At 54.4% G+C, this 68,832-nt stretch overlaps 2 protein-coding genes across 7 annotated transcripts in view; one reads left to right on the forward strand and one right to left on the reverse strand.

Moving 5' to 3' along the window:
• The first annotated feature begins 1,489 nt into the window (after nucleotides 1-1,489).
• On the forward strand, nucleotides 1,490-57,372 carry KIAA0513 (KIAA0513 ortholog). 5 transcript variants are annotated; one of them, XM_070500341.1, is made up of 14 exons: nucleotides 1,504-1,652; nucleotides 22,366-23,466; nucleotides 36,564-37,056; nucleotides 39,617-39,716; nucleotides 40,537-40,610; nucleotides 43,638-43,708; nucleotides 45,171-45,378; nucleotides 46,136-46,176; nucleotides 46,682-46,760; nucleotides 48,460-48,537; nucleotides 49,794-49,823; nucleotides 52,922-53,002; nucleotides 53,397-53,491; nucleotides 54,566-57,372. In XM_070500341.1, exons 3-14 carry the CDS (start codon nucleotides 36,728-36,730, stop codon nucleotides 54,613-54,615), a joined length of 1,236 nt encoding a protein of 411 aa, XP_070356442.1. In that variant the 5' UTR covers nucleotides 1,504-1,652; nucleotides 22,366-23,466; nucleotides 36,564-36,727; the 3' UTR covers nucleotides 54,616-57,372. The 5 variants fall into 5 exon arrangements, with proteins under 5 accessions (XP_070356441.1, XP_070356444.1, XP_070356442.1 ...); XM_070500342.1 differs by having other exon boundaries at nucleotides 22,366-23,417; XM_070500340.1 differs by lacking the exon at nucleotides 22,366-23,466 and having other exon boundaries at nucleotides 1,490-1,652.
• Nucleotides 57,373-63,081: 5,709 nt separating this feature from the next.
• Nucleotides 63,082-68,832, reverse strand: part of CIBAR2 (CBY1 interacting BAR domain containing 2) — a 10,857-nt gene continuing 5,106 nt past the window's right edge. For both annotated transcript variants that reach the window (XR_011498982.1, XM_014839239.3), the window contains exons 7-9: nucleotides 66,037-66,150; nucleotides 64,119-64,220; nucleotides 63,082-63,411 (exon numbers count right to left, since the gene is read on the reverse strand). Coding sequence is in view for 1 of the 2 variants with exons in the window: in XM_014839239.3 (XP_014694725.1) it covers nucleotides 63,295-63,411; nucleotides 64,119-64,220; nucleotides 66,037-66,150 (333 nt within the window). In the remaining variant the exon portion in view is untranslated. The remainder of the gene's footprint in view (nucleotides 63,412-64,118; nucleotides 64,221-66,036; nucleotides 66,151-68,832) is intronic.

Genomic DNA, 68,832 nt, shown 5'->3' on the forward strand with positions numbered 1-68,832 from the left:
CAGAGTCAGGGCAGGGCTGCACAAGCCAGCACCTCGTGCCAGGTTCACTCACTGAACCAGAGGACCTCCTCCAGCCCACAGATACTGTTCCAGTAAAGTCTGCAACACGGGCTTGCATTCTGCTGGACACAGGGCAGAGCCCCACAGGGGCCAACAGCATGCCCATCTATGTGTAGTGTCCATATACAGGAATGAAGGCTACCTTACACTCCTTCCCTTCCTGAGTTCACACCAGGCATGAAACACCCACCCATCCAGCTTCTCACACACGAGGGCCACACTGAGCCGGTCAAGAGCTCAAGGCCCCATAACTCTTGTGGAACTGCAGCTCCCAGCTTTTTTCTTCATGTCCCCCCAAATTTTTCCAAGCCAAGTCTGAAGTGCAGTAGGGCATCTTCCCAGGGACCGGCAGCTCCACACCTGGGGCACAGGAAAGAAACTTGACCATCAATCCTCACGTCATCTTTTAAGTGGCAGAACTCCAGTTCCTCCTGCATAACTCCTTGGACTTCAAAGAACCCACCGTTGTCTAAAAATGACGTTCAGCCCTATTTCAGATACCACCGCATTTATTTAAAGACAGGGCTTCATTATTTCATAGAAGCAACCACTAGAAGGAGCGCTACAGCTCTGCCGTGTAGCTGTGGAAACGTCTTTGGCTCCTGTGAGCTATCAGCCCACACGCCAGAATCAGATTCCCTGTTTTACTAGACGCTGGAAGGAAGACTGACATAACCCCAAATTATAGGGGCGGGAGGTCATTTTCTGTTTCTATACTTCCTTCCTCTACAACTAAATAGCTTCTATAGGGGACACATCTCTGTTTGACCATTTTTTTAAATTGAAGAGATGTGGAAGGAACACAATGGCCCGCAAAGTTGTGTTTATTGTATTTGCTGTAAAGATGTAGACTGGGCTAGAACTTCCGGAGTCGTCGAAGTGGAACCCATCAGCCTTTAAGATGCCCCCTTTCAGAAGGTAAATCGGCCTCACCTTGCCCTTCTGTACCATGCCTCGTCACCTGGCTTATTTTAAAAGCCTGTTCGTCACTGTCCTGACTTCACCGTAACTCTGGAGTAGGCGGGCGGGAAATGACAAATGGCATCCTGTCTTAGAGTAGGGACACTCAGGGCGGGGAAGCAACCAGACCCAGGCCGCAGGTCCCGGCTCCCCCTGACCTCCCACCACTAAAATCCCCAAGTCGCACCCCCCCCCCCAACGTGCTGGCAGAATGGCCTGCCCCACCCAACTCTCCCGGCCCGGGAGACCACCCTAGTTTTGAGCTGATCCTTGGAAACGGGGTTCGCAGACCTTCCGTAACACCGATCCGCGAGAGGTCTCCGGGACCAGGATCCGGTGACCGGGGAAAAAACCAGGCCGCCCGGTGAGGGTCGCTACCCGGACTGGAGCCGAGCCCCTCAGGAGCGCGGGATGCAAGCAGCGGCACCGCCCCGTCACGTGACACCGCCGGGGCCGGCCTCGCGCCTGCGCAGACGCGGCCGTGGGGGCGGGCCCGGCCGGCTGACTGACAGCTCGCGCGGCCGGCGCGTCTGGAGGCCCGGCTCTGGAGCCGGCGCAGTGGCCGCAGCGCGGAGCCCGCTGGCGCCCGCTCGCTCCCGGTCCGCCCGCCCGGCCGGCCGGCGCCCGCCGCGGTGAGAGGGGCCCCGCGGCCCGCGGAGGGAGGGCGCGCCTCGCTGCTGCGGGCGGGGCGGCGCGGGGCTGTCCGGGGGGCGCCTGCGGGGGGCGACAGGACGGGCGTCTCCGGGGCCGTGCGAGGACTCGTGGGGGTCGGGCCGCGGGGCTCCCGCAGGGTGCGCGCGTGCGGGGCGGCGGCGGAATGGGGCCGGTGCAGTGCCTGCTCGGGGGTGGACAGGGTGTCCCCAGCCCCCGGTGGCTTTGGGATGGAGCCGGTTCCTCAGGCTTGGGGGCACCCTCGGACTCCTGGAGGGGCATGCTGGGGACGGGGTGCCTGGGCCCGGGGTGGGAACGACATCTGCCAAGCCGTGCCTGTGTGTTGGCTTTTAAGTTTGGGTGGCAGACGGACGAGGTGTAGGGGCAGGGAAGAAGGGCTCCCTGGAGGGGGTGTCCGCCCCTCCACTCTGCCTGCGCGTTCCAGGGGCGCCCGTCCCCCCGACCGCGAGCCGGCTGAGAGGTTTGCAGGGGGCACAGCGGTGCAAACGCGGTGTCAGGAGCGCAGGTAGGACAGCTGGTTCGGGGGGCGCTGGCCCAGTTTCCAGAGTCTTTGAAAAGGCAGGATATGGTCTTCCTGGAGCTGGGCGCATTCTCCTCTTGTACGGGTTGGCGCTTCCCTGGGTTGCAGGTTGATTGAATTTGGGAGAAGAAACCGGGAAAGAGGGAAAAGACTTTGCAGTGGGCACTGGCCGGCTCCTCGGACTCCGGTTAAGTGTTGGGCAAGGGTGCCAGCCTGCAGAATGAGCAGGAACTCACCTCTGAGCTGGCACAGGTGAGGCGCCCTGACGTGAAGGTTGTCCCAGTGGTGAGTCAGTGTTAGAGGCAAGCCGACAGCTGTCAGGGACCAGGCTGCCTTAGCCAGCCTGCCATCCAGGCCATTGTCACCTAATGCTAATGTTTCAGATTCAGTTGATTAGAGGCACCGGGCTCCCCAAACCTAAACCAGGGCAGCCAAGATGCTTAACAACGAATTCAGCAAAGAAAAAAAGATTTTGATTGTGTTACGCTTGCGCGATCCTTCCTGTCTTTTCAGGTTTCCTTTTGGAAGTGTATGTTATCCCATTGTTCAGAGTCTCTCCCTTGGGCTGTCACTCTTATTTATTTCCACTTTGTTCAGAAATAGGACTGCTTACGTATTTGAAGCACGGGGAGATGGGCTCTTGAGATGAGCTCACAGTGAAAAAGTTGACTCATGAGATTTTCTTTTTCCATTAAAGAAATGAAGACGGCTGAGGACTCACACATAGGCACTCTGAGTGATCAGCAAATTGTCTGTAGCCTCTCATTTGGTTCTAGAATAGAATGCATGTTTTTGGCAGTGTTTGTCTTTTGTATGGCGTGTGTCTGTCAGTGTGAAGGTGGTTGGGATCATTTCAGAAAGTAACAACTAAAGACAATGAAAAGCAACTCACTGAGGTGAGTAAATCACAAACCTTATAAATTTGTTACCGAATTCCAGAAAGTAGAGAATATCCACAGATATTAGGTGCGGTTCTCTTTTCATGACAATGACTTTGGTTCTTTAGAGGCAAATTGCTTGATGTTAACCCCACGTGGGCTCTGAGGGGGCTGCTGTCAGGATAATCATCTAGGACAGGTTTAGAGTGGATGAGTCATGCTAGATGTTTCTCTCTCTCTCACTCTGCCTCTTCCTTCCAAAAAAGAAAATAATCAGGTTGAAAGAAACATCAAAAGCAGTCTGTGACTTTTTTTTTTTGAGTAAGATTAGCCCTGAACTAACTGCTGCCAATCCTCCTCTTTTTGCTGAGGAAGACTGGCCCTGAGCTAATAACATCCGTGCCCATCTTCCTCTACTTTATATGTGGGATGCCTGCCACAGCGTGGCTTTTCCCAAGTGGTGCCATGTCCGCACCTGGGATCCGAACCGTTGAACCCTGGGCTGCCGAGAAGCGGAACATGTGCACTTAACCGCTGCGCCACTGGGCCGGCCCCTGTGAAGATTTTTTAAAAGTCATGAAAAGTCAACCGACAGCCACTACTACCCCATCACTTTTACATGACAGAGTCCTTTACAAAGGGCTTTCGCGCGCAAAATCTTCATTGGTCTCCACAATAAACTTGGAGTATAGGGGCTGGCCCCGTGGCCGAGTGGTTAAGTTCGTGCGCTCCGCTGCAGGCGGCCCAGTGTTTCGACGGTTCGAATCCTGGGCGCGGACATGGCACTGCTCGTCAGACCACGCTGAGGCAGCGTCCCACATGCCACAACTAGAGGAACCCACAACGAAGAATACACGACTATGTACCGGGGGGCTTTGGGGAGAAAAAGGAAAAAATAAAAAATCTTTAAACTTGGAGTATAGGTGCCGTTATTCTCATGTCACAGATGAGTAAACTGAGGCTACCACGTTCACTTAGCTACCCGGGGGCAGAGCCGAGTGTTAACCTAGCCGTCTGACACCAGATGCGGAATGGGATGTGGGAAGGGTCCAGGCAGATTATACACCCAGCACATCCGAGAGGCCAGGGCTTCCCCAGCATCTGCTGGCAGAGCATCCTTCTCTCCCACTGCCTGCCCGCTGACTCAGGCAGCCCAGCTCGCCTGTGTGGCCGCACCTGCACCAGTTCCCCTGCCCGAGGCTTGAGAAAGTCTGCGTCATATTCAGATTTGTTTATACGTCTTTGAGAAATCTAGTAGGAAGTATGATTGCAAGGAGTGTCTTTTGCTCAAGTGCTCGGTGTTTCCAAATCATCTCGGTGTCTTCAGCCGTGTGATGCAAGAGAACGAGGCAATGCTGGGGACACTTGCCCTAAGAGTTTTCCTTGTCCTCCACCCAGAAGAGAAATGCAGTGGTTGGGAAACCTGAGGAGCTCACCCAGTGGTTTTATTTATTTTATCCAGTTTTTTATACATGGTATTGTTGGGGTTACGGTGGCACTTTTTTTTTTTTTTAAACGGGGCACAGCTGTTCTCATCAGGGAATAACAAGCTTGGGTTGCACTTTCTAGGTTGGGACATCACAAGAAGGAGCTCAGCAGGGGGATATCTGGGATATGTCTGGGCAGGTCAGGGGTACAAAACAGAATGAAAAGCCAGGGCAGTCTTGGAGCAGATCAGTAGGTGTATAGATCTGGAATGAGAAAGGGGTGCTTCCGGGCTACTCCATGCTTAGAATATTGTGTTCTTTCCCGGGCATCACATTTCATGCAGGACATAGAAAAAATCATTGGAAATTGCTATAGTGGTGAATGAAGTAGGGCTGGTAAGCCTGAGAGTCTTGGAGATTCTTGGGAGCCAGGATTCCAGAAGGTTCTGGGGCTGTCATTTATGAAACTTGCTCTGCAGTAGCCCAAGATCCCGAGAACCAAAGGAGAAAAGCTATCCTGAGACAGACTTCAGTTTTAAGAACTTTATCAGGCCAGAGTGATGTTTTAAAAACTGTGAGTCAAATCCTGTCTCTCGCCAGTGGCTTCCCAGTTCTCTTAGGATCAGATTCAAACTTCTTGCCTTGGTCTGCTGTCAGGACTGACTGACCTTGCTTGTTTCTCTCACTAATAAAAGTCCTGCTTGCTTTCTGTGCCTTGAGCACATCTGGCTCATTCTGCCTCAGGGCCTTTGCACTGGCTGTTCCTCGTGCCAGATTTTCCCAAGGCTGGCTCCCTGTCATTCAAGTCACCCTCCAGTATCACATCCTGAGTGAGACCTTCCCTAACAATCAAAATAATTTCCTCCTGGTCCCCAACCCACTCACTCTGTCATATTACAGCATTTATTTTCTTCATGACAATATCAGAAATGACCTTATTCGAGAGTGGTTTTATTGTCTGCTCCCTACTTACACTGTATCAACATGCCCCAAACAGTTCCTAGCATATAGTTGGTGCTCAATAAGTATTTGTTGACTGAATGATTATTACGATAGTCGTGGCATTTCACAGGTGGAGATTGCTGCCTTGGTAGGTGCGAAGTTAGTTTTCTTTTACTAGAGACAGTCAAACATAGGCTGGCTAGCTCACCACTGGGCAAGAGAACTCAAGCATTAGACAGGTAGTAAAACCAGGTAACTCTCTGAATGGGTGTCCTGGGGCTGCCATCACAAAGGACCACAAACGGGGGCTTAAAACAACAGGTATTTATCCTCTTACAGTCCTGGAGGCCAGAAGTCCAAAATCAAGGGGTCGGCACCGTTGGTTCCTTCCTGAGGGCTCAGACGGAGAATCTGTGCCCCTCTCCCAGCCTCTGGTGTTGCAGCCATCCTTGGTGTTCCTTGGCTCATAGACGCCTCACTGCCATCTCTGCCCGTGTGGTCACATGGCCTCCTTCTCCCTGTGTGCGTGTCTTCACATTATCTTCCCTCTGTGTACTCTCTCTCTGTTCCTTGTCTTCTTATCAGGACACCAGTCAGACTGGATTTAAGGCCCACCCTGTGCCATTATGACTTTATGTGAATTTCACTAATTACATCTGCAAAGACCCCATTTCCAAATGAGGTCACATTCACGGTTCCTGGGGTTAGGACTTCAAGGTGTCTTTTTAGGGGAACACAAGTCCATGCATTACACCTTCCAACTTCAAGATCCGGGGACATTTTACAGAGAAAATCTAGCAGGAGGTGCTGGGTTATTTTTAGGGGTAATGACATGGATTTGGATATTTGTGTATAAAGCTTCCACAACTGGCAAGGTAAGTGGTGATCTATATGTGTCACAGGTGAGAAGGGTGAGGGTCCCAGCAATCGAGTGATTGGCCCAAGGTTGTGCGGACCGGATGATTTTCCTGGCTCTGAATGCCAAGTCCACGGCCTCCCCCCGCCCCTACCGCCTGGTGGTGGACGGGTCTTACTAGTAGCTCAAGTCCAGGGCAGGATGCGGGGTTTCTCCGATGCCTCTGCAGGGCCCTGGAGGGATTATTTCCTTCCTCAGCATTTTGCTTCACCTGGTCCTTGTGGAGGAGGAGTGGCTCATTGACGTCCAACGGTGAAACAAATGGTGCAGCTGCACGTGACGCTCGGCGTTAGTCCTCACACAGCGGCTTTCACGGGAGGTCACGACACTAGGGGAAGCTGCGTTTTCCCTTGGTGAGCTTCTCCAGCGGTTCTGAAGTGCTTTTGTGTAAGGTTTTGGTGTCTCAAATTTTGACCCTGAAAAAGTATTGCTGCTGTTCCCAGAATGAGCCGTCCAGGAGCTCATGGGGCAGCTTTTCTCGTTGGGGGGAGGGGGCGGGGTGGAGAGGGTGAGAGCAGGGCAGGCTGCCAGCAGAGTGTCTGAAGTAACTTGCACCTTCGCCCTCAGAGACCAGTATCCCCCCTCCTTTATTTAATTTAATTCATTTTGCCTAGGTCATGATGCAGACGCTACCAAACTCAAAGGGCACGGAACGACGTCTAGTGAAAAGTAGTTTCTGTTGCTCCCTTCTCTGTCCCCCTCCGGCTTCCCACTCTCCCCTCCAGTGGCACCGTCACCACCAGCATCTCCTTCCAGACACCCAATGTCCTTGAAGGTCCCCGAGCGTCACCCCCACACACCCTGAGGGCTGAGCTTGCGTCCCCACTTTCCCTTCTTCCTCTTGCCTTTTCAGGACCCCTTTCTATGGGGACCCCATAGGCTGGTCTGTTCCCGTGTGTCAAGAGCTGATGACACACCTCTGCCAGCAGTTTTACATTTGGAAGGGAAGTGCTTAGAAGAAATGAATCTATAATGGTAAACTTAGGGGCTTTGAGGCAAGAGGGTGGGGAAAGAGCTTTTATGTATGGGGTGGTTTTCAGAGTCAAGCTCCTTAAACTTCAGGGTTGGCCCTGACAAGGAGGCAAGGACGGCACACTCGAGGAAGAAGCGGGGTGCAGTTTATGCCTTCTCCCTGAGGGGGCAAAGTTGTTGTAGCTCCTGTTTATCGGGTTTCCTCTGCCATGCCCAGCAATGTGCCAGGTGCTCTGTGGGTTGTCACTTTAACCCTCACGAGAACACCACGGCTAGCCACCACTGCCGTACCTGTTTCACAGATGAGAAGGCTGAGGCCTGGAGAGGCAGAGTGGTTTGCCTCCCGTCGTAGGGGCAGAGCTGGCCCGCGGATCCAGGCAGCTCCTCCTTCTGTCCCAGGACCCAGTTCCGGGACCACGGTGCGTTTAGTTGTCACAGCTCCCCAGTCTCCTCTGGTCTGGGACGGTTCTCATCTTTCCTTGTTTTAGGTACAGTTTGGTGGTCCCTGTGTAAACAGTATCTTCATAGCTCTCAGAGGAGGAGCCGTCCGATGGTGGCCCGTGTGTGACAGTCCGTGTAGCACATACATTCGAGGAAGAACCTTATGTAAGAAAAACCTGATTTTGTCCTCAGGGTTTTTCTGGGCTCCTTCCAGAAATGTTCTCCTGCCTCTGAAAGTCCAAAGTGGGTGACCAAGACCCATTCCCCATAGGAATCATCTCCAACAAATTCTGAGAGAAATGGGAAATTTCGAGGAAAAAGAGAGAGAGAGAGTAAAGGGGATTTTTTTCTTTTAATTTTTAGTCTACTTAGGAAAGCGTGTGCCTGGGCACCGACCGTGTCCCTGGTGATGTCCTTTCGTAAGCCAGGTGTGTTTGGAGGCATCCTCCTGGCCTTTCCGTCTCAGCCAGGCATGACTCAGAGCAGATGACTCACCCGTGGCAAAGTGACCGACGAGCTGGGGGAAAAATGAGAATTAGAAACAGCAGAACAAAGGGAAAATGCCAGAGTAAATGAGCTTGGAGGGCTGCTGTTCAGCTGACATCCTTGAATTAGGGGTTTGGGGGTGAAGCCAGGAAGCTAAGATACAAAAATAGGGCCCCCTAAAAGGGGAGAAAGCCTCGTGAGAGGAGAAAACCAAATTGTGAGTTAGTAGTAAATATCAAGAATGAAGCGAAAGAATCAAATGAGATCAAACCCGTGACAAACCTGAGCCACCCCCTCTCCCAGTTTTTGAACTTAATTTGTGTGATGCGGCAAAGGAGACAGGAGAGCGGGTCTGCGCCCCGTCATTCTTAGGATCCCGAGGCTCGATTTGGATAATGAAATAGGGCTTCATTTATCTGCTGTTGTGGAGGAAAGGAAGATTCCACGTAATTGAAATTTCAATGCGAGTAGAATTAACGAGACTCATCTGTCCTGTGGGAAGGAAGTAGCGTCTCTGACTTCATCTCCTGACCTCTTCTAAATAACCCCGCCAGGCGACAGGAGTGGCCAAAAGCCAAGGGGTCCCATGAGGCGGACGCCTCCTGCTTGGTGGTCCTGCTTCTGTCCTTTCCCGCGTGCCAGTCCTCTTGCCACGCAGCCGCGACGGTGCAGCATCTTTGCGAAGTGTCAGTCAGATCCTGCAGACCCTCCCGTGCTCTCCCATGGCCCCCGGGGGGAAATTCCAGCTCCCTAACTCGGCCTCCAAGCCCCTGCCTCCCGCCAGCCTCAGCTCCTTCCCTCCCTCCCTCCGCCTCCCCTGCTGAGCCCCCCTGCCTGGCTGTTGCTCCAGCGGGCCAGGTTCATTCCCACCCACAACTGCCCTCTTAGGTTCTAGAGGGACTCGGTGGTCAGTGCCGTTCGGAGCCTGTTTTCATCAGAGCATCTTGACGCACAAGGTTCCCTGTGCCCAACGATGTAAACCGTCTCATGGAGGAACGTATGTATTGTCAGAGGTCTGTTGTGATCACTCTCGATGGGACTCACTTTTGGGGTACAGTGATGCCAGAGAGAGAAGGGTTTTCGATCAGAAGCAGTTAACCGGATGAGATTCTTCGGTGTTGTTGCTGCTTGGAGTTCATACAGATCAGGGACTTTCAACTGGGGGCAGCGTCTAGGGACGTTTGTGGTTGTCACGGCTGCGGGTGCTTCTGGCCTCCGGTGGCTGGAGGCCAGGACTGCTGCTAAACATACAGTGCACGCAGGACAGCCTTCACCAGAAAGAACCTTCGGGCCCGAACGTCGATGGCACCGCCGTGGGGAAGCCTGGCCGTGGATCCGCGTGGCTCCACGTTGTCTCATTTCTGAATCGCCTCTGGCAACATCAGGAGGGTTATTACTCTCCGGAAACTTGACAGGCTCCATGCAGGCCCCGTCTTCTCATTCCCTTCTCTCTCTCTCTCTCTCTCTCTCTCTCTCTCTCTCTCTCGGGTTAAACCCTCCCCTACATATCGTTTCTCTTCCTAAAAGGATAGACCGAGCGCGAGCTGCCTCCAGCTAGAGCATCTGAGATGAAAGAAAATCGACTCCGCTTTTAAAGCATGAATTAGAATTCTGCAGGGAAGACATCTGGAGCAGCCTGGGCCTTGAGAACCGCGGATCAATACACTTTAAGCAGCCCTTGAAAGCTATTTAGGTACCGGCAAAGCAAAGCGACGGCAGAAGCCTATTTCTTTTCACTTACATGCGAGTAAACATCTGCCAGCGACACTTTCAAAACACACATATTTATGCTCCAAAGCAGGATTGGAGTGCAGAATTATGTCTCTTAAGGCCCCCCAAAACAACAGAACCCGGCTCCCATGTTATTATGGGTAGAAAAGTGATTGATTATCTAGGTTTCAATGTTAAGGTTTGAGGGAGTACTTGCCAATAGAAACCGAGGTTGTGCCAGGCTTCACGATGTTTTTCTCCTTCCCAGCTCTCCGGCTGGGTCTGAGCAAGTCTGAGCCAGCTGTGTGGGGTCTCTGCAACCTCACGCCGCCGCTCTGTGCTCTTTGCTCTGGAGTGTCTTTGCTCGTCTGACCGCAGGCTCCTACCAGGTTCTACCCAGAGAATGTGGTCTTCAAGGTGTCCTCCTTCTGGGCTCCCATTAGCTGCTGCATCCTGGCATGATAGCACTTGGCACGTTGCTGTCCTCCTTTGCTTATGTCTGTCTCTCCCTGGATCACGTCTGGGAAAGGCAGGCCTATTCATCTCTGTCTTCAGGACTTGTCACTGTTCTGGTACACCGTGGGGGCTTAATAGTGTTTGTCAAACAAATGACATGAACTCTACAAAATAGTGCCTTCTACCCGTCCACACTGGGACCGCCTCCGTCAGAGAAGCGGCAGCTCTGCTTCTTGTCCTGCGGGTGGTGAAGGTCGGGGACTTGCCTCTGAGCAGAGCGACGATAAACCCTCTGGGCCAAGAGTGGCCCTGTGTTTTCCCTGGTTCCGGTTTTCCCGGTTGGTGACATTGTGGGCAGAGAGCGTGGGTTCTAGACGCAGCTCGTGTGAACCACTGCCGCTTTGCTGCCATGACGCCACCCTGTCCCTTCACTGCTCTGGCTCTCAATTTTCCATCTTAAAACCACTTCTGCGAGTCTGTGCCTTTCCCATGAACCATCCTCCCTGGTCCCTTCCTTGTGTGTCTGCCACCTCCCCACCGTCTTCCAGAAATCTCCAGTCTCATCTAACCCTAACATCTTGGGATTTTATTTCAGTCAAACAAAGTAGCATCATTTAGTGTGTTGCCATTTTGTTCCCACTCCTTTGCAGACATGTCCTGTGTGATTATTTTTAAATCATTGCGTTGTTTCCTGGAGGCACTGAGTAACCCAGCATCTGTGGGTGGAAGATGCTCAGCCCTCCTTGTTTACCAGTCTCTCCTGAAATGGGAATTAGAGAATCCTGTTAAGAGCTCTAGGTTAACTGTCATCTTGCTGGGTCAGACATTGCCTGCACCGCTTCCAACCGGGAGACCTATGGATTGTCTTCTCCCCTAGACCTTGGGGAGGGGTGTTAGCCCACACCAGACTTCCACAGCTGTTCAGAGTCCTTATCCACACCCCAAATTAGCAAACAATTACCTGTCTGCATTACAGCAAGGCTGTGGAGTCAGACTCCACTTGGGTTTATCTAGACTCTTCCATTTTAGCTCTGCGGCTTTAGACAGCCATTTACGCTTTCTAAGCCTTAAAGTGTCTTCACCCGTAAGATGGAGATAATAGATGCAGCTCGTGTGTCAGGGGTAATTAAATCAGGCTATCAGTGTAGAACACAGCTCGGTGCCCGGTGTGTTGTGAGCCTACAGTGAATGTTCGTTGTAATTACCATTTAATTATTAGAAAGTATTAAATAACAGTAGTAGTGAGCATTATGGAAAAGGACAGCCCGCACTGGCTTGGCTTTCTGACCCTATTGTCATCCAGCAAAGCGACAGGAGGAGGCAGTGGCCTTGACCTCGAGAGCGGAGAGTGCCAGGAACCACAGCGGGGGGCGTGGCTGGGGGGCAGAACATCCCACGTGAGTACTGAGGGCCAGGAGCAGGAGTGTTTTGAGATGTCTGAAAATGGCATCTTTTTGTTCAAATAGGAGTTGGTAAGGAGAGAAAAATTTTAGAAAAATGTGATTGGATATAGTTTCTATAATGGGTCATATAAAAATCTTTAAAATGTTTTAAAAAGACCTCTCATTTCACGTCTTAGGACGGTTTGTAGAATCGATAACACCCTGCCATTAATTCCAGCAGTAAGGCTGTGTCTGTGTGTGTTGTGTGTCTCCCTGTCTCCCTCTCTGTCTCCACTGTCTCTCTCCCCCTCTCTCTGATCGTTGGAATAATCTGGCAGGTACGCTCTGGTCAGAGGCGCTCGGTGAGATGACGCTTTCCTCCGTGTCATGTTTTGAGGGATTCTGAGTCCAAAAAGCCGATTTGATCTCTGAGGTTAAAGCCGAGAGTCTGGAACGAGATTTCAGGAAGACCGTCACATTCGCTCAACAAAGGGTCAGCCGTGGGGAAACTAGGGCCCATCGCTCCAGGAAAAGGCAAGCACAGCACCGTGGAGGCGGTGGCGGCCTGGAAGCAGGGTGCCCTGCCTCCTTCGCGGTCCTGGCAGGGAGCCCACGGCTGGCAGAGGTTTGGGTCAGGCTGTGCAAGCAAGGAGAGCGTGACCACCCCTCCACAGCCGCGTGACCTCCAGGCCGGAGCGCTGCTCTGTGGGACTCCTAGCCATTCTCCATTCACTCCTTTGCTTGGGTTGTTCCGCCCTGAGCCGACTGAGGCGACATCTAATTGCCTGAAGTGCCTTGCACAAACCTTCATGCCTTTAGAAATGTGTGTGAGTTTCCCCATCTCTGTTTCCTAAAAGCCACAATGGCTCAGAAAGGAGGCCCTCATTATGGAAGGCTTGTGTTTTCCCTCGTAGTCATTCACTGAGTTCTCGGCAGCTCGGTGCCTTCATCCGGTCAATAGTGAAGAAGCTGGCTCCAGTGTGGGTTTGCAGGAAGGAGGGGAACCCCCTGCCCAGAGTGCACAGCAGGGCTGTGGGCCCCCAGGAAGGGGAGATGGTGTCCTGTGTCATCCAGGGCAGGTCACAAGCTTTCAGGGCGGTGACGCAGACACCAGGCCCCCCTTGTGACCCTGAAGTGGGAGCTTCGAGGGCATTTACTTTCTTGTGGTGCAGAGCAGGGGACCCCGACTTTCCCAGCAGCTCTGGGAACAGTCTCTCCCTTCCTCCCCCGAAAGGTGATGCTTCTCTTACAAAAAGGAAGTTTCCGGCCCTAGCCGTCGACATGGTCTGTGACAGTCAGGGGCGTTTCTGTGGTGTGAAGGAGTGGCTGGAGGGGAGGACGGGCTGCCACGCGGCTGTCTCAGAGCTGGCCAGGCTGGCTTGAGGCAAGGGAGTGCTGGTCTTTGGGGAGAGCGAGTCCTTGTATTTGATACTGAAGCAGAGGCCCCAGGAGCTTGTTTTGTGGCCATAACAGAGGGAGTGCCTGAAATCGGGTTCCACTTCCAGGAGTCAAGGGTCCGAAGTCGTCATCTCCTCAGATAAGGTGACCGAGTTCTGCCCTGCGTGTGTGGGCCTGCGCTCTGGCCTGTGCAGGCTGCCTTGACCATTGCCACCCTCTCAGACCAGCGGTCAGCTCACAGGCCTTTGTGGAGCTTCTCTGAGGGGCCAACCTTGCTCCTGACACCTCGCTTGGCCTGCTGTCCTCGTCTCAGGCCCTGGCTGTCTCCTGATGGGCATCCCCTAAGGAGGGGTTGGAAGGCCAAGCTGGCAGGTGGTGGGTAGTCCCCTCATGGCCTTGGGAAGTGAGCCAGGCCCATGTCCTCGACATTCCCGCGTCCCAGCTTCTCAGACGCAGGGAGTCGCTTTTAACTTTGACTTGCTTTGGCCTCTGGCTGTTTGCACTTTACGGGGAGAACCTGGTAGGAGTCATTTCTGTGAGTTTTTCTCTCATTCAATCTTTCCTGCCGTGTGTCTTTCTTCCCCATGGAGTTACACCTATTACGTGAGGCTATTTTCCTAGCAGCATCCTCCCTGTTCAGTTAAACAACAGAACTGACTCGATCCGGAGTACCTTCCACAGACACGACCCCTTCCTCCGTTTAGACAAGGGATGAAAAACCACAGAAAAAGTGGGGACTCTGGTATCACGGCTCCCCTCAACCTCCACCTCCTCCCCGCATTTCTGGTGCTCCACCCTGTCTGACAAGAGTTGGAGAGTTACCCAGCAGAGGCCCTTCATCATTTCTAGCTGCTCTCCGTCTCCTGGATCCTTGATTGTTTTTTATTTTCCTTATACACAAGAGAAAGAATTCTTGTGCAAGAAGGTAGCTATTGGCGAGTAAACTGCCGGAGAGGGATGGCCCATCTGTAGGCGGGGGCCATCCTTTAAGGTCAGCTGGTGACAGGTTGAGATGACTGGTCTGGTGGCCTCGCATCCTCCAGGGACCCAGGTGAGAACCTGCTTGTCAGGAAGGGTGTGTGGCTCCTGATGAACACCTGGGAGGAGTGTGGTCACAGGTAGCGGCCGCTCCGGGAAGTCCAGGACGCACCCTAGGCTGGATGGTGGGTGAACGTCAGCCACGGCGAGGAGTCTGGGGTCTCCAGGGCCCCGCTTTTTGTAAGAAAAGGGAACTACCACTTACTTAGCCCTCTGTCTTCTGGGCACTTGGCTGGCTGATTCCACCTCTTTTTTTTTTTTAATTAACATACAGTAAAATGGACCTTTTTTGGGAGCACATTTCTGTGAATTTTAAAACATGTATAAATTCATGTAACCACTGCCACGTTCAATTAGGAAACAAAACATTTTCTCCATCATCCCCTAAATGTCCCCTGGGCTCTCCCTTGTGGCCACCCTCCCCCTTCCCTCACTCCCAGCAACCACTCAGCTCCCTCTCTTGGAGAACGTCTTACAAATGGAACTTTTGAGAAAGGTTCTTTCTTACAAATGGAACTTTTGAGAAAGGTTCTTTCTCGGCACAGTGCATTTGAGGTTCAGGCGAGGTGTCAGGTGCAGCAGGATTTTCTTGTGGGCGGTAGGCTGTGGTGTGGGTATGGGTCAGTTCCTTTATCCATTCACCTGTTGAGGGACATTTGGGTGGTTTTCAGTTTTTCATGATTATGAATATAGTTGCTGGAAACATTTGCGTATGGATTTTTGTGTGGACTCAAGTTTTCATTTCTCTTGAATACAGACCTAGAGTGGGATTGCTGGGTTGCGTGGTAGGTATGTATATTTAACTTTATAAAAAACTGCCCCAATCTCCCAGGCAGAAAAACTCCAAATGTCTGTAGATCTCTGCCCTGAAGGATGTGGGGCGGGACCCTCAGGATATCAACTTTTTCTTTTAGGAGTAGTGTTTTCATTGTCACATCTAAGAACTTTTTGCCGTGCTTTGTTCTAAAAGTTTTATAGTTTTATATTGTATCGTTGGTATGTGATCCATTTGAGTTAATTTTTGTATAAGGCGTGGGGTTTAGGTCAGGGTTCCTTTTCACTATCTGCCCATGGATGTCCAGTTGTTTCAGCACCATTTGTTGTTGAAATGACTGTCATTGCCCCATTGAACTGCTTTTGGATCTTTGTCAAAAATCCATTGGCCGTACTTGTGCAGGGCTATTTCTGGACTCTGTTCTGTTTCATTGATCTGTGTGTCTCCCACCCTCCTGTGTCACCCTGTCTTGATGCCCACAGCTATTATCGTAAGTCTTAAAATCAGAAAGTACGATTCCTCCAACTCTATTCTTCTCTTTCAAAATCAGTTTAGCTGTTGTAGTTTCTTTGTCGTCCTGTATAAGTTTTAGAGTACGCTTGTTTATATCTATGAGAAAGTCCCACGGGGATCGGACTTGCATGATGTCTGTAGATGAATCCGGGAGAATCGGCGTCTTACTGTGTTGGGTCTTCCGCTCCTCGGATGCGGTATGTCTCTCCTTACTAAGTCTCCTTTGGTTTCTTTCATCGCTGTTTTGGAGTCGTCAGCATACAAATACTGTACATGTTCTGTGAGATTGATGCCCGAGTAGTCACTTCTTCAAGTTATTGTAAATGCTGTTGAGTTTTTTACTTCGTTTTCCAGATGTTCCTTGCTAGTTCATAGAAACATGATTTTGTGTTAACTTTGTATCTTGCAGCCTTGCTAAAGTCACCTGTTAGTTCTAGAGATTTTTTTTAAAAGATTCCTTAGGATTGTACCCTCAGACAATACGTCATCTGTGAATAGAGACAGGTTTATTTTCTCCTCTCCAATATTTTTTCTGACGCCTTTTAATATCTTCCTCTTGCCTCATTGCTCTAAGTAGGACTTCCACCACTGAGCTGAACAGGAGAGATGAGGGTGGATGTCCTTGCCTTGTTCCCGGTCTCATAGGGAAAGCCTTCCGTCTTTCACCATTAAATCTGACGTTAGACGCGGAGTGTATATGGATGCTTTTTATCAGGTTGAGGAAGTTCCCCCTGTTCCTAGTGTCTGAGAGCTTTTATCGTGAATGGGGATTGAATTTGTCAAATGCTTTTTGTTGTCGTTGTCAGTTGATGTGATCATATGGTTTTTCTTTAGACTGTCAGTACAATGGATTACATTGTTTCATTTTTGCATCACATTCCCAAGATCAACTCCACCCATGGTGTATTATTCTTTTTCTATACTGCTGTCTTTGATTTTATAATATTAAAATCTTTGCATCCATATTTGTGGAAGATACGGGCGTGTCGTTTTCTCCTACTGTCTTTTTCTGATTTGGGACAGAGTAATACTTGCTTCATAAGATGAATTGGAAAATGTCACCTCCTGTGAATTTTCAGGAAGAGATTGTGTAGAATTGGTATTGTTTCTATTTTAAATGTTTGGTAGAATTTGCCAGTGATACCATCTGGGTCTGGAGATTTCCTTTTTGGAAGGTTTTATACTATCAATTTAATTTCTTTAATAGTTATAGGACTATTTAGGTCGTCCATTTCACCTCGGGTGACTTTAGGTAATTTGTGATTTTCAAGGAATTGTTCCATTTCATCTCAGTGGTTGGCTTTGTGTGCATAGAGCTGTCTCTAGTTTGCTCTGATCGTCCTTTTAACGTCTGCAGGATGTCTACTGATAACCCGTCTTACATTCCTGACATCGCTTATTTGTGTCTTCTCCCTTGTTTCATTGATTCCTTCTTCTAGTTTCTAAGGTGGAAGCTTAAATTATTGGTTTGAGACCTTTCTTCTTTTCTGGTGTAAGCATTTCATGCTGTAACTCTCTCTAAGCACTGGTGTAGCTGCATCTCACTGGTTTTAATATGTTGTATTTTCATTTTCCTTCAGGTCACTATGTTTTCTGATCTTCCTTGAGACTTCCTTTTTGACCAACGGATGACGTGGAAGTGTGTTGTTTGATTTCCGAATGTTTGGAGATTTTCCTGTTATGCTCCTGTTATTGATTTCTGGTCTAACGCCATTATGGTCAGAGAACATTCTTTATGTGACTTCAATTGTTTTAGAGTTTCTAAGGTTTGTTTTACGACCGATGCTGTGGACTGTCTTGGTGCACTTGAGAAGTATGTTTACTCTGCTGTTGTTGGGGGGAATGTTCCGTAAATGTCAGTGAGATCCAGTTGGTAGACGGTGCTGATTCTCTTCCCCATCCTTGCTGACTTTGTCTGTTAGCTCTCTGGATTACAAGACAGGAGTCTTAAAGTCTCCAACTATAACTGTGGATTTCTCTCTTTCTTCTTTCAGTTTTTGCTTCATGTACTTTGAAACTCTCTTGTTAAGTACCTGCATATTTAGGATTCTTATATTTTCTTGAAGAGTTGGCACTTTTGTCATTATGTGATGTTCCTTTTTATCCCTTGTAATCTTCTTAGCTCTGATGTATGCCTTATCTGATATTAATATAGCCTCTCCAGCTTTCTTTTGATTTGTGTCGCATGGTACGTCCTTTCTCTATCCTTTATTGTTAATCTAACTATATGACTATATTTCAAGTGAGTTTTTTGTGGACAACTTATAGTTAGGTCATGTCTTTTTATCCATTCAGATGATCTCTGTCATTTTATTGGTGTGTTTACATAATTTACATCTAATATAATTATTAATATATTTGGATTTAGGTCTGTCATTCTATTTTTTTTGTTTTCTGTTTGTTCCCTCTATTTTTCTTTCCTCTGTGTCCCTTTTCCTGTATTCTTCAGGATTATTTGAATGTTTCAGCATTCCATTTTAATTTATTAAGTTCTTTACTTTATGTAGTTTGTGCTTGTTTTTGTTGTGTTTTTTAGTATTTGCTCTAGCGATTACAATGTGCACACTTCAACTTTTCACAGTCTGCTTAGAATCAGTAATTTACCACTTCAAGTGGAAAGTGGAAACCTTGTCATTGTAGAAGTCCCTTTATTCTCTCTCCTTTAAGCTGTAGTTCATGGGTATTATATCTATTTATGTTGAAAATCTCATCAGCCAATGTTGTGGTTTTTGCTTCAACTGTCAAACATATTTTAAAGGACTCAAGAGGAGGAGAATAATCTATTATGTTTACCCAGATTTTTTTCCTTTTCTTTTGTATTTCCTTCCCTCCTGACATTCCATGTTTTCCTCCTGGAATTATTTCCCTTCTGTCTAAAGAAGTTTCTTTATAACTTCTTATCGGGTGGTCTTTTGGTAGCAAATTCTCTTGAGGCTATTTTCCCTTCACCTTCATTTCTGAAGGATTTTTTTTGCTGGATATGGAATTCTAGACTAGCAGGTCTTTTCTTTCACACTTAAAAGTGTTATTTCACTTCCTCCTGGCTGCCACAGTGTTTGTTGAGAAATCTACAGTCACTTGACTCCTTCTTCCCCTGTGAGCGATGCCTCATTTTTCTCTGGTCATTTTCAAGATTTGTTCTTTGTGTTTAGTTTTCAGCAGTTTCACTGTGGTGTGTGTGGATTTCTTTGGATTCATCCTTTTTTGTATTCACTGACTTCTCAAATCTATGGGTTTATGTCCTTCACCACTTTGGGGAGTTTCAGTCATTATTTCTTCCAATTTTTTGCACTGCCTTCTTTCTCTCCTTCTGGGACTCTAATGACACAGATGTTAGATCCTTTAGTATCGTCCCACAGATCCCTAAGGCTCTGTTCATTTTTTAAAAACCTTTTTTCTCTCTTTTGTTCAGAGTAGATCCTTTTTATTGATCTGTCTTCATGTTCACTGACCCTTTCCTCTGTCGTATTCATTCTACTATTGAGCCTATGCAGTGGATTTTAAAATTTCAGTTATTTTATTTTTCAGTTCTAAAATATCCATTTGACTCTTCTTTCTATCTTCTGTTTCTTTGTCATGACTTTCCATCTTTCCCTTCATTTCAAGAATGTTCTCCGTTACTTCTTGGAGTATTTTTTATAACTGCTTTGAAGTCTTAGCTAATTCCAAAAGCTGTGTCATCTTGGCACTGCCGTCTATTGATTATCTTTTATTGATTAGGATTTTCCTGGTTCTTTGTGCGTTGGGTAATTTTGGGTTGATCTTGAATATTTTGCTGGATTTTGTTGGATTGATCTTGAATATTATGTTATGAGACTCAACCAATCTGAGTTCAGATTCTAAGTCCCTGCCAGCCTTCTGTGGGTTTCAGCATCAGAACCTTTGCATTGCTCTTCAGAGCTGCCCAAGTGTGCCATTCCGCAGCCAGTGTGGGACGTGACCGGTGGTCTGTCCTGAACTTCAAAGCCTATGGTATGCTGTTTAGAGTTAGATCTACATATACTCAGCTCAGGGCTGAGCCCAGGAACTCATAGCCAGCTTTATGGGGTTGTTTTCCTGAGCTCCTCCCTCTCTGCAATGTTCCTGATCCTTTCTGGTTCCTAAGGCCGCATCTCTTTGATCCTTCAGCTGGAAGACGGGGGCTTTGTTTCTCCTGCTCTGTTACACTCTTCCTGTGACTTAGCTCACATCCCTGACTAAGCAAGAGGAGGACTGAGAGAGAGAAATCCAGTGGGTTTTTCACCCTTTTCGGACCACAGCTCCTCCAACTGGAAGGGAAGTTTCCCTCCCTCAGTTTTAGGCATCTGTGGACCCCTCTGCTGCTGCTGTGAGGGCTGCTGTGGGATTGCCGGGGGGTTGGGGCCTGAGAGAGCTGAGACAACAAAGGCATGAAAAAAGGAAAAAACTTGGGCTTTGGCCCAGTATCTCTAAGAACTAGGTGACTCCTTTCCTGCTCCACAAGCCAGGACTCGCTGGCTTCTCCTGGAGCTCTGCTGTCTACACAGATGCTCGCTTCTGGGTACCGGGTTGTATCCAGTCCAGGCTGTGGCTCCTGGAATGGGGAGATGGCAAACTCACCACCAGTTTGCTGGTGCTTCAAATTCTGGTCATCTTCCCTCATCTGCCTGCTGCTGTTTACGTTTCAGAGACCTCAAACAGCTGCTCTGTTTGCGCCGTCCAGGGTTTATAGCCACATTCAGTGGGGGAGACAGGGCGGGGTGTGTGCACTCCATCTTGCTCAGAACTGTAAGGAAACCAGAAGACGTGTTTTAGAGGCATTCAACAAAGAAATCTGGATTAAGCGAAGAAATGAGGAAGTCAGGATGTGCAGGAAAATTGTGGTTTGTATGGGGAAAGAGGAAAGTCAAGGTTGAAGGATTAGATAGATATTAACAGAAATACCTGATGTGTGGGGTCACATAAAGAACTCATGGAACCCTCTCCCTTGGAATTTCCTTATTCCCATCTTTACGTATCTGCCCTTGCGGAGTGAGAAGGGAGTCCCTCAGCACCGGCTCGGGCTGCCAGTTGAAGTGAATGGTTTGACTGTAAGCCAGTGACCTTTATTCCTCTCCCCCGGGAATATTAGGAAAATACACCTGGAGAAGTGGAGAAAGATTTCTCTGAGACTAAAGAGTCTGCAATGTGGGATATCGAGTGTTTGTGTCCAGGCCGTCACCCGTGTGTATAGCCTCATGCTGCAGAATCTGATCCGAGCTTGATGAAGAAGTTCAACTCTCAAAGTAGATCTCGCTCACTCTCTCTTTTTCACTCACTCCCTCAAATAGAGCAAAGCCTTTATTGCAGGAATAACTCTTGCTTTGCTAAAGGACTTTCTGAATGAGTGGGCTGTTAATACGGGTTATCACTGAATGTGCACCTACACATGTTGTCACTGATGAAAACGAAGACCGTCTGAACGCTGTAAAGAGGACTTGGAGGTGGTCCGTTTTTCCAGAACCTCTGATATGGGCTTTCAGGTTTCCGTTGGCCTCTTGATTCATACACTGAACATTTTTCGCATGCCTAATATTAATATCATTTAAAATTTGTGTGACGCTTTAGCCATTTGATTTTTTTTTTCTTTGTTATCTCATTTGATCCTTATAGCAACACTGTAGGGCAGACAGGATAGCTGTGGTATTGTTCTATATTGTTTTTACATTGTTGTAAACTGCGAGAGTATAATTTGACATCTTGGTTTTTCATTTTTCATTTCATTTTCATTTCACACGAGCATTTTTGTGGTGCTGTGTTGTAATTATTGCTCTCTGTAATAGTTCAATGAAGTGTCAGAATTAATGTTACAGAATTTACATAATTTTCTTATGGTTGAACGTTTAGGTTATCTTGACTTTTTTGCTGTTACAAATAATGCTACGTATAGGTTTTTTGGCATGTTTTAGGTTGTTTCCTTGGGATAAGTTAAATAAATAGACTCTCAAAATATTGTTAAACGTGTTTCAACATTAGGGAGCATTTCAGAAGACCTCAGATGCCTTAGAGAAAACACAAGCATAACACAATAACAATTTTCAGATTTCTTCATGTTGAAGAGCAGGTTTTGGATGTGCCAAGAGATTTAACCAGAAGGAGGTGGGTAGCGTATATAAGGAAATGAAGAAAGCATTAGCAAAGACATGGAGTGTGTGTGTGTGTGTGTATGTGTGTGCAGGAGAGAGAGAGAGAGAGAGATGAGGCTAGCCTGATTAAAGCAGAACTTCCATCTTGAAGAAACCAGCCACCAAATGCTTATGTGAGTCTGCGTTTGAATAGTGGCAGCGTCCCCATTGGAGAGCTGTGGCCACTGGAGAGCCGTGTGGGCAGCACTGACCAGCTCCAGATTGCAGAATGCCTTGACCACCAGCCAGGATGCTGATGTCATGGCTAAGTGGTGAAGGATGCTAGTGGCTTTTAAGCAGAGCGCTGACCGCAGCCTGCCAGGTGGCCCCTGTGTCCAGGAAGATTTGCCCAGAGCCTCCTCTCCTGCAGACACCCAGATGTCCAGCGTGCACAGCTCTTTGCTTCAGCCCTTCATTGGGCCAACGGCAGCAAATCACCAAGCCCAAAGAGAATGGACGTTTGTTCCTTTCCGTCCCTAAGCTCCTTGGGGTTCTTTGGAAAAGGCCCAAGCCCCAAATTTTTTAAGGAGCCTCTCCCAATCCAGTAATTAAAGTGTGGCTGTCTGCATCCCAGGGGTTGGGGCAATATGCATTTATTTTGCCAAATTACCCAAAAGGATGGAAGGCCAAGTCAGTCTATATCCAAATTGAATCCAGCTGTCCCTGAATTTTCAGCTGTGTCCTTCTTTTATTGCAGAAGTGCAGCTGCTCTCGCAGGGGGAGACGTGCCCTACAGTAAATTCTAACATTTGGTTAGAGTGGAACCAACTCAGTTACTAGTGAAAATTAATGGAAAACACCTGTCACCAAATTCCTCCTTGTCGCCTTAAACAAGAGGGCTCACCAGTTCACTGAGGAATTAATCTGCAATGAATTAAACATGAGGAAGGTGCAAAATGCATACCCAAATGCTTATGTGAGGTGACTTTTGCATTGGGATTTAGGACAACTTTTGAAAAAGGAAGAAATTTCAGACTTAGACTCTGGGGAGCATTGATCTGTAATTTTAGCATTCCTTTTCCTTCCCCCCTCGTCCACGTGGGGCTTATTGACCTCCTGGACCCGTCTGTTTTCTGGCAACATGGTGAATTGGGATTTGTTCTGGAGCCTTCCGCACGGTTGCTGAATCAAGGGAGGTGGAATCTCGAGACTGCGTGCTCCGTGAGGCGAGGACCCTGTCTCCTCCGTGGCTCCATGCCCAGCGCTGAGCAGCCAGCTGGCAGCGTGGTTCTGAAGCTGACCCAGCGAAGTCGCAGTTCCTTAGGAAGGCTTCATGGAGAACTTACCCTGAGTTAGTCTCGCGCTGCATTAAGGAGCCAGCACCTGGTCCCTTATCTCTCTCCCCTGTGAACTGTGAACGTTGTAGCCTAGCGTTTCCTTCTTCCTGGAGGTCATAAAATAGGAGTTATCTTCAGATATTGCCATTCTCACAGCCGCAGTGGAGAAAAACCTGCACGGAGTGTCACAGGATGTTATCTCAGAATGGGAATGGCGTGAAACCCTACAGGTCCAACGGCCTCTCCTGCTGGTGACCCGCCCACAGGCTCACGTCCACCTTCCGCTTCTGGCTTCCCTGCAGAGGAGACTCTGGAGGGACCGTGTGTGGGGGGCCGCTGCCTTGCTGGGACTCCACCTGCGCTCGGCTCTTCCCTGTGGAGCAGCACAGAACACGCTGACCCCTCGGTCACGTGGCCACTCCTCACAGCCTTGAAGACCGCTGTCCCGTCTCCCAACTCACTAACCCCCACGGTAAATGTCCTCGACTCGCTCGCCGTTGCTCATGTGACATAATTATCAGGTGGGCTTCTGTTTCCATTTTTATTTTTTTGGATGCTTTCCAGATTCTCAATAGCTGTCTCCCTTTTTCCTTTCCTTTTTAAAAATGTCTTACAAGTATTTATTCAATTAAAACGCCTTTGCAAGTTGATTATTTTTCCAAAACGATGGATCCCTAATGGGTTGCTTTGGGCCTCACTAAGAACAATGCGTGTGGGCTGGTGGCCGTGTTTACTCGGTATGGCTGCCGTAAGAGAGCTGACCGTTCCTTTCAAGGTGTGGGAGTGGACGTAATGTTCTAGGAGCGGCCTGACCAGTGAGCAGAGTTGAGTGAAGCCGTCACCTCTGTTTTGGATCGTGTAGTTTTGTCAATGCAGCTGAAGGTCGGTTTAGAGTTTTCTGTTGTTGTTCCTGTCGGACACAATGACTCATAACATGCCTGCCGTCAACTGAGGGACTGCGTCTCAGTGTTGGACTTGTGTGACTTTGGGTCAAAAGGTCAGACTCCCCCATTAGCAATTTATGAGTTACTCCAGGGCAGAAACCGTGTTGTCATCTCCTCTTTGCTCCCACATCATTCCTGACAGGTGGAAGGCCCTCAGCAAACGCCCAGTGAATGAATGAATTTCCTGTCAAGAGGTGTCTTTTACTTCTTGCTTTTTCCAGTTGTATGAGATTTTGACATAGAACGTTGTATACATTCCAGGTGTGCCACATAATGAGTTGATAAATGTGTGTATTGTGAAATGATGGCCACACTAAGTGTAGTTAACACCCATCACCTCACATAGTGACATACTTTTTTTTTCTTGTGACAAGAACTTTTAAGATCTACTCTCTTAACAACTTTGAAATACACAATACAGTATGGTTAACTATCGTCACCATCCTGCACGTTACGCTCCCAGGACTCATTCATCTTGTGACTGGAAGTTTGTACCTTATCGCCACCTTCACCCATTTCCCCCACCCACTACCCTTTGCCTCTGGCAATCACAAATTTAATCTCTGTTTCTATGAGTTCAGTTTTTTTAGATTCCACATATAAGTGAGGTCATACAATATTTGTCTTTCTTTTGACTTCTTTCACTTAGCATAGTGCCCTCAAAGTTTCGTTCATGTCACAAATGGCAGAATTTCCTTCTTTTTTATGGCCAAATAATATTCCATTGTGTGTGTGTCTATATATAAAGAGAGACACACCACATTTTCTTTATTCCTTTGTCATTAGACACTTAGGTTGTTTCCATGTCTCGGGTGTTGTAAATAATGCTGCAATGAATATGGGGGTGCATATCTCTCTTCAAGATGGTAATTTCATTTCCTTTGGATAAATACCCAGAAGTGGAATTGCTGGATCGTATGTTAGTTCTATTTTTAACGTTTTGAGGACCCTCCGTACTGTTTCCCGTAGTGGCTGCACTAATTTGCATTCCCACCAACAGTGCACAAGGGTCCCCTTTTCTCCACATCCTCGCCAACACTTGTTAGTGCTTGTCTTTTTCTTAATAGCCATCCCAACAGGTGTGAGCTGATAGCTGATTGTGGGTTTAAAGAGGTGTCTTTTAGAGTCAACCCATGAGCGAAGTCTGCCAAAATCTTTCTGGGTCCTGATGGTGTCATTCTCTGAGTTAACTATCCCTCTGGCTTTATGTCCCCCACATTCTCCATCGATGTGTCATTTGCTTTCACAGCTGAGTAGTTAATGCAGGTGTAGGATGGAGCCTGGCCTGGAGTCCTCTGCCCATTAGCCATAGACATCTTTCCCAGTTGGCTCTGGGCAAGGCGGCTCAACCACCATATTTCATCGAATTTAAGACCTCATCAGTTGTGAGATTCATCATTATTTTATTCACTGTGAAGAAAGATTAAACACTGCCGTTTAAGCTGTCACACAATGCTTTCTTATGACTTCGAATTTTTATTCTGTCCTTATTGAAAGAACTCCTTTGAAATTACTTAGATGTAGGTGATTGCCGAGCATCACTTTTGTCCGTAATACAGAGGAAAGTATAAGCACAATAAACTGGCTAAGTCCTTCTAGAACTTCTTCACATTCAGAGGCCTGTTCTTCTGCACTGGTTTCAGAGCCTCCAAGACCGTGGGTTTCTGTGAAACATCCTCCTATCTGCCGTCAACATGCTCGTTACAGAGGCTCAGGCCGTTTCCCTTTAGGGAAGAAGGGGAGGCCGGGGAGGGGTGTAGGGGCGCTGGTCATGTTCTCCTCCCTGAGGTGGGCGGTGGTTACATGGGAGCATTCACTTTGTGGGAATTGACTGCGTGATATCCTGATGGTTTATGCACTTTTTGAATTTATGTATTTATTTTTAAAGGTTTCATTTTTCCTTTTTCTCCCCGAGGCCCCTCAGTACATAGTTGTATTTTAGTTGTGGGTCCTTCTAGTTGTGGCATGTGGGACACCGCCTCAGCATGGCCTGATGAGCGGTGCCATGTCCGCACCCAGGATTCGAACCAGAGAATCCCTGGGCCGCCAAAGCGGAGTGCACGAACTTAACTGCTCAGCCACGGGGCCAACCCCTGAATTTATTTTTTAATTGCTTAAAGAAAAAAAAGAGGATCTGTCTTGTCTCCCGACAGTGACAGCTGTATCAATGATGGGCCTGGCTGGGAGAAATGATAAGACACATTTGATTTCAGATCAGACCTTAAAATGCAAAAAAAACCCAAAAAAGTACATTTTAGGATAATGAAATAAAGTATTTATAAATCTACCTAATATAAGGTTCAGGCCATTTTCCTATCTTGTCCTCAAAGCTGTAATGATTTGTCAAGTACTTGCTAAAACCCAGCACACTGCTTCCATGGTAGTCCCTTGATCTCTGAGTCTGTAAGAAATGAACACACGCCCCAGAGCTTGGTCTGCATCAGATTCTGACCTCGGTCCTCACCGCTGCCGGTCCTCACCGCTGCCCGTGCTCAGAGCTCACAGAGCCTCCACAGGTTCCCCGACATGGGTGTCTCGCGCAGTCTGTTTCAGAGAGGCCGCATCTTCCCCTTTGAAATGAGGTCTGCGTTCGCCCTTCTCTCACCTCCCACACCTTATCTGCTTCCTCCAAGGCGAGGGATCTGATTTCAGAGACCTCCCCTGTGAAGGCCATGAGTAGCAATGCATCACTGCCCCAGCCATGTGCTCACTTCCAGGCTTCTTAACCAGCGTGGGCTCTCACCCCATCAACCCCTAAGCCGATGCCTTGCACGGGGCTTTGGGGCCACCCTGCGCCCGCTCTTCTGACATCAGTGTCTCCTTCTCTTCTCCCCACACCTGCTGCTGCCCCCTTCCCGCACCTGTCTGGTCTCACACCAGCCCTGTGGCTTAGCCCTTCTCTGCCCTTTGAGTGGTTCTGCGCTTCACGTGAGCTTCTGGTTCACGGTCCCCAAATCCGTTTCTAGCCCAGACTCTCGTAGGAGCTACAGCCATCCGGCTTCACCTGTCCGCATGCCAGATGTGTCCCCGCTCGGGGGAGCTGGGGGTTGTGTTGCGATGGATGGCATGAGGGCCCGTGGTTGGGATCCAGGATCCTGCACGTGGGTCCTGAATGCCAGAGACGCTCTTCCCGTCCCCAGATCTCCCCCCATGCCCCTCCTGATCAGTGCCCAGTTGGAAAAGCCCAGCCCTGGGAGGCTGCTTCTCGATCCCTGCCCATCAGAGATCTTTTGGATGCCTGGGAAGTCCCTGGTTCAGGTGAGGACAAGATGGTGATGAAGATATTCCCGAGGCCACACTGCAGTGGTAGCTCATTACGTCCCACAGACCGAAGGGAGACGCACGCCGTTTCACAGCCCACCCAGTGGAAATGTCGCTCTCCGAGGGTGCCTCCCTTCCCCTCTCCCTGGCAGGCGCTGCCCAGCTTCTGAGGCCTCCCTCAGGCAGTCTTCCTGGGAGCCTCCTTGCTGTGGGTTGAGTCCTCACCTCCTCCGAGCCAACGTCTCCCCAGGCCCCTGTCCCCTGCCACCCTCCACCCATCGCATGATCACTTACGTACTTGTCTTTTTCTCTCTACTGGGAATGCACTTGCAAAGACTGGGCCTAGAAATCTCTTCGTGGGATAGTGCTTTCTGCACAGCACTTTACACAGAAAACAGATTTGTTGGTGTTTCCGTTGAGTTGTTAAATGAGTTTTCTTTGCCTCCTGGCTTCTGTTGGAGGCCCACTGAGGTCAGGAATTGTGTGGTCTCCTCTCGTGCAGCCCAGCAGAGTGGCTTAGGGGCAGAGCTTATGAACTTTATTGACCGAAAGGTCAACTGGTGGCCCGAGCGCTTTCTCCCCTTTCAGTTAGAAATACGTGGGCAGTGGGGTGTTTTTCGGACGGCCCTTCAGCTGCTTTCTCCCTTCTCGCAGCGCCTCGGCCAGTGGGAGGAAGAGTGTGGCGGTGACCAGGATGGGCTGGTGGGCAGGCGGGCCAGCTGGCTTTGCAGACTAGTGCAGGGGTGGAGGAAGCAGCCTGTGGCTGGTGGAGCACCTTCGACCCCTGACCTGCGAGTTTTCAACAGCAGCACGCATTCACAGAGCAATTCTCCGTGTGCCTGCGCTGACCTAGCTCTGGGGACCCGCAGGGAAGAAAACAGACGAGGCTGCTCCTCGCAGGTCTGAGATCAGATCCTGGACCACAAGGAGATGCAGCCCGCTGGAGAGAAGCCCCGACACTCAGGACTCAGAGGACTCCCGTCGGCCCGGCTCAGACGTGCTCCCTCATGCAAGGTCGGCTCTTTCAAGCCACGGCCAGTAGGCAGGCCGTCCTGTGTGGGACCCAGGTGTGCCTGCACACGGCTGCAGAGGGGTGGGGTGGAGCTGCCCCGTCCTTCTCACCCCCACAGGAGTAGCCCCGGCAGCCTCCTGAGATGCTCCTGCTGTCCATATCCAGGGGATGCAGCAGCCCCCGCAGCATCCACAGCAGAAGCTCAGTCCTCCCTCCCCGGTACCTGCGGCACGCAGACCCTGTTCTGATGACCGAATCAGAGTGTCAGCACTGCAGGCACTCCTCAGAGAGTTCAGCCGTGAGTGGGCTGTGATCTGGCGCTGGCCAGAAGCCCTTTGGGACGTCTGGTGTTTAGAGAGAGGGAGAAGGAGAGGCGCCCTCGTGGGGGTGTTCACTCTGACGTCCCCAGGTTTGTGACACTCCGTCCCTGTATCACCAAGGGGATCTGATCTTCATGTAGTAGCGGGCTCTGCCCAGACAAATGCCTGCACCGAGTTGGCTCCATGTGTGCCTTCTTAGCCCCAAACAGCCAAAACCTCTTCCTGGTTCCGAGGCAAAGTCACTTATCACCCAGCCAAAAAGTGATGAGCGGATTTATTCGTCAGGAGCTTTAGGGTCGAGCTGTGCAGCCCGTGGCAAGGGCAGATGAAGGTCCTCGCTGTGGTCTCGTGGTGGGAGAGGTTCTGAGCGTCAGGAAGCGTGTTGTCAGGCGCTTCGGCTCGTGCCTGTGGTCTGGCTGGGGCGCTGGGGGGCTGGGCTGGGCTGTGCAGCTGGGCTCCGGGGGCTTCCTCACCACAGCCCGCACAGGCCAGCCCACTGGGTCCTTGTCCTTCCCTGCTTTGTGACTGTGGAGGGGGAGGGGCTCCTGGGGAGCACTGAGTGTGCTGAACAAGTGCAGATGTTGCCACAGGAAGAGCTGCTGGGCTGTGAGGCTGATTATTTGTGCCCAGCTGGGGGCGTGGGGGGGATTAGGTCCCCCACCCTGTTATTCTGAGGCTGCCAGGGAGGGTGCGCAGGGGAGGTGAGGAGGGTCACGGAACCCAGCCGGTGTACACTCCGTCCGTTGCATCCACGGCAGTCTCTGTCCTTACAGGGCGGCTGCATTTAGCCACGTGTCAAAGGTCCCCGCTTCTCTCTCTCCTCCCCGCCAGCTGTGTCAGTGAGACCATGAGTTACTGTGTCTCTGAGGAGCTGGGCACGGACAGATAGCAGTAACCTAATAGCTGATAGAGCACGTGGGTCAGCACAGCCCCGGGGCAGAGAGCTGAGCCAGGCCTGTCTCCTCCATTCCTGCAGCCCCTCCAGGCACCTGTCGACCTCTGTCAGTCAGTTTGGAGCAAAACGCTCTTCAGGGGACTGGGGGGGGGTACGGGAGGGTCTATTCAGCAGGGTCACCTGCATGTCTGTGGATGTCACAAGAGGGTGGATGCTAGCTGAGTGCAAAAGAGGCATTCAGGTTTCTCTCCGTGTTGAAATGGTAAAAAAGTGTTTGCCTATTGACACAGACTAGAAGGGCACACACACAAATGGAGAGGAGATGTTGTCGGTATGGTGGGATCAAGGGGTTTCGCCCTTCTGTTTCCAGACCTTGCTCCAACGACACGTTTATAGTAAAGGGAAATGACAACTAAATGACCTCCACGAGCTCAACCGAGTGCTGGGGAGAGTCCATGTAACAGGAATGGACGGGAAGTCCTGCATCGGGCTCGAAGCTCCTGTGTCAGAGAAGGGATGTGATGTATTGGGCATGGGATCCCCCATCCCCCCTCCACTGGGGCCTCCTTTCTAGGCCAGAGGATCCCAAGCTTTCATGGCACCGTAGTGTCTGTCATTTTTTCTGGCACCCCTAGCCAGAACAATCCCCGATTATCCAAACAACTTGAGTATTTATGTCCTAACATCCTAGTTGTCAGTATTCGGTTCCCGTGGCTGCTGCTTCAAATCGCCACAAACTCAGTGGCTTAAAACAACACATGTTTACTGTCTTACAGTCTCGGGAGCAGAAGTCCAAAATCAGCCTCACGGGGCTGATGCCAGGGTGTCAGCAGGGCTGGTTCCTTCTGGAGCCCCCGGAGGAGAATTTTACTCCCTTGCGTCTTCCAGCTTCTGGAGACCACGCACATTCCTTGGCTCGTGGCCTCATCCTCCACCTTCAAAGCCAGCATCGTAGCATCATCCCGCCTCCCTCTTACAAGGACTCTTATGATCATGTTGGGCCCACCCGGGTCACCCACAATCATCTCCCCGTCTCAAGGCCCTGCACTTGATCACGTCTGCAAAGTCCCTTTGCCAGTAAGGTGACATATTCGTAGGTTCTGGGGGTCTTTAGGATGGTCCAGCTGAGACAATGCCATCAGACCCGAAGTCTGTGCCTGCCTGAGCCCTGGGCCCATTCCTGGACAGGCTAAGGGTCGTTGGCCTCCTTAGCGGTCACTCTGACCCTTCCCTCTGTCACTGGTCCTGCAGAGTCAGGCACTTCAGGACACTTGTGGCCACAACCGCAGAGACAGAAAGACTTGTCTTGGCTTCTTGGGGCGTGTTTTCTGAATGAGCTTTACTGCAAAGCCACAGAGGGCGTTCAGTTGAGCCGCGGCTGTGCTGGTCAAAGAAGGCTGCGCGAATGAAGCAGGGCGCCCCGTGCAGGCAGTGAACCGCCCTCTGGGGGTTAAGTCTGTGTTAACATGAGTCCGATGACCATGGGGGAGTTCCTAACGCTCTGCTTCCTGCCTAAGACCTCTCCGCTTGGGCAGCACCTTCGCTCGGGGTCAGCTGGTGCTCACAGCGTCATGAACTGGAGGCTTTAGGGTGGTCGCCCGCAGTGCATCGCTGTGTGTGTGCAGTTCAGCCCCATCGTCCTCGCTGGCCTCCGCCACCTGTAGGCCAAGCAAGGTGGACGTACGGGAGCTTTGCTCACTGCTTCACATGAGGCCCCAGCAGCTGACGTTCAAGTTGTGGTTGGAGAAGGCTCAAAATAGAGAGGTCTGTGAGGGACCTTTGACCCAGACGATTAGGGAAATCAAAAATTCAAACTCATGCTTTCAAAAATAGGAAAGTAGCACAGATTTAGATGGTTTTCCCAGTCTGAGTCTGGGTGGAGCTGGAACTCAAGGAAGGGGGCTGGGTTTTCTTTGGAGAGTCATCAGGCAGAGTCCTCAAACCAGATGCCTTAGTCAGAAGCTGCGGGGAGGGGAGTCCTGGCCCCCCAGAGGCACGGCTGGGTCCCCGTGTCCTCGTCTGCAGCATGGACCTGCTCTTCCTGAAACCGAGAGTGAGGGGATCTGACTTAGGGATTTGGGGTGGGCGGTGTTTTGGCCTTAGATTTGGAAGGAAGGTGCACATGTGAAACCCACCCATGTGCAGGGCCCCATTGCAGACTTTGGAGAGGGTACTCTGGCAGTACGCTCTCAGCCTTAATGAGCAGACCTTCTGGACGTGTGTCCCGGGAGAGCATCAGACAGGTCACTGTGGGGCAACATAGTGAGCAAGGGCACGGGCTTTGCAGGCGACCTGTGTTGGGTTCTGTGCTCCATCACTTCTTGGCTGTGAGCGGTGCCCCGCCTGGCCTCTCCCAGCCTCGGTTTAGCAATGTGGCGAGTGTAAGCCAAGCTCGATGGATGGATGTCACGGGGAGCCAGCATGTGCTGTGTGCGCTGCTCCAGCGAGGTTTCGAGGTCTCTTCTTTTTGTGGGAGGAACAGCATGTTCAATGGTTCTTGGGGGCCCCAAACGGGAGCCACCTGAGGTCGATGGCAAGGGGCAGAGTTACAGAAAGTTCCGGATTCTCCCCCAGGGAACCTCATCCGGTTGCTCAAGGCCGACCTGCTAGAGAATCCTAATTCTGGTGGCCCTGAGCGTTGGGGAAATCAGAGTTTGAGCAAAGCCGGGTGGGGATGCGGCTGAGCAGCCGCGGAAGGGAGGCAATCTCCTTCCGAGTTCCTTCTGCAGCCGGGCACCGTGGCGGGAAAAGGGTGGGGGGAAGTAGGGTGGGGGGAAGTGGGGTGGGGGAGCAGCTGGCGGCAGGAAGTCAGGAAACCCCCCCCCCAGAATGTGAGCACCACAGCCCGCCTCCGCTGGCCCCCTTGCCTGTGTCCTGTTCTCCATACGCTGCCTGTGCTCAGGCTCCATCCGCCCCCTCGGCTTTAGAACACAATCCAGGCTCCCACTGTGACGACAAACCCTCCTGGGAGGTGTGGCCCGGCCCGCCTGGCCCACCTCTTCCCCATGAGCAGCCGTCTCCGCCTCACTAGCCTTCCCGGTTCCTGAACGTTCCAAAGCCATCGCTGCCTCGGGCCTCTGTGCGGGCTGTTCCTTCTGCCCAGACCACTGTCCTCTGCTCAGAAGACCCTCCTTCCGTCTCAGCTCAGACGTCCGCCTCCCTGACCCCAGTCCGCAGAAGCCCCCTCCCAGCACTCAGGGACGTCACCCTGTAGCACTCAGTGCCGCCAAAGGTGTTTGGGTTTTGATTTTATTAACTGTCTCATACCCTCGCCTCACCCTCCAGCACACACCCCCACACACACACACCTCCCCAGATGCTCCGTATGGTTTTATGCATAGTAGCTGCTCAGTAAACATTTGTGGAAATGAATGGGTGGTCAAGGCCATCAGAAGTGATAGGGTGACCTAGAATTTCAGCCTGAGTTGGCCGGTGGAAGCTTCTGCCGTAGGGCCTAGGAGGTGAATTGTGAAAGTGCAGTTGTGGCAAGGTTCGTTCTGCTCCAAGTCTGCGGAAAAGCCCTTTTAGTATCTGCGCTCTCGATTTAAAGCCCCGAGTCTCGGAGTCTGCGGGGAGCCTCCTTGTGTGGAGAACAGAGCAGGGCATTGGGGTGCAATCCGTAGGTGTGTTTTCTGTGGCCCACGAGGGTTTTGCGGTCGATTTCAATTAGTTGCCAGTGTTGAGGAATTGGAAGGTTTCATGCAGAAGATGTCAGCGTTCTTTGGGAAGCTCTTTAGATCTGGTCCCGCTGGGCCCGCCATCCTGAGTGACAGCACCTGGCTGGCCCTGAGTGGGGACAGTGCGGTCGGTCCCCGCTGGGCCCACTTCCCTGTGTCCCCCAGCTGGTAGAACCCGGGCAGTCACGTGAGGTGGGCGATCCTGCTTGTTCTGGCCAACCGGCACCTTGGCCTACACCGAGGCCAGGATTGCTTGCTTCCTGGAGGAAAAGGGTGGGATTGCTTCCGAGGCCCTTACCACAGACGCCGCTCCACCCTGGCGTCTTAGCTTCATGACCGGGCTTGGCGCCCCTGCCTTCTCTCCAGAGGGATGGGATCCCTGGGCTGAGGGGGCGCTGGCATGGGTCACAGCATGCTGCTCTGCACAGGCCCGGGCCCCAGACCGGGCCCTCCTGCCCCTTCTGCTTCCTCCCCTACTGCACTAGGCCTCTCACTTTGTGCCTGTCCCTGTCACTCGGCCCCCCCTTCCTGAGCCCATGGAGGAGGCTTCTGGGATAGGATGACTCATGACTCCCAGAATTTCCGAGCTAGGGAGGCGCTGGGAGAGCTTCTCACAGCCTCCGAGGGCCCTCAGGCTGGACCCAAAATAGCCACAGTGGTTCGGCCTGATCTGCACCTCATGCTGCGGCCGTTCTGCTCCGGTGAAGAGACCGCTGGCGATGTTTCATGACATGTGACTTGTCTCCTTTTCCCTCTGAACTCTTATTTATCGCAAACTGCAGTGTTAGGATAAAGAACAAAATAAGAAGGAGAAATTGCCATCACTGTGATACGCTTCTTTCTTCCTTTCCAGTCCTTTTTCATGTGTGTACATCATTATAATTATAGTAAAATTAAAATTCACTCACTTCAGTATCCCCAGTGCCCAGAACAGAGGATGGCATGCAGTAGGATTCAGTAAATATTCGTTGACTGTAGAGTATTTCATTTATTTAACTATAAAGTGAACGTCATTCACTGATGTTCTAATTGGTTTCCAGTTCATCATATACACTGATTACTATGGCATCAAATTGTTAGAATTTTTTGCCATTTTACGATATTTAGATTTTTTCCCCCCAGTTTATCACATTTAGAAATACTGTTGTAGTCAGCATTTTTCTCCACATAACTGTGTTTGAGTGTTTTGAATTGTTTTTCTTAGGGTAAATTGCAGGCATGTGAATTCCTGGATCAGAGGAAAGAAAAATGGGAATTATAGAAATTGCTTTCTAGAGTCTTATCGCTACTTACTTATCGCCACTGCCAGGATTGTTGGAGAATGTTAGGTTCATTGTAACTTATCAGCATTTGGATTATAATTTTTACATTTTGGCTGATTTAGTAGTATAAGATGGTACCTAACTTTTAATTTGCCTTTCCATGTGTGTGGTTATAGTATGTGTTGAAGAGTTGTCTAAGCATTTAATAATGGTATTTCCTCCTGTGCACCTTGCCTATTCGAGTAGTCTGTATGTCTATTAGAATATAGATTTTTCTGTTGGATTTGGGTGAATTTATAATAGAGATAGGATTGGCTCAATTTTCCTATCTCAGTGACTGCAAACCTTTTACTGGTGTGTGATTTTCCATTTTTAAGATCAGGCGTGTTATCATAGGTGTGACTTTCTCTTCTCTGGAGAGTCTGAGAACGTGGTTGTCAGAAGGACCTTAGAGATCTAACCTGACCTGGATGTCTCAGATGGGGACACAGCCCAGAGAGCAGAGGCCACGGCTCGGGACATGGCTTGTGCCCGGCCAGCGCTCCGTACCTCGAGCTCTCTGAGCCGTGGTGTGCTGCCGCCTGAGCTCCCAGAGCCCCTGGTGCTCTTCCGGCCCAGAAAGATCTTTAGAGCTGAGGTTCCCCCTTCTCTTTTCTGAACCAAGGCCAGCTTTGTAGGACTGACGCTGCTGAAGGGGTAGCCACTGCCACTCCGATGACTCAGAGCCAGCTGTTCCATCTTCCTGACTCAGGGCATTTAAAAATATGCTGGGCTGGGGAATTTGGAGGAACCCATAATCGATTCGTGAACATTAAGCTCTTCACAGGGAGCCAGTGCAGTTTTGATATTGAATTACTCTCAGAAGGCACATTAGATTCACGACGTCAGCAGCCACCTGTCCGCCAGGTGTTGTCCTCGATCTTGGGGGTCTGCAGAGGGTGAGGAGAGGGACGTGGCCCCAGCTCAAGACATGCTCTGGCCTGGAGGAGCTGACGCATCAAGAGGGCTTTGACCGCCTGCTCAGCTGTCTGCCGCTCGTCACTGTCGGGGGAGGGTCACCCCAGGACTGGCAGGTGACCCCTGAACTGGCCATCAGGAGATCTGGTCTAGAAGCGAAGATTCTGACCCCACCTCTGCTGCTGTGTCGCCCACATCACTGACCCCAGCTCATCGGGCACGTTCACGGTCAGGTCTGTCCGTCCAGTCAGCAGACATGCAGTGAACGCTTAGTCAGGACTCTGCACTGGGCACGAAGATTGCTGCAAAGTTGGCTAAGGCATGGTCCACCCTCCAGGGGATTAAAAATACTGATATGTGCCTGTCAAACAAGCAGAATTATAAATGAGTGTAAATAAAATGCCAGCGGCCCCCCGAGGAAGCGGGCAACAGTCTTGAATAGGGTGGAGCGAAGCGTCTCGGCAGAGGTGGTACTAAGCCAGGCGGTGAGGGATGGAGGGAACCCCGGGGGATGGGGAAGGAAGAAGGCATGCAGGGAGAAGGGAGAGGACCGCCCGGCTAACGAGCAGAAGGAACACACACCAGAAGGTGAATGCCATCATCCAGGCTGGCCGGAGTGCAGGGAAAGGGGCAGGAAGGGGACGTTGGGTCCAGACGGCAAATGCCACTTAGAAACCATCGGAGGGTTAGAGAGGGATGACAGGAAGGGACATATGTCTGCCGGCCTGGGGAGGCTCTGGGTCTGGTGTGGAAGAGCGCTAAGAAAGGAGCCCGGGAAGGAAGAGATACGAGTCCCGGAGGTGAGGGGCCCACGTGCTTAGCGTAGACAGATTTTCCCGTCTTCCCTTCCGTAGCCGCTGATCCCAATGACAGCCAGCCAGCAGGTGCGTGCCTGGTGATTTTCCATTTCCAGCCTGGACGGGGTGAGCCCTTTCGTTCGTTGGCCTCCGTCTGGTAGGCTGAGGCGGGGAGAGGGCCAGCACGTGCAGTACCCTTGACGCCTGTTTGTTTAGTTTGGAGAAATCCTGATTGTTGGTGTTGATTTGTTCGTTTGTTCAACCAATATTTGCTGAGTGCCTACCGCATACCGGGTGTTCAACAGAAAGTGGACAGTAGGAAAATGACATCGGTGTAGAGATGTCCCAGATTCTGGAAGCTTGGAGCCTATTCTCTACAAGGAATCTGTGACCCGGTTGATTCATTAAGTCTGGATTCTCGGTGCTGAGTTCCCCTTGTGCGAGGAGTAGCTCTCATGGTGACAACACGTGTGTGTCTGTGCTTCCATTGCAGATGCCTTAGGGCCACGTGAGCTCCTTCTTGGTGGCCAGCGGCTCCCCAGCAACTCAGATGCCCTTGCCGGGCTCCCCCCTGGCCTCGGGCTCCCGCTGACACATCAGAGAAGCCAGTCCCCCGGCCTCCCCGCCTGGCGTCCTCCTCGGCAGCCCACCTGAGCCATGGAGACCCCTGAGGTCCCCGTGGGCTCACTGATTGACTTCGGGACTGAGCCACCCGCCTCCTCGCCCCTGGAGGCCCTGCCTCCAAAGCTGCAGGATGGAGACGGCTCCCAGGGCGACGGCGCGTCCGAGAGTGAGACCACGGAGTCGGCGGACAGCGAGAACGACATGGGCGAGTCGCCCTCACACCCGCCCTGGGACCAGTACCGCCGCTCCTCCTCCAACGAGTCCTTCTCGTCCACCCAAAGCACCGAGTCGGCCCAGGACGAGGAGACCCTGGAGCTCAGGGAGTTCATGCGCAGCTACGTGGAGAAGATTTTCTCTGGAGGGTAAGCTCCCGGCCCGGCTCTGTGCTCTCGTCTCCGTCCTTAGAGGACATCACCTGGGGCCAGGGCTTCCGGTCCCTCACCAGCCAGTGATGGGCCACCTCGGAGGTTCTCATCCCCACCCGGGCGGCACATAGTTATGTGGGGAATTTTCGTCACCTCCTCCCTCCCACCTGCTGCTCCGACCACCCCACTGGCACTGCCGCCTCATCGTTGCTGAACCCAAGATGCCTCCGCAGCATCTGAGCGCTTTCAGATTAGCTACTCATTGGCATCCGGTGTTGGGGTCGTACTGGGCTAGGGGGCTGCAGTTATCAGCTCCATTAAATTTAGGGACAACAGGGGCTGGCCCGGTGGCGCAGTGGTTAAGTGCGCACGTTCCACTTCGGAGGCCTGGGGTTCACTGGTTCGGATCCTGGGTGTGGACGTGGCACTGCTTGGCACGCCATGCTGTGGTAGGCGTCCCACATATAAAGTAGAGGAAGATGGGCACGGATGTTAGCTCAGGGCCAGTCTTCCTCAGCAAAAAGAGGAGGATTGGCAGCAGATGTTAGCTCAGGGCTAATCTTCCTCAAAAAAAAAATAAAATTTAGGGACAACATAAGACAAGAAGGTTTTAGTTACCTGTGCTCCCTGGGATGCTCATGGGCAGCTGAGCCTTAAGCCACTGCTGGGATGGGGACCCTTCCTGGCGCCTCTTTCTGGCCTTTCTTTTGTGGTCCTTGAAGAGGTGGATCAGGAGGGTTGACGGGTGGAGCAGCAGGAAGCGGATGGAGTGAGAACGCAGACTGAGGAGAGAGAGTCTGTGGAAAGCCCTCTGGCTCTCCCGCCTTCATGCGTCAGTATCTCAGCTGGGGACCGGGACGCGTACAAACCCCGATTCACGGGTTCCAGGGGTTGACTGCTGGTCTCGCATCATTCACAGCAGCACCTTAAATGCTGGAGGTCTTGCTACTCAGATTGTCATGTGCGGACCCGCAGCATCAGCATCACCAGAGCCTGTGAGAGATGCAGAGTCTGGGCCCCCAGACCCGCTTGCATTGTAACAAGGCCTCGAGACAGTCTGAGGAGCGCTGGCCGAAGGGATGCTTTTCCAGTTTCATTGAAGCGCTAAGAAGAATTTCTGCCTGTTGACGCTGTGCAAAGAGTCCCTTACTGTCACGTGCTGCAGAATGACATTTTGGTCCAGGATGGACCGCATGTTCGATGGTGGTCCCATGAGATTAGTACCACATAGCCTGGGTGTGTAGAAGGCTGTGCCATCTACGTTTGTGTGAGTACATTCTCTGATGTTCGCACAAGGACGAAATCACCTCACGACGCGTTTCTCGGAACGTGTCCCCGTCATTAAGCGACACACGACTGTATTTTCTACTGTGACTTAGGTCCCTTGTTTGCAAACTGGTTTTTCAGGTGTGCCTCAGATTTCCACGTGGTTAAAAAAGGAAAGATGACTATGATAATCCAAAATATTTGACTGCCCAAAAACGCATTTATGTTTTTGAATGCGTTCTGGGAGAGCAGTGGATGTGGCTTCCTGCTTGTTCGGTTTGACTAACGCTGAATGCCGTCAGCCTCCTCTCAGCACGCCCGGTTAATGGAAGGCGAGAAAGCCCAGAAGCTTGCTAATTTGCCAGGAAGTCCAGCCTACGTTTGCGGCAGCCTGTTGGCAACATGGAACGTGCACGACGGAGTTGCATGCCTTCTCAGAAGCGTTCCAAAAATCACTGCCAGTGGCTGGCAAATTCCCATATTTCATCTGGTGTTGGTATTTTGGGATAAATGAGACCAAGATGTTTTCTACAAAACCTTAAATAAATGAAATGCACAAGCCCATCGATCTTGAGCCTTCTGCTTCGTTTTTTCAGTTGTTGAATTTGGGGTAAAGTGCTGGCCCCCCAAGAAGGGTGATCAAAGGTGGTTTGAGACCAGGTGAGCATGTTGTCCACCCTGGTGGGGGCGACCCCCGTGTCTGGGGTCCCCCGGTCCCCACCCTCACACACAGCTGGGGACCTTCAGAGACGTGAGCAGTGGCTCTTTGGATGCGCGGTGGAACCAGCAACCGCGCCCTCCTTCCCATAGGCCACAGGTGGCATCAGGCCCCTCGGGGTTCCTTGGCCTCAGTGTGTCCTGCTGGGACTGAGCAGATTGGGCTGAATTGCGTGAATTCAGGGGGTGGTTCCACGCTCACTTCAGCACCGAAGATTGGTGAGAAGAGGAGCTGGAGGACCGAGCCCTCGGAGGGTCGCGTCCCGTGTTAGTGCAGGCGGGAGAGCCGTGGAAGGAACAGCATGCTCCGGGAGCCAGGCGGTCTGCAAGGAGCTCCCATTCGCGTCTCCCCAGCTGTATCGGATCCTCCGAGCCAGTCTCCTTGTCCTTGAACTAGAAATAGTACCACTTCCTTGCAGGGTTGCCTGGAGGCTGGGCTGAGCTGCTCTAAGTCAGGCGTCGGCCCTCGGCTGGGGTGCAGGACTTAGTCCCTTTCCTCTTCCCACTACTGCATCCTTTTTGTTCCAGAGGATTGACAGCTTTCTCTGTTTTCTCCCTCCGCTCTTTCGCTCAGGGAGGAGTTGGACCAGGAGGAGAAGGCCAAGTTTGGCGAGTACTGCAGCAGCGACAACGGGAAAGGCCGGGAGTGGTTTGCACGCTACGTGAGCGCCCAGGTGAGCCGGTGACGGCAGGGGCTGGCGGCGGGTCACAGACTCACTGTCTCCTGACTCGTCTAGTCTGGAGCAGAGTCATGGGAGGTGACCCTACAGAAAACAAAGTGAAGCTTGTCTGAAGATGTTCCAGAAAAGCCTATCGGGATAGTGGGCAGTGGGAGGAGCTCCTCTGGATGCCCCACTAGAAAGGAGTGAGCGAGCAACCTGGTCTGCTGACCACAGAAAAGTTCCAGAAAAGTTAGTTTCTTAAAAGCAAGCATGTGGGCCATGTCCATGCACGTTTTCATTAAATAACCCACGTATTCAGTAACATATTCAAGACAGTGACGGCCGTGTAAGTTCAGAAAAGAATTAAGCTTTATAAATATCCAGTAGGTTCTTTTTTTTTTTCTGTAAAGCGGCTTAAGTTCTTAGTTTTTAAAGTATTTTTGTCGCAAGTAATTTATTCTTCAAAGAAAAATTAGAAAATGCAGATAAGCAAAAATAGAGAAACTATTCGTAAATCTACAATCCAGAAATGGCCCGTGCTGTCATCTGGGGGTTTCGTCCCTCCGCCCTGTTCCGTGTGTGGGTGAGTGGGAGCAGTTCCTCGTTGTTGCATCTCCTAAGGAGACGCGGGAAACCATCCGCCTTTGCTCCCCAAGTGATGGCCGTGTGCTGGTGCCGGCACCCGCTGGGGCCTGGTTCCCATGGAGCAGGGGGGCTGCGGCTGTCCTGGGCTTGCCTCCCAGCTGCCTGTGTGTAGGGACGCTCCGCGTGGGAAGCCCCCAGCCTCGCTGAGCTCTGGTTGCCTGATGACACGTCTGCCCTCTCGTGACAGCGCTGCAACTCCAAGTGTGTCTCCGAGCCGACCTTCTACCGCCTGGTGCAGTCTTTCGCCGTGGTCCTGTTCGAGTAAGTAACGCTGTCACTCAAAGCCTTCGTCCTGACAGGCTTGTCTTCCTTCCCTTTCCCGCCCGGAATAACCCAGTAGGGAGCCACCGCCACACGAGTCATCAGCTCGAAATCGCTCTGGTAGGCCCAGCGTGGGCTAAACAGAGAAGTTGTGACCAGCATCTCCCCCGGGGAGGTGGCGGTCCTTGCATGGCCATGGGGATGAGAGGACCCCAGCCGATGTGAGTGGATTCCTCCAGGCGGGTCCTGGGGACGGGCTGTGAGTACACAGTTCGGCCCTGCCCTCCTCCAGCTGAGACGTGGAGCTTTCCTGAGTTCCTGTGGGAAGAGCTTCCGACTAGGGAACCGCCCCCTTAATGACGCGACTGGAGGGCAGAGCGGGCCCTGAGTGCCGAGGAGGCGCTGCTGGAGCCGCGCATCACAGAAGGCCTGAGACAGTGTGGCTGGTGGGAAGGGCGCCTCGCTGCCTCCCTGTAGCTGCGGGAGGCGGGCCACCGGACTCAAGGGCTCTCTCCTCCTGAGGCCCCGTGGCTGTAGGGCTGCCAGACCCGCTTCACACGTCTGGGGCTCGCATCGGAGCCGGCCTCGTGCCCTCCGCAGTGTGAAAGGGAGGGGACGCAGCTCTGCCTGGGGAAGCCGAGCAGCCTTTGTTCTCGGCCCCGGGCCCCCAGCACCTCAGTGTGGCCTCGAAGCAGATCGGGCCCCGTGGCTTATACCACGGCCTCAACCCCATGTCCCCACATCCCTGTGTCCATTTTGTCCTTCCAGGCCTGAAAACCCTGCTTTACTTTTCCCGCCCCTCCTTTTCCAACAGAAATGTAGCTGCTCTCTTGAACCCTAATTCTTCCGTGTCTTGGTGTCTTTCACCTTTCTCTATTCCACCACGAACAGGGGACACATGCTGGAGGAAAACTACCAAAAAAGAGGAGGGTTCCTATTTTTCCTGCACTTGCTCAGAATATCCCAAGTTCAGGATATGCTCCTGCGGGGGGCTTCTGGGTCTGGGAGCAGGCGAGGGTGGAGGGAGGAGAAACCGTCGCTGAGGAAGGCCGCAGGTGCCCCGCACTAAGCCGGGATCGAGTCGGAGGTGGTTTAAAGCAGGCCCCCGGGTTGTCGTGTGTCAGCGCGCTCTCTGCCCTGAGAGGACGCTTCAGCTTCCAGACATTCGTGTCTATAGGAATTTTCGTGAATCCCTGTCTTACGTAGATTGCACCTGCCCCCCTTGGTAACATGTTTATCTAATTCTCCATTTCCTTTGAATTTTTCCTTAAATAAACAAGTTTGGGGGAAAAAGTAAATTCAAGTTCCAAAACACAAAATCTTCCCATCACTTTGTCCATGAGTGTATATATTTTTGTATGGCTGCAAAAAAAACCTTACTTTTTAAAATTTATGAGTTTTATGATTTTTAGTTTATTAGTGTCTTTAGTTTTTACTTTTATTTAGTCTTTTATGGTTTTATTTGTGCTTTAGTTCTTTAAATTTATTATATTATTTTTATAGTAAGATAAACAAAAATGGCCCTAATCCCACTGTCTAAATAATTTCTGTTGATGTCTTTTTATGTAGTACTGGTCCAAGGCTAAAAACTAAACAGAAAAGAGAACAGGATCGCAGGGCACAGCAGCCTCGCGTGTAAAGGAGAGCGTCCTTCACTCTCTGGTCTCTCACTGTTGGTCCCTCTCCCACCGGTAACCACTCTAATGATGCCCGTACCAGCACGCATGTATTTTTCCAGAAAAGGCGTTATGTTTTCGTACAGCTCTGATTTGTAATGGCTCTGTGGTATTCTAACATACAAATGCACCGTCATTTCTTCAGCTCGTGCCCTACGGACGGGCATTTCGATGCCTCCTCTTCACCTTCTCTGATTCCCAGTGCTGCAGTGGACATCATCGTTGCTTTAGCAGCCATAACTGTGCAAATTCCTGGTGGCAGACAGGCCCTCTTTTTGAAGTCCCACCCCCTTTTTGTCTGCTAAGTTGAATAGATCTATGTGTATCTCATGATCTTACTATAAGAGTATAATCCTTTACACTTATAGGACCTTTGTTAGTACATAAAAGGCTCTGGTATATAAGCATTTAGTGTGAGCGTCAGTGAATGACGTAGGGTAGGTCGGTATTCACATTCCCAGTGATTCTCAAAGTGCTGTCCCCGGGCCGGGAGCATCCAAACATCAGCCTCACAAGGTAGTTTGTTAAAAATGCGTGTTCTCGGGGCCGCCCCGTGGCTGAGTGGTTAAGTTCATGCGCTCCACTTCAGTGGCCCAGGGTTTGCTGGTTCAGATCCTGGGCATGGACCTACGCACCGCTCATCGAGCCATGCTGAGGCGGCATCTCACATAGGGGAACTAGAAGAACCTACAGCAAGAATATACAACCACGTGCTGGGGGCTTTCAGGAGAAAAAAAAGAGGAAGATTGGCAACAGATTTTTGCTCAGGGCCAATCTTCCTCACCAAAAATGAAAAAGAAAAAAGCATGCCTTAAAAAAAATGCATGTTCTCAGCCCCTGCCCCTGACCTGCTCAACGAGAGACTCTGGGGGTGGGCCCCCGCAACCCACAGCTTAATACGCCCTCCAGGTGGTTCTGATGTAGCCCAGGTCTAAGACCTGCTGACAGGAGAATATCCTCTAACTCACTGCTAATTCCCACAAAGTAGGGGCAGGAGGCCGCGTGGCCCTGGGCCGCTGTTTTGGCCTGAGTCCTGAGGCCCGTCTTCCAGTCCTGGCGCGGCTCCCGCGTGTAGGGCTGAGCTTCCAGGGCCTTGGCTGTTCCACCTTGAAGGTGAAGGAGGCCGGGCTGGTGGACCGTGAGCTCCTCCCGCCCAGAGTGAGCCCCGGGCCCCGGCTGTGGCCTGACTGGACCGAGGGTGGTTATCTTTGTTGCTTCTCCTGCATGGCGTCCAGGGAGTGACGTATTCGTGTAGACGCGTTTACCCAGTGTTCTCGTCTCGTTTCGTGAACTTGCGGTGGGCACATGGGTGGGACGATTCTGTGGCCACTCAGCCTGCTTCTGCTTCCAGGTGCCACCAGATGGATGACTTCGGGCCCGCCAGGAACCTCATGACCATGTGCTTCACGTTTTACCACGTCGGTAAGACGGGGCCCGCACGGCACGCGGGCTGCGAACTCAGGGCTTGTTGGCTTAGAACACGGCAGCCAGGGTGGGTTTCTGCCCCACTAAAGGCAGAGTGCTGAAGCTTCCAGAAAACTGCAGAAGGTGACATTAGGGAGGGAATGAGCAAGGAGCGGGATTCCTGAGACAGGAGGAGAAGGCACGGTCCGTATCCCACGGTACGAAGGAAAGCGCCCGGCTGTTAGGAAATGAGAAAACAAATACACAAGGCAGACGTCTCCTGGCAGACACAGGAATTGCAGGCTGTGAGGACATCAGTTCTGTGTTTTAGCGAAATGTTACACAGGTTGGCTGTTGAGGAGAGGCGGGGCCTAGCAGACCAGGATCTGAGTCTGGATGATGTCCCCAGGGGTGGGCTGGAGGTGCCTTTGTGAAGAGTGCAGGTTTATCCTGACGCTCCGACCCCTCTTCTGGCTCGTTCCACTGGAACTTTCTGGTACATGGAGCTTGAGGGTTCCGTGTGCTAGGCTCCTTGGGCCGCAACAGAGACTCCTTCAGGCCGCCGTAAGGACGAGGTTGCTGGGGCCCTGCGCGTGGACCAGGGCTGGGTCAGGAGCTCGGCCCCAGCCTCCCCTCCACCCTCCCTCATGCCTGCAGTGGCTCTGGGGGTGCGGCCCCATCGTCTGCAGCTTGGCAGCGTCCTCTCCTCGCTCCCAGCGCCCCGTCCTCTCCACGCTCTCGGTTCTGTGGGCAGTTGCTGGTCTGGCTGCCTCAGCTCGTGGCCAGGACGCTGCCGGGCAGGCCCTTCAGGCTGGGCCACTCATCGGTTGCCTGTGGGTCAGAGGGGGACCCCTCCTCCAACCTATGGCTCCTCCTTCTCAAAGAACCACTAGACGCTGCTTGTCTGGGTCAGATCTGTGCCCAGAGCAGCTTAGACGAGTAGGGGACACTCAGCACCTTGGCCTGTAGGGGTCCTTTGACCTGTGGAGGGGTGCCTTGGCCTTAGGTCCACACTCAGCCCTTGGAGAGGCACTCCCTGTATTGCCTCCACTCTCTCCTCCTTCCTGGAGGCCTCCTCCCACCGCAGGGAGGTGTCTGCTGTCCTCCCCTGACCCTTGGCCTCCGTACCACGGTTACTTTCTGTTTTACACACTCGCTCCGTGTGTATGGTGCTCACCTCCCTTCTGGACCTCATGTTTCTCTGGGGCTCCACCCTTGCCTGTTTCTTCTTTAGTCCCTTGTCGCACCGGGCTGACTTCTTGTACACAGTAGGTGCTTAATGACTGCTCTTAGACAGAAGGAGCCAGGCCCCGGTCTTCTCCTGGGCATCTTGGAGACTTTTGCTTCCCGTGTCTGGCAATGGTGGAGGGGGTCTCCCTGCCGCCCCCGGGCAGCCCGAGCACGCCCACGGGAGTTTCTTTCTGCCCTGTTGCTTCTCCTGCACTAGACGGCTCTGATTGCCACCTCTTCCCCTCCCCAGGTAAACCGCACCTGCTCCCGTCAGAAGCCAAGGAGAAGCCCGCAGGGAGCATCGACTCCTACCTGAAGTCTGCCAACAGCTGGCTGGCGGAGAAGAAGGACATCGCCGAGCGGCTGCTGAAGAACACGTCAGCCAAGACGGAGAACGTCAAAGGCTTCTTCGGGGGGCTGGAGACCAAGCTGAAGGGACCCCTGGTCAGGAAAAATGAGTAAGTGCCGCCTGGTGTGCATCCCTCCCGGGCTGGGGCAGGCGTGCCGATGTGACAAATGGCCGAGGCCGCAGTGAGCCCGCGTGCCGTGGTGACAGGGAGGCCCTGGCCTGGTGCTGGGAGAATCCGTTGGCCCTTGGCGGTCTTTGGGGCCCCAGAGCCGCTCCCGAGAAGCGCAGCCGCCAGCCCAGCTTGACTCCCTGCCCCCGTGTCATCGATGGTTTCCACGTGCCTTTCCACGTGCTGGCGTGCAGGGCTGTCCCCCGTGGGTCCGGGTGTCCTGGGGCTGACGAGGAGCATGTGGGAGTTGTCAGTCGGCGGGGGGAAATTACAGACCCTCGCTCTGTCCTCTTCTGACTGGTGAGAGCTTGTGTCAATGGAACGAGGTAAAGACTCGAGAAACGACCGTCCCCCAGAAGCAGTCCGCGGACAGGAACGCGGGAGCCTTCCGGGCGTTGAGAACAGGAGCGTTCAAACTACGACTTCCACAAAGAAAGGGGCCCTGGGCCTGGTGCCTGTGCCAGCCACCGTGGTCCCCACTGTCGCCTCCGGTGGCTTGGTTACAACCGGGGGACTTGGCTGTATTCGTCTTCTGGCCCAGGCAGTCTTGGATTCAGAGGAAATGGCACAAAGAAGCCTGAATGCCTCGTCTCCTCGCTTCTGGAACTCAGTCTCCTTTCAGCGGTGTGGAACGGTTTCTTTGATTTGAAAAAGGGTGGCGGGTCATTTTGTCACCGCTGTGGTTTCTCTCCCCAAGGGAAGAGGACAGCAAGCCCAAGGAGAAGCTGCAGAAGACGGGTGAGTGCCCCCAGCACCCTCGGGCGGCGGGCGCCTGCCGGTCCCTGTCAACCTGGTCCCTGTCACCCCGGCCCCGCCAACCAGCAACACCAGCAAGCAGGTCCCCAAACGTCCCAGGCCTCCACCCACCTCCAGCACGAGGGGCCGCCAGACATGATCCCCGAGTTGCCCTCAGCTCCCGTCTATAATTTCCTAGTGAATTTCCGTGGAGAAACCGCCTCTCCAGGGAGAGGGTGCAGGAACTGGGTCCTCATCCAGGGAAGGCAAGGGAAGTGTCGCGGTCGGGGCAGGGAGGTGCTTCCAGGGACCCCGCCCCTGGAGGGAGCCCTCATCACCGGGTGGGAGGGGCGTCACTGCTGGCCACGGGCAACAGAGAAGCTGTCGTGGAGTTTCAGCCGCGCTTCTGTGACCGTGGGGAGAGCCGGTGGTCCCGGGAGCGTTGCTGTGGGGTTTGCCCACGTGTGGGTGCGACTGGAGCCGCGCTCAGCCTCCCCACCTCCTACAGTGACCGCGGGCAGCCCGGAGGAGGAGAGGAGGGGCGAGAAGATCTACCTGTATGCGCACCTGAAGCAGCAGCCCATCTGGTAAGGGCACCCTTGAGCCGCGGGGCGCAGCCGCTGGCACCGTCGTCTCCGTCAGAAATGACGGGCACGCGTGCCCGCAGGGTTGGCCAAAATAAACAGCACGAACCGTAGAAGTGTTGGCCAGGAGGTGGAGAAATCGGAACCCTCCTGCGTTGCTGGGGGGGGTTGTCAAATGGGGCAGCCGCTGTGGGAAACCGTCTGGCAGCTCCTCGCTGGGTTAGGCGTAGTTACCCCGTGACCCCGCAGTTCCACTCCTAGGTTTGTACTCGGAAGAACCGAACACAGGCTCTCAAGCAAAAACGCGTGCACGTGTGTTCATAATAGGATCATTCGTAATAGCCAAAGGGGGCATCAACCCGAGTGTCCTTCTACATGGACGTTTGATGTATGGATAACCAAAATGTGGTCTATTTGTGCCACGGAGTATTTTTCAGCCGTATAAGGGAATCAGACACAGGCCACACGTGGTGAACCCACAGCGTGCTGGGTGAAGGGAGCCAGACGCAAAAGACCCACACGGCGTGTGATGCCACTGATACCAAGTGTCTGGGACAGGCGACCCCTGGAGACAAAGGAGACAAGTGGCTGCTGGGGGCTGAGGGAAGTGGGGATGGGGGGGACTCCTCACGGGTGTGGGGGTTTCCTTATGGGGTGATGCAAATGTCCTGGGGCTAGATAGTGGTGATGATTGCACGGCTGTGTCATTGTACTAAAAGCCACTGCATTGTGCACCTAAAAGAGTGAGTTTTACGGTCTGTCAATTATATCCCAATAAAGCTATTACATATATATAAAAGAAGGTATGGTTGAAACGAGAGACCAATGGTCGGGAAATCGTGCCCTTGTCTTGCTCTGCGGATGACCGCTGATGCTTGAGTCCCCCCGAAGCCTCTCCATCGCCGTATCTTATGTCCTCACAAGGAGGCCCTGAGCCGGGCTAGGTTCAGGCAGAAGCAGGGAGGAGGGGACGCTGACCAGCCACATGAGCCCCGTCCAGTGGCTCACTCGGCTGCTCCGGGCTTGACCTGGTGGCTATCGTGGCATCCGCAACAGGCCTCAGCACCCAGAGGGCCGGGTGGAGGATGCGGTAGGCTCGGCAGGCAAGCACTGGTCCCTGCTGTTGCAGCGCAAAACCCACCAGAGACGGCAGGCGAGTGGGCGGGCGTGGCTCTGTCCCCATGAAACCTGATTTACACGAACAGGTGGTGATGGATCCAGCCCACACACTGTCGTCTGCTGACCCCCAGTCTTTAAGAAGAATGTTTCTTGCATGTCCCCATAAACATGTTTCCTCTCTGCCTGTGGCCTGTCCCTGCCGGGTCCCCATTTATGTCACGGACCCTGTTCTAGAAAAGCGGGTCTCCCCGAGCCCCCCTTCCTCTTGGGAGCCTCAGTGGGCAGCAGAGAAGCAGAAAAGGGCCTCGACTGCGTCCTGCCGGCAGCGGCTTCCGCTGTGACCAAAGAATTCAGGGTTGTCCCAGCTCCTGGGAGAGACTACAGATGCTGTCAGGACCCAGGGAACCACCTCCATTTAGGATAAAGCCACGTGCTTGTTTTTTCTCCTCCGCTCCACCTGTCTGAGACTCTCAGTAGCTCATACAGGTGTGGCGGGCAGCTCCACTCCCTCATCCCCGAGACGGGCCGAGGCTGCCTTCCCGCCTCCCCTCACAGGGCCCTGACGGGGGTCTCTGTCTCACAGGCACGCGCTGAGGTTCTGGAACGCGGCCTTTTTTGACGCCGTCCACTGTGAGAGGAGGAAGCGGTCTCCCACGACCAGGTAGGAGCCAGGGCTGGGCCGGTTTGCCTGGGGAAGAGGACCAGGGACTGGCTTTCGTTTCGTTTCTGAAGAGGAGAGCAGAAGAACGGCCGAGCTGACGCGTCTGTGTTCCTTCCTCGACCCCCGTCTGGCCCCGCGCCCCGCAGGCTGCCTGAAGGGTCCTGGCGCACAGCTTCGTGGGGGCCCCGCTTGCATGAGCGCTTTCTGCCCTGGGCTCTGGCATGACTTGGCCTGACCCTCCTAAAAATGCACCTCCCACTGACGAAAACCCTCAGGACGCCGTCCGACCCACTGCCTATCGCTGTATCAAGTCAGAATCCTGAGCACGACCCGCGGCAGCGGGACCCCGGGCTACAGGGCTGGCCGCCACTGCCAGACTCTGCTCTGGAGCGCTCCTGTCCAGGGCCATGCGGTCGCTTCTCTCACCTCCCCCTCTGGTCTGCAGCCTGAGCAGCCCCCTCCAGCTTCCCCGAGGGTGGGCTTCTTGCTTCAGGAGACCCCTTTTGTAAACCACGTCAAGAGCACGGGGCAGCGGTGAGGGGTGGACACCCACGCCGTGGGGCTGGTGCTCAGTTCTCTGGCCACGGCGAGCACAGGTGGCCGCCCGCTGCGTCCAGTGGCTGGGCAGGAAAGGGGAGCAGCCCTGCCCATCCTGGGTCCCTGATTGGCCCCACCGGTCATAGGACTTGGAAGTCTCTGAACCTCTCAGTGCCTCAGTCTCCTCATTAACAAAACGAATTCCGTCTTCTCCTACACGGGGGACACCCCCAGCCCTTCTCCCTAGCGGGAGAGAGAGCAGATCCTGCTGTTTGAGTAAAGACTGTAGTCCACCAGCACTGGGGGGAGTCTTAAGTGGAATCCTTTGTGGGGGGCAGCGAAAGCCCTAATGGGGCCGAAATGGCCTGCCTCGTACCCCGGAGCAGTCTGCTGTGGCTGCGTTTCCTGGGGAGGTGGAGGGAGCTCGGGAGGGGGAGAGAAGCTGAACCTGTTACTGAGGACGCTAGAGCGAGGAGTCTCCGCTCTGCCGGGAAGCGGGGACGAGGGCAACGCTCAGATGCTTGTAGGCAAGTGGGTGTCCTCTTGTTGTTTGGCTCCCAGCCTCCGAGGAGATGAATTTCTCTCGCACACCCTGTCTCTCTGTCCGCTCCATTCCTGCCTGTAATAACCCTCCTCTTTCACTTGTTCTTTTTTCCATCTACATATCTTGCATGACTTTGACATGTTCCTCTGTTTACCTGTTTCTGCTGCCACTCCAGAGGGGACGCGGGAGAGGAGGAGAAGACGAGGTGTGTGTCCGCGTGACTCTGTCCATGTTACAGTGCGGGGGCTCCTGCCAGGGTCCCCTCGGGGCGGGGGCCGCGACTCTAACTGCTCCCGGGCTCAGAGCCCGGACACAGGTGCCACTCCACATCCCGGGAGGCAAGGCCGCGGCGCTGGGACAGGCCGGCGACAGGTGGGAGCTCGCCAAGGACGGAGCACCCCAAAATAGTCAGGAAACAAACGCGGCATCTCGAGACCTCCCTAAAGGCCCCGTGTGAGTTCAGAGACGAGACAGCAGTGACGTGCAGAAAGGCGGCTCCGATTTTGAGCAAATGGAGCTGTCCGCCTGCTGCCCCAGCCACTCAGGCCCTTCTAAGCAGACCTCCAGGCCACACCGCCGACCCGCTGTGGGCGGGTGCAGAGCGTCTATCTCTGCAACGTCACACACTCCGGGCTGTGCAGGGGTCTGGCAGACCCTCGCCCACCGAGACAGGTTTGGGGAGTGACAGAAAAGGACAGATGCTCTCTTTGCTGGCGGCTGTGATGTGGAGCCTTGAGGGGGGTGGGCCCTGAAGAGAAGGGCCTAACAGGCTGTTTCCTGCCAGCCGCAGTGGGGGTCTGACTCATTGTTTGAACCGTCTATTTGTTAGATACCTTTTGTAATGTATTTTTGGAGTTAAAGTCCTGTCTGTTCGACTATACAGTTTCTGATGCAGTGATTTTTTTTTGGTGGAAATTTCCCTAATTGCGGTCTATTTTTAGTGCTTATTGTTTTGTGAGAAGTCTTGTTTCTGATGCAGCCCTATTATGGCTTTAAAAGGAGCATTTAGGCGTGATTGGGCCTCCTTTAATAATGAGCCCCGGTCCCATGGCCTCGGGGTAAGAGGGCCAGGAAGCAGCTATCCCGGAGCCTCCTCCAAGCCCGTCAGCTCTGAGCCCCGCCAGCGGGAGCCAGCCTCGCAGCCTCGCGGCCTCTCCCTCAGGAGGATGTGGTCTGGACACACGTCTCTGACCTGCCCCCGAGGCACCACACGTGGCCTAGGCCTCGCCCGCCCGGAGGAGCAGCGAGTGTGGCTCTGAGCCTGGGGGGGGAAGCTCAGCTCCCCGTCCCTGGGCCACCTCGTGCCTCCAACCTCTCCTTTCCGGTAACCTGTGCCAGCAGTGCCGTTGGCGTCCTCTCTGTTCTCAGAGGCGGAAATGTCTCCATTTCAGAAGCCTCCCGTCCTGCGAGCTCTTGATCACGTCCACATCCTGCTGTGGCCGCTCAGACACACATTCTGCCCTTAGTGCCTGTTAGACCTCGACTAGTATTGGGTATTGACCTCGATTCGAGGGAATTGATTCCATTGGAGGCATCACCTGGTCTGCGGATTGCTAATAACCTTCCACCTCTTTCTTTAGAGGTCAGACATGCCAATTCTAGTCCTGGCCCAGCAAAATGAATCACCTCCTCAGCCGGGTCAGGAGGAGTGGGGTCAGGGCTGCTGATGACTCCAAGGTAGCCATTCCCATGTGGTCTGGGGTTGTGCAGTGCCCAGCCTACGCAACTGTACACAGCGGGCCTGGTGGTGATGTGGGGATTTATGTGCCTGGACAATCCTAAGGGCGACCATCAGGGGGGAAAGAGGATGGGAAGGAAAATGGGATGGGATTAGCAGAGTACCTGGAAGCCTATTCTGGGTGTCTTCGTGGGTGTCCCGTCGTCGGCACGAGGACTGGGAGTGACAGTGACTTGCCCTCGCTCTGTCGTGCCCCTGATGTCCTGTGGCCTCCCGTGAAGGTGCAGGAGCACCACTGACCGCCTCCAGGCCGGGCGGGTGGAAAAGGGTTAGGAGCTGGTGTACTGGCTGTGTTTCTCTTCCTTCGGCCTCTCCGTGATCCCGACCCCTCGCCCCTCATCCTTCCTCCTCTCCCTCTTGTCTTTTTCCTCCTCTCACCCTTGTTTAGTCAGACTCGTCCACCCAGAGTTTAGATTCTAAGGGGAAATAGGCTGACATGGACTCCTCCGCATCCGTCTGCTCCCGCAAGTGGCAGACTTTTCAGAGGGCCATCTCTTTATCCCAGGGTGGTGTCTCTTTATCCCGCGGTGCGTGGGGTTGGGAGGAGCGTGGGGGGACGGTCCCCAATCCACTCGGGACCAGATGAGGTGCCGTACGGGGAGGGGAGACGACCCACTGCCCTGAGCCCGTGGGGGCGGCTCTCACTCAGGGACACGATGCATCTCGCTCAAAAGAACACCCTCCCGACCCCAGATCCCGCGGCCCTGGTGCTTCTCTGTGGAGGACAGACAGACAGACACGTTCTTCAGAGTCCCGCCCCTGCAGCCACACAGAGCGCGTGGCTCTCCCGTGGGGTTTCCACACTTTGGGTCAGAGGCTTTGCGCCGTCTTCACGGTGGTCACAGGGTGACAGTCCCCAGGGGCCTCAGGGAGGAAATGGGGCTCATCCAGGCGCTGGGGCGGGGCGTGGAGGGTGAGCACCGTGAGGAAGCCGAGGGGAAGGACAGACCTGTAGCAGAACCAGGACTGCTGGTGGGATGGCATGGTGGTCGGCGCACTTGCAGCCCCCCACGCCCTGGGCCTCTGGCCACCAGAGCTTGTTGTCCCTGCCACCTGCAGCTGGCCCCTGGGCAGAGCGTCTTGCTGTGTCCCCACCAGCTGGGCAAACCACCCCCCCCCCCCAAGCTGGTGAGGCCTAGAGACATGACCGACTCTGAGAACCTCCTCGCTGGGCTCTGGATGCCCACTCCCCACAGGACGCCCGGAGGGCCCTTTCCCCCTGCAGGTCTCCCCCACAGAAATGGGGCTGCGCTCTCCATCCTTGCATCCTGCGCTCTGTGGAGAAGGCTGTGAGGGTGCCGGTTTTGTCCCCGGGCCAGTAGATGGCAGACAGTCTTGTGGAGCTCTTCCTCTCTGGGCAGGCGACATCAACAAGGGCCCCGCAGGCAGAGGGTCGGAGCTCTGGCAGCCTCTGTAGAAGTGAAGCGAGCAGCTCCTCAGCCGAGGTGCTCCCCCGTGGCAGGGAGGCCCCGCCTGGGTCAGCCCCGCAGGTCAGAGCAGGCGGGCGAGTGGCTGGGCCGCGAGGGCACTCTGAAAACCCTCTCCTGGCACTGCTGTGCTTGCAGGGAGAAGTGGTGCCACATGACCCAGGAGGAGCGCGACGACAGCCTGCGGTTCAACGAGAACATCACCTTCGGGCAGCTGGGGTGAGAGCGCGGGGCTCTGAGCGGAGAGAGGCGGCGGGGTCCCCGCAGGGTGAGACAGCGGGCAGCGGGAGGCCCCCACACGGACGCCGACCCCGCGAGGAGGGGCCGCCTCCCTCACACATCGCGCCCCATGTCAGCCCAGCTGTGCGCTCACAAAGGGTCAGCAGCACGCAGTTACTGACGCTCGGCCTAGACTCCAGCTTAGTTAATCCGCCCCAACGCCCCACGGGAGGCAGGCGTGTCACAGTGAGCTGTGGGCTGGTGGAGGAGGCAGCCAGTTCCTAGTACTTTTTTCTGGCAGTTCCGGGCTGCATGTTGGGGTCCAGGAGACAGGGGTCAGGTTCCCTTCCCCGGGGGGCAGGCAGTGCTGGCTCACAGGTGTTTGTCCCCCCAGCACCTTCACGCACAACATGCTGGCCTTCGGACTGAGCAAGAAGCTGTGCCACGACTTCCTGAAGAAGCAGGCCGTGATCGGCAACCTGGACGAGGGTGAGTGAGGCCCGGCAGGCAGGTCTGGGACCCCAGGAGCGCACACTCTGCACCTCAGGACTTCCCGCCAAGGGAAGCACTGTCCGCGTGTAACGAGAAATGGGACCTTTGACTGCGGGGTGGCTCCCCCTCCTCTCTTGCTGTCTGCCTAGTGCGTGGGACACTTATCACGCCATGGGGAGCGTTTTGGCTGGTAGGGCTTGCCGGTGGTGGGCTGGGCGAGGGGCTTGGGAGCTCAGGGCCAAAGGGAGGGAGGGAGCTTGGTGCCCAGGCTCTGAACGTGAAGATGGCCAAGCTCGGCCGCGAGCTGCCCCTCCCTCTACATGGCCACCGTATGGTCTCCTTTGTGTCTCGAACCCCACTGCCTAGGGGTACGTGGGCAGGGAGACAGGGGAGAGGAGAGGGGGTCTGGAGGTTTTCTAGAGTCTCTGGCTTCTATAACCAAAGGGACACGTTGCCACGGTCAACCCCCCCCCCCCCCCCCACCGCCGCCCGTCTACCGCTGGGCCCGCCTTCAGCATGGTCCCGCCTGCTCCAAGGTCATCCTGCCTCACGGCCTGAATGCCTTCCGCTTAGACGTCTGTGTGGATTGACCAACGTGCTAAAAAAACCCTTCATCTTGCACTGAATGAGGGGGCTGTGGGGAGTGGCCTCAGGAGGTGGGAGGGGGTCAGAGGTGCCCCGGACGACCACACTGTCATCACCAGCCCCACAAGAACACTGTCCCCTCATCCGCCCTGCGGCCCCTGCGTGGTCGGGAGGCCCCAGGCCTGGCTCCCGTGGCGCGGTTCATCGGCCCGCATGGCGCCTGCCCGGGCTGCCCGGCGAGCTGTGGGGCTGCCCTCTGTGGCTTCCTTTCCATGGGAAGGTGTGTCCCAGTTGCAAGGAGCCCACTGCCAGGCGCATGCTTGTGCCTGACATGCAGCGTGCTGGGTGCCACCGTGCGCCTCCAGAAGCTGCGCTCACCATTCCTGGTGAGGTCCTGATTTGTCCTTGTCCCGAAAAAGAAGAGCAGGAGGTGCCTGTCCGTGCCACCATCTGTCTTCCAAGCGATGACGCTGTTTTTTCTTCCAGAGCAATACAAGCTGCTGAGCGACCACATCGAGCAGATGGCCGCTGAGTAGGCCGCGGGAGGCGGCCCGAGGCCCCCCAGGAGGACTGAGGGTGCACGCTGCTCCCCCAGGCCAGCGACTGGCTGTCACCCACCCGACGACCTTGCATGACCTCGGCAGCACCCAGAGCCACTCCCGCCGCCCTCCAACTAGTGGTTAGAAGAATCTGCCGCCGTCCCCCTGCCCCCTCCGCCTGTGCCTGCCCCCATCCACGTGCCAGAGTGTCCCTCAGATTACCGAGGTGACCGTCGTACCCCTGATTGTCAGGCCTGTGACACGGAACCTAGAGGGAGGAGGAGGAAGGAGCCAGGACCAGGATGGGCACAGGGCAGTGACTGCCGCAGCCTCTGGGACGAGAGGGGGGATGGGGCGCACGTGGGAATGTAGATAAGGCAGCCGTGAGCCAGCACATGCCAGGGACGTGGGCAGCCATGGGTGACAATCTGGGGCCCTCCCTTCAGGTGTGGAACAGAGGGTGCTCCCTCAGACGGGCTCCCTGCTGAGCAGCAGGCGTGTGGAGGGGCCGAGGGCCTCTCAGTGCTGGGCCGGGGCTGGTGCTGGTTTGTCCCCAGCTCCCTGCCCTGTGTGACAGGAACGGAGTCACAGGCACCTTGAGGGGGAGAGACACCAGCACAGAGGACATTCTTTCCTGGCTGCAGAGGCCCAGCCACCCCAGGGGCATGTGCACACCCTGCAGACCGTGGGACCTGGGTGGCTTTGTCGGAGTCACGCCAGCACCAAGGTGTCTGCGTCAGACCCTATGAAACCTTCCCGGGCAGCTGACGGCTTCCCTCTGAAGCAGAGAAAGTTCCAGGGCTCGTGTCCTGGAGCAGCGTCTGGCTGTCTCATGATGGAGCACGGAAAAGAGACGTGTCTTCAGTAGCTGCAAGACAGCCGCCCCTTCTAAAAGCAGACAGTCCCACTCTTTATGTATAAAAAGACAGAAGGACCTGTGTCCATGTTAGGGACAGCAGGCAGAGGAGGCTTCTGGGGCGACCGTGCGAGGCTCACATGCGGAGCGTGGCCCTTGGCCCCAGAGCCCCAGACAGCACCTTTCCCGCCACAGCCCAGGCGGCTAGCCTCTTCCTGCAGACCTCGCGGTGCCCCGGGCCGGGAAAGCACAGCCTTTCTCCCGGGTTTGTGCCAGGCCCACCAGCTCCCCCCGCCTCCCGCCTACCATCCTGGGCGCCGACTCCTCCCCCCCTTCCCCTCTTGGCCTATTCTCCCTCGCTGCCTCCTCCGACCCATGGTCACAGCACGACACCCACGTGCCCGATAGTCAGTTATCCGGCCAGTGCTGGAAAGGTTTTGCTGTTGGAAGGCCTCTCTGGAATGTTCCAGAGAGAGCAGGGGTCAGCTGAGCCATAGAACGCACATGCACATGGTTGTGAGTGGGGTCTGAGGGTGCACTGGGAACGGGCACCAGCTGGGAGACCCTCACGGGGAGTGGACTCAACGTTATGCTGGCACGGTGGGTGTGTGGAGTCGCCCGTCTGGTGAGGTCACCGGCCAGAGCGCCGCAGCGTTTCCGGTCTGCTTGAGGCGTTCCAGGCAGGCGTGCGGGCTGCAGGGTCCCACAGCCATGTGTGTGTCTCTGTCGAAGGCGTTTCGGGGAAATAACGTCAAGTGAATGGGGCTGTGGGCCCTCCTCCTGCAACGCCTCCTTCAGGTGATGCCACCCACGCGTCCGGCCGTGGCCCTGGGTGCACCGTGCTCCCCTCTCCGCTAAAGTCAGGGCCCTGCCCAGCAGCTCGTCGGCGCCCTTGCAGGGCTGTCCCGTTGGCTGTGTCATCCTCGCCTTATCATTCCTTAGTAGTTAGTTGAAATGCATTAAGGCTCAAAGGTGCCCAGAAGACTTCTCCTTGTACTCATGAGACTCTTGTATCGAGGTTTGAGTTCGGCCTGCCTTCTCAAGGAAGAGCAGTGGATCCTGACACTCTGTCCGGGGTGGCGGCCAGCACGGCGCGGGCGGGGCCACACGGCCTCTGAAGGACGTGCAGCCTGGACTTGTGTGGGCTTTGCCCAGCACTTTCACTTCCAAGATGATCTCGAGACGTTTTTTCCCATATAATCCTGAAATAGCAGTTGAAGGTGGAAGCGAGGATTACTTTGGTTTCCCCCGCCTCATTCCTTGTCCTTAGAGATCCAGCTCCTAAGAGTGGAGGAAATCCGGCCCCAGCGCTGCTGCCTGACCAGCCCGACCAGGGGGTGCTCCAGAGGCCTCAGGGTGACAGGTGCCGAGGTGGCTCCGGGGCTGCTCTGCGGTCCCCTGTTGGCAACTACCTTTGAGCGTTTCTCCTTAGAGCACCTCTGGCCAGTGTCACCTGGAGGAGCACAGTGTCCCATCCCTCAAAAAAGGCTGGCAGCTCACCTCACTGAGATTTCCTCTGTCCCCTGGGACGTCATCCCTTCCCTCCGGGCCCATCTGGAGCGGACGTGAGGGGGCTCTGGTGGCGAGCAGACCCAGCTCGCGCTCTCAGAGGCCCTGAGAGTGACTCACCCTGATGCTCCCGGGGACGCGATGGTGAAAGAGAGCTCTGGTCCTCCTTGCTGTTAACCAGGGACCTTAGACTCAGGCCGGGAGCGTCAGATGGCATCCGAGGAGAGTTCCAGGCCCAGCAGGTAGAGGGACCAAGGCCGGGAGCCTCACAGGGCTCTCGCTAGCAGCAGCTTTTCAGATCTCCTGCCATCTGTCCTCCAGGGCTCTGTGGATCCTAGTGAGCCAAATGCAGCTGATTCTCCCAAATAAAGAGTTCCCGCTCACGGAAACCCGCGGTACTGTGGCTTTGTGTGCTTTTAGCCTCTGCTACAATGTTAGCGTTGTTGGTGGATGTTTCAGCCGGGCCACGTTCACACTCAGCTTGCGTCTGCTGTGTGTGACTGTGCGCGTCTAACCAAAGGCAGGAGGACAAGATCCTGATACTGCCAGTTATTGTGCAGTGGCATGGAGTAGACTAGGATTTTCCTATTGCCAAAAGAAAAAAAGTGGGCTAGGAAGCTCTTACCTGACCAAATGGAGGTCTAGAAAGAGCCCAGTTCCTGACTTCTGCACTCAAATGAAAACCCGTTCAGGTTTTCACGTTCACGCCGTGAGCCCACCTTGGGTTACACGGAGGCCCAGGCGAGAGCCTCGTGTCCAGGAGCTGAAGCCAGGGGACCCTGTCGCTGGCCTCCCTACATCCAGGGAGATGTGGGGCTCGTTGCCATGGAGACAAGGCAGCGGCCTTGAGGCTTGCTTTTCTGTGGGTTAATTTATCACCGGGAGGGAGCACCTGGCATCCAGACTCCTGATGTGAGAAGCACGGTTCACACCACCAGGGGGTTTGTAAGAGGCTTCGTCCCACCCGGGGGACTGGGGACCGTAACCAGAAATCAGGGCCGCAAGCTGCCCGCCCGGCCTTCCTGGGCGTCACAGCATCCAGACCAGTGGGCTTTTCGATTAGGGAGGGTCCGTGTAGACCCATGTGGTTGGATGAGCTTTATGACCAAATTACCTAAAACTTGAGACAACGGGGGTGGTGGGCAGGGGGCCGAGTCCAGAACAGTGGGCAGCTTGGGAAGGAGGGTCCCTCGTGCAGGGGAGAAGGCAGGAGGGCAGCAAGGCCCAGCCCCAACCTTGGGGAGCGGCGGAGCAGCCCCCTGGGCCCGCCTGGCCTGTGGTCTCGGCCAGTGTCTCCTCTCCCCTTCCTCAGCCGGAGGCAAGGCTGCGGGTGGGGTCTCGCTCCCTCGGGCCCCCACCAGCCTCCTCGTTCTCCTGAAGCGTTTGCTCAGAGGGCTCAGTCCCACCCAGTTCACCTGTAAATCCTTGATTCCTTTTTCTGGTTCTTGAGGCTGAGTCTCACTGGGGAAGCTTTCCGCTGAGTCTCAGGGCAAAGGGAAGTGCATTGGCGGGAAGTGCCCCCAACTGACTGCCGTACAGTGTGCAGACCTCAGACAGAGCCAGGGCCTGCTTGAGCCACACAGGCCACACGTCCCGGTATGTCCTTGTCACCGTGTGGCCAGGAATAGGAATGTGTTGTTTTGCCAGAAAGCAAATGGCTGAGTCATTTCCAGATTGTTCACACCCAGCGACTACCCTCAACACGAGGACCATCCTCTGGGGTGGGCTCACGCGGGGCCCTATCCTGCACCTCGGCCTCCCCTGCTGTCCCCGGGCCTCGTGCCCTGTACTTCTCGGGAATGGATGGGACGGGTGTCTCCAGGGGGCCGATGCCTCGTTCCCTGGGAGCCTGGTGCTGGCCCGTGTCTCGAGTCAGCCTGTCTGTCTAAGCTCCGAGCAGTGAGATGAGTGAAGAGCTCAAGGCTGTAACCCCACCCTCACCGTGTCCAGGGGACTCAGGTGTCCCCGAGACTTCCGTGGGGCAGTACTCCCAGGACTGTTGCAAAGGGAGACGCTTGTCATCTCCAGGAGAGAGTGAGGCTGGTCTGGGTTTGCCCATCTTCCCATCACTTCCGTGCACACACTCCGGCAGGCCATCCGTGCAGTGGGGGTTGAACCCAGATCCTCGCTCGACCTGCCGACTCCAGGCTTCCACAGGGCACAGTCGGCCCAGAGTGAGTGGCCAGCTGGAGCTCGCCCGGGTACCCCGAAAGTGTCTGCCCTTTAACAAGAAACAGGCCTCCGTTGGCAAACCCTCTTTGACCCGCTGGCACATCCTGGAATTGGGAGACCATGCCTGTCCCCTCCTGGCCCCGGACGATGTGTCGTGAGAAGAGAAGGGAGACATATGCAGTGGGTGCGTCTCCCCCAGGGGTCCACAGCAAGGAGGGCTTGCCGTCGGGAGTGAGGCTCAATCCGGGAGGGGTCCCGACCTCTCTCCTGTCCCAGAGCCCAGCGAGGTCACAAGCAAACCTCGCTTCCGGTGGGCGCCTTGAGAAAGACGAGCCGAACATTTGACGGCTAGAGATGCTGGAACTGCAACCGCCAGGCGTGTCCCTTAGATAACATAAGTGTTGGCGCTTGGTCGATGTGCCGCCTTTGTTGGAAGCTGCGGCCTCTGCTGGGACATCCCACGGGGCCCCCCACACTCGTCCTGGTTTCTCTTTCACCCGTTCGTCTTGGACCTGAATGTGCCATCGCCACATCCAGACGTGGCCGTTAGCGGCCAGGGGTGCGTCGGGGTGCCGGTGTCCCCCGCGTCACGGTCCTGTGATCTTGGGTCCCGCTAGGTGATGTTCCACAAACCGTATTTTAAGGCTGAGAAAGTTTCAAGGTTGAAGACCTCAGAACCGTGCTGAAATCAAAGCTGTTTCCTGTGAAGAAAAAAAAATGTCTATATATTGCACCTCGGATTGTCAGAAGGTAGAAACTGAAATAAATTATCTTTCAAAAAAAAAGTCGGTCTGTTTAATTTGTTTTCACATATCCGTGAGGACTTTCTGTGGAGTTGGCAGTCTCCTCAGCGACAATTGGTGGCCTTTCAGAAGAAAACATTTTTTCTGGGGTCAAATAGACGGTCTCCCCATTCAGGTGGAGCGTGTGGGTCTCCTCCAGGTGTGTGTGTGTCTCATGGGAAGCTCGAGAAAAGGGGGCGCTCCTCGGATGGCACAGAGCCCCCGCTGTCCGAGCTGCCCCCGGGGCATGTGTAGTGGGGTCCTCCTGGACTCTGCCGACCTCCGGGGCGCCCCGGGCCTTCCCGCTGGAATCCCGACCTTGCTTCCCCTCTGAGCCCAGGCTGCCTCGCCTCTTATATTCGGGGTAGGGGGCTGGACGTGGGACCCGAGGACACCTCCTCCCTGACGAACAGAATGCCTCTATTGGCCCTTCCCAGCCTGGTCAGCAGACCTACTGTGTGAGTTGTTTGGGCTTTCTCTTTGTCCAAGTGTAAGAGGTCAGTAGCCACGTTCCAAGCCTCTGGCCTCAGCAGGTCTGGGGGGTGGCTGAGGAGCAGCAAAGGCCTGGGAGGAGAGTCCTGGGTCCCTGAAGCGGCAGGCTTGGCCCCAAGGGCCCCGGGACAGGATGGTTCCAGCTGAGATGGACCAGGGTACCCTCCCTGTCACCAGGTGGGGTGGGGCCCGACCTCCGTGCCCCCCGCTCTCCACTCAGTCTGGAGGAACACTGTCCCCTCCCAGCCAAATGTGGAGGGACAGCCTGGGCGGCAGACGTCCCCAGCCCTGGGACGTTGCATCTGACTTTTCCTCCTGTGCTAGGAGGATTCCTCCAGCAGCAGCCAAGGGCTCGATTCAGGGGCCACTCCGAGGAAGGGAGAGGACCCCTCTGACGGGCAGCAGAGACCCTGAGGAGCCAGGGCAGGGCGGGGCAGGCCCCCTTCCACCTCCCAGCGACCACTGTGTGCCTTTTGCCAAATCATTGCTTGAGCCTTGGTTTCTCCATCTGTAAACCGGGAAGGCCATCGCAGCCTGCCCAGGGCGGCCCTGCGAGCGTGTTTGCAGAGGGCAGGGCTGTCCTGCTCACTCCAGCCCATCCCTCAGCTCCCCGTCAGGGAGGAAACCCCCGGGGGCGTCCCGGAGGAAGCTTCCTGCCCACTAAAGAGAAAAGAAAGAAAAAGGACCAAACCCTGGTGTCTACATTTTATAGGAATAAACTTCAGATGTATTCAAAACTCACAAAACTAATATAAAAGAAATGTAAGCAATTTTAAGATTTGAAATGGTGTTTCTTGCTGAGTTGTAACCTTTTCCTTCTGACCTATCGAAGCTTAAAACCGCACGAGGCTTCTGGCACATCCTGCGTGACAGTTTTTTCCCCATAAATTCATGCTGAGCGCTGCCATCTGCAGCCTGACTCCAGGCTCCCTCCTGCCACAGCGCCAGAGGCGCCGTGGGTCCCCGAAAGGGAGTGTCTCCCATCTTCCTCCATCTGGGACGAGGCTGCTACTCACGCAGTTGTGTTCAATGTCGTGGAGTCAGCGGGTGCCCGCCTGCCTCCCGCAGGAGACGTCTGCACAGGCTGCCCTGGGAGCAGTGGAGTGGGTTTGTCCTCAGTGGCTGCGAGGGAAAGAGCAGGAGACCCCAAAATCATGCTCCTTCCTTCCCTGCCCACCCACCTCCCACCTCCCGGCCCCAAGAGAGAGACACTCCGAATTTTGTTGTCACATCCTAAGTGACCTCCCCACGGAGACAGTGACCGGGAAGGCTCCTGGCCAGCTGTCCACCCAGAATGAGAAACAATGGGTCTGTTGGGTGCCCTGGGGCCAGAGGGCAAGGGGGAGGCCTCTCACACCATCAGCTTACATTTAACAAGCACCTACTGTGTACCAGGTGCCCCCAGGCCCCAGGGCCATGCGGTGAATGAGCACGGTCATTCTCCTTCAGACCATGGGTGGGGGCAGCACACAGCCGAGGTTAACAAAGGTGTGCATTTGTGTGTGTGTGCACATGTATGTGCTTACAATATAAAAATATGAGACAAATGCGTAGTATAAAAGTGACTATACATAGTATACAGTACAGTCTATGATATACTATTTTATGAACTATTATATAGAAAATGTAGCACGTTTTAGTCGTTTGTGGAGAGAGTGTCCTCCCTGGTGGAATCAAGGTGGGCTTCCCTGAGGAGGTGCCGTGGAGCTGGATTTGGGTAGTAAAGATCACAGGGTGAGGATATTAGTCCTGCAGTACCGCATGAAGAAGGTTTTGTGTCCCCACTTTGCCGATGAGGAAATCGAGGTGCCCCAAGTGGGGAATCAGATCAAGGGCCAGCTGGCCCCAGAGTGGAGCCTGCATCCACCAGGCTGGCTCGAGAGGCCGCGGCCCAACCCTTCTCAGAAGCCGTCCTCCGAAGGCAGCGTGAGTGTGCTGGGGACCATGACGCAGAGCGCGACGTCCCCAAGACTGTCGGGAACTCGCTCCCCAAGCGTGCACCCCCGGAGCGCCCAGGCGGGTGGCCAGCGAGTGCACGGACCCCACCCCTCCCTTCACCTGCACCCCCCACCCCCTGGACTTCTGAGATGTGTCCCCGGTCCCAGGGTCATCCTGCACAACACGTCCGTGTGTGATGGGGGAATTGTGTCCCCCCCAAACTCACGCTGAGGTCCTAACTCCCAGTCCCAGAACACAAGCTTATCTGGAAAGAGGGTCCTTGGGAGGTGATCTGTTAGGATGAGGTCATCCAGGGGTGGGTGGCCCCTCGCCCAGTGTGACTGGGGTCCTGGTTCAGAGAGGGCATGTGGACCAGCCACGCACGGGGAGAAGCCACGTGACGGCGGAGGCGGGGACCAGAGTGATGTCTACCGGCCGAGGGACACAGGGACGGCCAGCAGCACCCATGCCGGGGAGGGGGGAGGGGCCGGGACAGACCCCCCCCCCCAGCCCTCAGACGGCCCCGCACCGGCACCCTGACCCTGGCCCGCAGGCCCCGGCGCGGGGGAGAGCAGGTGGCTGTGGTTTCGAGCCCCCACTGGTGGGACTTCGTTCCGTGGCCCTGGGAGACTGACGACCGCGCTCTCGACAGGGCACAGGTCTCAACGCCCAGAGTCCCCAGGTCACTGGACAGGAGCCGAGACCCAGCACGGCTGCCGTTAAGACACGCCCGTGTTTATTGAGCCCCAGGCACCGTGCTGGGCACGCTGACCCCCAGAGCCACCTGGGCGGCCAGCGGTGTTGTCCCGGTCGTCCGGATGAGGAGACTGAGGCTCACAGGGCAAGTGCCTCTCCCGAGGGCACACAGCGGAGCCGCCCCCCGCCCCCAGCATCCAGCCCCATTTTTCCGACTGGGGGGTTCTCGTCCTATTGGTGGAGTCCCTGCCTCTGTCCCCTGAGGTCCTCCACGGGGTCCTCGTCGGTAGAGTCGTCCTCACTCGCCTCCTCTTCTTTTCTCTGGTTCCGTATGGGGCTCTCAGCACTCTGAATAATAATCATCATCACAACAACATCAGTAATAATAATGACGGCCAGAAGTTCTGTTTTCTAAGGGTTTTGTGTAGATTTGTTCACCTAATAGTCACGACAACCCTACGAGGGGGTTACTATTATCAGCCCCACTTTGCAGGTGACGACTCTAAGGCACAGAGGGGTTAAGGAACTTACCCAAGGTCACACAGCCTGGGAGCAGTGAGTTTGACCCAGGCAGTCTGGCTGAGGGCTGTCCTTCCTCCACGGCCTTTGACCCTGATTGGCATGAGGCCTCTTAGCGTCTTTATTTAGCCTACTTGGTTGAACACTCAAAGGTGCCAGGTGTCCGTGTGGAAATATAAATGTGCCTGATTACAGGCCTTGCTGGGCTCGTAAGGTAAGTAGCATAGGCACCCGGTTATTTTCCTAAAATCTGAGATATTCTGACCTCTGAAACCCACTGACCGCGTGCTGGAGGCAGGAGGGGCTGGTGCCGAGCCCTCAGCTTCCCATGTGGACGCTTCCTGGTGCCTCTGAGGGGCACTCTGGACGCGTGGCCCCGCGGGTTACCGATGCCACCTCCAGGCAGGTGCGGGTCAGACTCAGGGTGCCCCCACGCTGCCCAGGCAGCGCCCCCTTCTCGGAGTCTCTGTTCCCAGACGGCCTCTCTGGGTCACTTCACTGTGTCACAGGAGTAACACTCCCCCCCTGGAGCTCACCTGGCCGGCGAGAGACCCCAGGCTGGCTAGGGAGGACGCGGTGTCCGTGAGCGGCCGAGGGTCGTACAGCCCATAGACTCCACGCATCTTGGCTCTAAAATCCTGCCGAGGGGAGACCGGGGGGGTTGGATCCGATTGGGAAACACACACGGGGCGTGGGGCAGGGCGGGGAGCAGATGGTGGGACCCAAGCGCGAGCACAGCCCACGCTGCCGGGACCCCCACCCGCACCAGGTCCCATCTGAGGGCCTCCTGTTCGTTATCCCGTACGATCTACCACAGCCCAGTAAGTGAGCACTATTATCCCATTTTCCAGATGGGAAAACTGAGGCCCAGAGAGGCTAGGTAACGCGTCCATAGACACACAGGAAAGTTAGCGATCTCCCTCGTCCCCGGGAATATGGTAGAGATGCGCGAATGCAGGAGGGCCCAGGCACTCTGCATTCAACCTCAAACGCTGGCTTAAAGCTTATCCTCAAGTTCTTTGACGTGTCTCCCATCAGGATCTGGACTATCCCTCTCTTCCCTTCAACGCGGCCTTGGCAACTCGCACTCTAAGGTGTGGAATGCGGCGCCAGCGGCGCTGTTACTGCCGGGGCTGGGTCATAAAGGTGATGTGGTTCTGTCTCGGGATGCTCGCCCTGGGACCCAGCCGCTGTGCCATGAAGAAGCCCACGCCAGGTGGAGAGGCCTCTGGTGGATATTCTGGCTGCAGACCCCGCTGGGGACCCAGACAGGGCGGGCTTGGGGATGCGCGGCTCGTGCAGGCGCACAGGGCCCCCAGCTCAGAAGGACTCTCCTGTCATTGTCTTGACGTTCCTAACAACTGTTGAACAGAGGGCCCGCGTTTCCGTTTTGCACCGAGTTCTGCAAATCGTGTGGCTGGCCCTGTGCCCAGATGACAGCTGTCATCCACCGGACAGGAGCGGGAAGCCCGTGACTCCAGCCCCAGCTACCGACAGACGGAAGGCCGATGAGAGATCCAGGGAGGACCGCCTGGCTGCGCCCGCCAACCCCGGAACCGCAAAAGAGTCCCACGGCAGATGACTGCGGGATCCATCACTAGGCCTGGCACTGTGGGTTGTGGCCAATTCAGACAGCTCGTGCTAGATTCATCAGATCAGATGGGGACAGACAATAAGCCCTTCGTCTGCATCCAAACTACGGCGAACACCAGCACAGAGACGCTTTCTGTTGTGGTGATTCATTTGTCTGGGGTTTTTTTCTTTTTTTTTTTCTGGTGAGGAAGACTGGCCCTGAGCTAACATTGTGCCCATCTTCCTCTACTTTATATGTGGGACGCCTACCACAGCATGGTGTGCCAAGCAGTGCCATGTCCGCACCCGGGATCTGAACCTGCGAACCCTGGGGCTGCAGAATTGGAGCGTGGGAACCTAACTGCTAAGCCACGAGGCCAGCCCCCGTTTGTTTGGTTTCAGTGACCTCGTTGATGTTCCAGATAGATCGTGTTGGGAAAATTCCCACCCCTAGGTTTGGCGCCCAGGGGCGGATATTTAAAACAGTTCATCAGAACATGTCCTCAAAATTATCAACATTGCAGAACACTGCCAACAAGAGCTGCTCCTATCAAGGGGCCGGCCTGGTGGCGCAGCGGTTAAGTGTGCCCGTTCTGCTTCGGCGGCCCAGGGTTCACCAATTCAGATCCCGGGTGCAGACATGGCACTGCTTGGCAAGCCATGCTATGGCAGGCGTCCCACATATAAAGGAGAGGAAGATGGGCACGGATGTTAGCTCAGGGCCAGTCTTCCTCAGCAGAAAGAGGAGGATTGGCAGTAGTTAGCTCAGGGCTAATCTTCCTCAAAGGAAAAAAACACCTGCTCCTATCAAGACAGGACCAAAATAGAACTCAGCCCCCCACCCGCCACCGAAGGGGAAGCGGGGCCTGGCACCCTACCCACCTCCAGGTCTCTCTCCAGGTCGTAGCTCTCCAGGGCCTGGAAGGCGCTGGAATACACCTCCACCGCTTTGGCGTGGAAGACCATCTCGATGGTTATGAAGTCTGAGAAAATTTTCTGTGGGGAGAGAAGCCGGGATCACGCAAGCAGCACTGTCAGCGGGAGGGGCCTGGGGCGCCCGCACGTGGACCAACCGGCGGCCGGGGCTTAGCTGTCCTGTGGGGACAGGTCCTAGGTCAACACTTTAATTTATTTCTGATCACACAGCTAATGCACTCCCCTTCAAAAGCTGCCTCGCACAGGGATGGTTCCGGAAGGTGGAGGGCTGTTTTCTCAGCAAGGACTGCTGAGGGGCGTCCCTTCCTCAGCTCTGTCACCTGGGCTCGCCACACAGCCTTTGCTTCTCTCACTCCAAGGCCAGGTGTCTGCAGGTTGATGGCTACAAAACCTCAGCCGCTGTCACCAGGGGCTGTGGGGGGGGCGGCCTTCCAGGAGTGGGAGGGGTGCTGCTGGTAGACGGGGCCCCGCCGAGAGGCCCCACAGCCTGAGCCGGCTCGCCAGAATGTAACAAGGTGTTGGCTTCTCCTGGTCAGATGTTTCAGCCCAGTTCAGCAAGCTCTGACAGAGTTCCTGCTGTGTCCAGGCCCAGTGGGGGCTCCTGCCATGTGGGGGCGCAGCACAAGCTCCTACTGTGTGGGGGCCCAGCACAAGCTCCTACTGTGTGCGGGGCCCTAGCAGAGTCTCTCTCTTTGCTTTAGGGCCCAGCAAGACAGAGGCTTGGTGCTGAGGGAGGAGCCGCAGTTTGGAAACGCACCACCTCACCTAACATGGGAAGCCCCTGGGGAGGCAGCCCGGGGAAGCCCCCAAGCCAGCCGAGGAGTAGAAGGGGAGGGGACAGAAATGCCTGCCCCCCACCTCCTCCCCTCAGGAGGCAGCGCAGTGGGGACAGCTGCGCGTCAGGAGGCAGGGCCGTATCCTGCCATTTCCTGGCCTGTGGCCTCCAGGAAATGACCGATCCTCTGGGAGCCTCAGCTTATTCATCTGCACAGGGGGACAAGGGTGGTCCCAGTTCTCAGAGGCTACGAGAGACGCAGCCAAAGCGGTGGTTCTCAGTTTGCGCTGGCCGTTCTCCATCTGCGCTGCCCGCATCAGCACCAGCCCCACCTCAGGGGCGAGGAGGGTGGGAAATGCGAATTCTCCAGCCACCCCAGCCCACTGATTGGGCTCCCGGCTGGGCCCAGCCATCGCCGTCCGCAGGTGACTTCTGCTGAAAGCGTTCCCACATTCTCTGATAGGAGCTGGTGGGCTACGTTATAAACATGATCGTTTTATTAGAGTCGTGACCTAAAACCTATATGGTGGGAATCATAATTTTAAGTTCTGGTTTTTCTCTCAAAATTGGGAGAGCTTCGCAGGGGGTGGTTTGAACAAGTGTCTCTTACACACTTAACCCCAGAAGTGTAAGGACGCCCATTTTAAACATGTGCTGCCCCAGACCATGGAGGCCAGAATCTTGTCAGCTCCTGCTGGCGCCCACTGGGCCCAGCCTTCGGGCCACGTAAACAGCAGGTGCCTAATAACGGTGAGCTGGGGGTTTCAGGGCCTGCCTGCTTCACAGTTGCCTGGGCACCAATTACCACTGCCTCCCTAGCTCTTGTGTTTGTTGCCTTTGTTTATTTATCCCTCATTCATTTCCCAAATCTTTACTGAGCGCTCGCTAAGTGCCAGGTCCACGACCTGGTGCCCAGGACCCAGCGGGGGACACGACAGGCGGGGGTCCGCCCGGAGGCACCGACGTGTGGTGTGGGAGGTGGACGTGGAGCGGTGAGGTCGCCGCCACGCCCTGCACTCCCTGAGGAGCAGCACACGTAACAGGGTTCCCCCAGGGGTATCAACTCAAGGAAGATGGGGGCCTCACCTCCTGGCTGTGGTGCCCCCGCCTCAGGCACAGCGCCTGGCACATAGTAGGTGTGTATTCAACATTTGTTAGATTAACAAGTGAACCAAAGATATAATTAATCGTCCCCCTGGGATAACTGCCCCCAGAGGGACATAACAGACTGTGTTAACGAGGGACCAGATGGGTGTGGGGGTCCAGGAGAGTTTACTGAAGGATGAGGAGGTGTTAACTCCATACAGAGTAAGGGCAGAGCCCTCCTGACAGAGGGCACAGCCTGTGCAAAGGCCCTGAGGTAGAAAAGGGCTTGGTGCCCTTGAGCTTGGAGAGGCTGGAGGGCTGGGCTGGGGCTTCCAGAGCCTTGGGGAGGATTTCCGCCTTTATCCTTGGAACAAGGGAAGCCATGGGAGGGACAAAGTAGAGGGACAAAGGCAGGAGTGACAAAGTGGAGCTGCCTCTCGTGAGATCCCTGGGGCTGCAATTTGGAAAATGGACTAGAGAGGATCAAGTCGGGGGCAGGGGCCTCAGATCCGCTTGTCCTTAGAGACCCTGACCCCCTGTGGCCCTCCTGCGGGAGCTGGGCTGCGGGCCCAGGATTGCCGTGGGGATGGACGGGGTCCAGGTGGACAGAGGGAGGAACCTGCGTTTAGAGCTTCAGGAAGGAAAGGAGACAGCAGGGCGGTCCCTGGGGTGGCGTGGAGAGGCAGGGGCCAGGGAGACACTCCGCCACGTCCTTCTGGGGTGGCGGCCGGCTGCCTGTTGGGGGGCAGGGCCTCCTCCAACGCTGCCTTCCGGGTGGCCAGCTGTGCGGACAGCTGCCCTTGTGCTGCCGGCCACCACCCCCGCGGCCAGGATCAGGCCAGGATTAACTGTCCTGGGAGCGGGGCTCTGAGCTCGAGCGA

The sequence above is a fragment of the Equus asinus genome, chromosome 28 (genome assembly GCF_041296235.1).
Source record: "Equus asinus isolate D_3611 breed Donkey chromosome 28, EquAss-T2T_v2, whole genome shotgun sequence".
Taxonomy (NCBI): Eukaryota; Metazoa; Chordata; class Mammalia; order Perissodactyla; family Equidae; genus Equus; species Equus asinus.

Coding starts and splice junctions, on each gene's coding strand:
- KIAA0513 (XM_070500340.1), top strand. CDS start 36,728: ATGGAGACCCCTGAGGTCCCCGTGGGCTCACTGATTGACTTCGGGACT. Junction 49,824..52,921: donor GGAGAGGAGGAGAAGACGAG/GTGTGTGTCCGC, acceptor CTGTGCTTGCAG/GGAGAAGTGGTGCCACATGA. Junction 53,003..53,396: donor ATCACCTTCGGGCAGCTGGG/GTGAGAGCGCGG, acceptor TTGTCCCCCCAG/CACCTTCACGCACAACATGC.